Source organism: Liolophura sinensis, chromosome 1, assembly GCF_032854445.1.
Source record: "Liolophura sinensis isolate JHLJ2023 chromosome 1, CUHK_Ljap_v2, whole genome shotgun sequence".
Taxonomy (NCBI): Eukaryota; Metazoa; Mollusca; class Polyplacophora; order Chitonida; family Chitonidae; genus Liolophura; species Liolophura sinensis.
In genome coordinates this window covers 86,400,999-86,462,373 of record NC_088295.1, presented here as the reverse complement: position 1 = coordinate 86,462,373, position 61,375 = coordinate 86,400,999, and the positions used below count along the sequence as shown (strand labels likewise).

The window sequence follows — 61,375 nt, the reverse complement described above, 5'->3', positions numbered from 1 at the left end:
ATCATAATCCAGTACAGGTATGGTAATCCAGTACAGGTATTTGTACAGGTGTGGTAATTAAGTACATGTACAGTATATGTGTACAGTTATGGTAATCAAGCACAGGTATGATAATCCAGTACAGTGTATGTGTACAGGTGTGGTTATCAAGTACAGTTATGTGCAGAGCTAAGGTAATACAGTGCAGATATGTGTACAGGTACAGTTATCAAGTATGGTTATTGTACTGGTATCGTTATCAAGTATAGGTATTTGTACAGATATGGTAATTAAGTACAGGTACAATTCTAAGCTAACATTTATATTTATTACATGTGGTTGTCTGTTGATTATAGCCATAGGAATTTACCGATTGCTTTATCCTGAACCATGTGAAGCCCTGTCATAACAAACTTTAATTTGTAAATAAAACATAGTTTGAGGTGAATTATTCCATGTAAACCAAAAGGGCCTAGAACAGGAGTATGTGTCACAGCACAGTAGTCTGCAGCTAATGATCTCATTCGTGTATAGCTGTTTACCTGTCTAGGGCAATGCACCTGATAGGTGAGGCAATCATTGGATAATCATGTAACAGTATACACACCAACTAGAGATGTGTATAAGCTTACATTTAGACGTAGTAGGAGTTTTTGCTGACATTTGACATCAGTTAAATGTGTTCATCAAACTTCAGCATCATAAAGAATAATGACCGCATATTATCATGTTCTAAGTCATCTATATCTTTTGCTTTTTATTCTCTCAAGTTTTATGTAAATGCTGTCATGATTGCTACCAGTAGTTTATTCTTAATTAGTTCTCCAGTTTTACTATACAATAACAGACAGTAGTGTAGTGTAAGCAAAGTACTGACGTGTACATTGCCAGAAGGTGTGTAATTATGTAAATATGTACCATGTAAATACAAACATACACATATACATATATACATAGGTATAAAGATTATATATACATGTACGTAGATAGATGTGCGAGTACATATGTAAATATGTAAACTGTGAGATATAATAGATAGGGAAAATGGCCTTGCAAGTCTTAGAGGGATAAATACATACTTTAAATGTTTTTATGGTTCCATATGTCATTGTAGCTTAAAGGTTGTTGTAAAGATGATTTGGAGTAAAACCTTTGTATCAGTCTGATTATTCAATGGAGGTGTAAATTTGTTCACCATTTATCTACAAGTTCATCAGAGAAACTCTCAATTGCAAATCTGGCCTAATGTCTAACCTGAACAGAAACACAGTCAAGAAGGATTTTCTTCTTGCCGTTTTTTAAAATTCTATCTGGAGGCGACATAGGTTTTAATCCGGGGAGGTGGTGCTAGCATCCAGAGTCATTGTTTCGTCAAAAAGTGATTGTAGTGTACAATGTTTGATTGCACCAGTTTCCACTGTAATGCTATGCTATCTTCAATGTAGCATCATGGTGAGCTGGGAAAGGAACAGTTGACATCAGTAAAATGGGTTCCTAGTTTGATGTATTTGTAAGGTCCCAGTTAATGTCTCCAACATTAAAAGGATAAATGGATGGCATCTGTCTTTAGTTTTACATAATGTTGTAAAACATGATGGCCTTGGGATGATAGACCTGCATTTCTGTCTCTACTTAAAATCACATGGTGCCCTTTTAGCTGGTAAATGTGAACCAGCTCGGTAAAGTTGGTCTAGTATTCCAAAGCCTGTAGCCTCTAACCCTGATATTGGTCTCCCATAAATGAGAAGGTGTATGGAATCGACGGAGAAAGGGCAGGTCCCTTCAATGAGACGAAACACCAACCAGATTTTATTTTACTATGCTTTTGTTTGTGCATTTGTATATGTGTTTTTAGCAATTTTTGGGTGTTTATGCTAAAGCACAGTGTTTCTGCCCTAGTTTGTCCATGCTGTACTATTTTTAGTTAGGGTTTTTATTGTTGCTGGATGATGAAAGAAAATCAAAAAGAGAATGCAGGGCTTAGAGAAGCCCTTGTTGATCCTCTTATTGCCTCATTTTTGAACAACCTTTTGTGTATGATATATAGTGATATGTAGGATAAATATGTCTGTATTCATCTGAACTGTTTATAGCATTATTTCACTGTCATAGTTTTGTCGTTCCAGCTGCCTACATTTTGGTTGGGCATGTGATGACAGAGACAATGATGCTAATTTTGGCTTAGCACAGATTTAGACCCGATTGCTGTGTTAAGTTTGTGACTAACCATTGGAATTAATGGAGTGAAATGTAAAGAGTTAAAAAATTAAAAACTATCATGACAAAGATGAAAATTGTGGCTTATAGTCAAACCAGAGAGCTGGATTGAGATTGAGTTTGTGCTAAGCTGAGCCATTGTTATTTTGGGGCCTAGTGCTTCCACTTCTGACTTGAGACAAAATGGAAAATGTTGTCACAATGCTTAGTTTTTGATTTTAGAAGTTTTTCACACATTCGTCTTAAGTTAACGTTGATGAGGTGGTCAAAATTTTACTTTGCAGATCTTGAAAATAAGCTCAAAAAGCCAAAACTGGCTTTGTAGAATCAGCCACTGGTGCTTTGCCTAATTCATTTCTAGGAAGAAATTAATACAAGCAAAAGTATTTTTAATCATGGGTTAAGAAGAAATTGTTAATAGATCATGTATATGTACAAATTGTCTTTGTTTTTTAGAGCTTCATGAATGTAGACGTCAGGGTGACACAGGGTTATGGATTTGATGAGCTGCTATTTGTTAAAGAGTCGAACGTGTTTCACTCACAAACCGTCTTAGGGGGTTGATGTTAAGTTTAAAAGAAAAAAAAATTAAATCCAGTTTGTTTCTACAGTTTATTTCAGATTTTATGATTATATGTACTAGCATTTGAGATATATGAACTGGGGTCAGTTGATGGAAGCTCGTGTAAGGGTCTGAACATGTGCTCTCCAGGTGGATTGCGCTGGACAGATCTGATTTCTTCAGACTTATCAAATTTGCATGAACATGTATATAAACAAAGTACACACAGTTTATGCTCCACTTTTATCACTGTTTTCCCTTTTATTTAAAATCTGATTGCAATTTTGGATAGATCATATATTGTTTGTTTTGCATAATTGTCATATTTGTTTTAATTGTATTATACAGTTATCTTGTAAAGAGGGTGTGTTTTTGTACATGATATGGATGTACCAGACAAAGTTAACTGCTGTGTTACTGTGCTGTGTGATACAGTGTACTGATTTGACTAAGTGATACTGTGTTGTGTATGCACAACTGTGTGATACACTGTCAGCAGTATGATACAGTATTGTCTACACTAACAAAAACAGTTGTGTTTGTTGTGTGGTTTGTCGTAGTTATTCTTTTCTGTGATGGTTATGTAATTGTCATTGCAGGAAAAACCATTTGTTAGGAGAGAGAATAACCATTTCATGTTTGCTATGAATATGGAATATGAAGATAAATATATCATTCATAGAAAGAAGCCATATTATTAAATATATACATAACTATATATATGGACATGTTTAAGAAGATCATTGTAAAGTTGAATTTTAATGGTTTGTTCTTTGAAATCCACACCTTTAGCACTTGTAAATATACTCCAGTATCATATTTTAGGTATCGGTAGTTGTATTCAGCGTATCCGTTCAGCTGTAGAATCATTTTCTCAGGGTTATGCACAGTCTGTGTAAATACCGTACATCTAGTGCCGCACTGCTAACTTACACATGCTGTTATCTGCACACTTATATAACACAAATTGTTCAGTTTTGCCTCAACCCAGCTGCAGGCCTTAAGTGTTCCTTGCTCTTCTTGCTATCAACCAGGAGCTCTAACGAAGTATTGATCAAAAGACAGGAAACTCAGACATGAGAAACATGAGATTCCTCTTTTTTTTCTACAGTTTTTTTTAGAATAAAAGGTCTGGATTTGGCTTACAAGTGCTAAAATTGACGAAATTGTCATGTGTGAGATAGATATTTCTTTCTCATCATTGTGACTTTCTTATTGCTACAGTGAACTGTAAGTGTAGATCTTAGTGGTACTTAGTGATTTCTTTAAACAGACAGACTTTGTGGATTTTCTTCTCCATAGTATTAGCTAAATAAAACAAATTATGTCTTACAGTGAAACGATGTATAATTGTCTGGACTTAAGATACGAGAAAGTTATGGAAAGAAAAAATTCCGAAGCAGATAGTCTTAATGCAACATACTTTTGCTATTTTAACTTGCTTGTGTTATCCATACTAAACAGACAGGTAGATTGAATGCTGTTAACACTCACAGAACTGATGGAGAGCATAAACATTGTGTTGTATATACAGTACAACGCACATTTATCCGCTTCATCAATGTCAAATGTGAAAAAAAGGGACATTAAGTTTTTTTCCGTGTAATACATGTATTGTAGAACTTCAGCAGGTGAGGTTAGTCTTACCTCTAGTATAATCTTAGTTTACCTTATATGCTACTTTCCACAAGTGTGTTTTCTGCTGGTCAGTAAGGCTCATTTTTGTGTTATTTTTTATCTGTCTTTCTTGTGGGTTTATTTGATGAGTGAGTACATGGTGAGATTTCTATATGGAGCTTTCTTCAATATTACCACATCTTGGTACTGTCTATCACAGCCATTAGAAAACATCACGCACTCATAACAGCCACAAAGAAATAAAAGAATTTAACAACTGCCATTTTTATTTGCATGTATTTACTTCAAACCCCTGACCATTAGCAACTTCCTGATGAACTTTCCCGTGTATGATGTACATACATGTAAACCATATTGATGGAAGACGAGTGGTCTTCAGCGAAAGTTAGATTGCACTAGTGACGTGTCTCGTGGGTCACATACTGTCACAAGGCCTCATGAAGAGTGAGGGAGTGGGTGGAGGGTGGGGGTGGGAATCCACAAACTTTCAAGAATTGATCACACACCTTGTGAGCCCCAGCAGTAGGGAAGTTTTGAGTTGGAAGTCTTTTATGGCTAAAGGTAAAAAAAAGTCATACTGTTTCAGTTGTAATGAGCCTCTCACCAGTGCAGTTGCTGTGAGTTCAAGTCCAGCTCATGCTGGCTTCCTCTCCGGCCGTAAGTGGGAAGGTCTGCCAGCAACCTGCGGATGGTCGTGGGTTTTCCCCGGGCTCTGCTCGGTTTCCTCCCACCATAATGCTGGCCGCCGTCGTACAAGTGAAATATTCTTGAGTACGGCGTAGCACACCAATCAAATAAATAAATAAATAAATTTAAAGTATGACCTAACCAGGGTTTGATTCCAGGGCTTCTGACTTCATAGTGTTGCCATGCCTATACATACATGTACTAACAGAGTTACACGTTTAAAGATACCAAGAACATCAGCCAACTCCTTTGTGATGAGCGCTCATTTAGGAAGTATGATAATCAATTTTACACGTCTTAGACCTGATTATTCTACAGTACCTTAAAAGACTCCTGCTGTATATCAGTAGTGTGTTTTTACAGGCCAAACTTTAGGTGAAATAGCATACCAGTCATTAAAATTTTTCTATTTAGGGGCCGGTTTCATGAAGCTTGCTTAGTGTTAAGTTGCCCTTAGCCAAGTGCATTTTATATCTCTATAACCTACGTTGTCATGGTAGGTAGTTAAGGGCTTACTTAGCTAAGTGAGCTTCATGAAACCGGTCCCAGGATGGATCTTAAGTTCCCAGATCACCTGTATCAACAGAAATCAGGCAGAGTTGATCAGACAAACAGATTTAAGTTTAGAAATTGTTTTTATTATAGTTCTTCACAGCGTCAAAGATTACAGCAGCCATATTACAGGCAATAGAAAACAATAGATTTCTTGTCCTTTCTACTTACAGTAATACACCACTTTTAACAATCATATTCACATGTATTAAATAATGATAAAAATGGGATGATTTGTACAATGTATCTATAGAGTATAACAACTGTGAAACAGAATGACAACAATTTTACTGCAAGTTGACAACATTTCTGGGATCAAAACAATATGAATCTTGACAACCTAGTACTAAATGATCTGTGAACCTTTAGGCCGAGCCATGCTCCAGCGTTTTCATACATCCATTCTTCAGGGCCAAAAATTCTGGCCTTTGGTCCCGTTTCAGTTCAGCAGGGATTCTTGCCATAAAAACATGTCTGCTGTGATTTGGAGCAAAAAACAGTCAGGCGATCATACTACTTGATAAAATTCTATGATATGCTTATGGTCTTATGAGAATGACGATGGAAGGTACCACACCACATGCTAGATACTGAAAGTGAAACAGATTTAAGGAGTGTTTGCCTCCAGAGTATCACTTGTGTCCGTTCAGTTGGAGGAGATTTAAACACGTGATAGTGTTAATGTGCTCCCCCCTCTGTAATATGATGTGGACTTGCCTGGGAGTTAATTACACCATGAGAAATCAGCCAGTCAAACAGTTGTAAGTTCCCTGAGCTTCTGTCCTGTAGGATTCTGACAATAGCTGATGTGAGAGATACACACTTGACAGGAGTAACTGGAAATGATCAAAGACCTCAGACATTACCATTATTGAGAAATCAATTTCCGGAATTGATTTCTGTCCCAGTTGAATACGTTTATTCAACACTTACATGTAACTACTGTCAAAGATTCCTGGAATAAACTGTTTCACAAAGACCTTCCACAGAATGAAACACTAAAGATACATTTTCCTTCTAATCACTGATTCACACAAGGCCTGAATTTCTTTAGCTGGGAAAGGCTATACATATAAAACTAGATTAGACAAGTGCTGGAATACTTGATCCCTCAACTCTCCCCACTCCTCAAAAAAAAAAAATTATGTGAAGCATGATTTAAATAAACCTGGAACCTGGAACTACCCTGTTATCATAATTACCCGAGAAAAGTTACCCATCTGCACTCAACACAGATCACAGAGCCACTTTTACAAAATTTGGAAAATCTACTTTTTTCATGTTTTTTCAGGAGGTAATTATCTGGCTTCATAATGTCACAAGGGTGACTGGACTTACAAAAAAAAAAAAAAAAAAAAAAAAAGCATACAGAAACTTGACTTTAAATTAAGGTTTGGTAAAGCAGTCCTGCAGATCGACAATATCTCATACACACGCTCGCTCTTGTGGATATCTACATGTACTTGCTTGTCAAGCCCTCACGTTCAACACACAAGCAAAAGAAGGCTTGGTTGTACATCAACTTCTTGTATTGGTCCTATTTCAGAATCAGATAATGTGGCCAGGCATAACAGGTTCTTTACATGACACGCCTACTGTAAATTCATCCTTAATAGTCAAGTTGCCAGCATGATAAACTCACCACAGAATATTTCAATCATTTAGTCATGTGCTAAGCTACTTTAAAATTCATGATCTCTTTAACATATCACAGATCTACTGAACCATTTCTACAATACATGTATTTGAAAAATAACTCTTACAGAGCAGCCTAGTCAGTATTATGCCAAGAGAAAAAAAAAAAAAACACATAAAAGTTGAATTTAAAATTTGGCCAACTGAGGAATCTGATGCAATGACAACTCTTGTCTATAAAAACTTGTCATACTACATCCAGTTATGTGCAGTATACTATACCTTACTGAAGCTCTCAGCTGGAGTCATTCTTTTCAGTGAAACATACTACACCTAGAACCTATCACAAGGCAAATTTCTACAATACTAACAATAACATAGACTGATCTAAAACATTGATTACTTATGTTCACGAATGCTCCCCAAAAACAGAGCCCAGTCAGACAGACTTGCAGTATATTATACCATCAGATACGCTGTTTGTACACACTCAGAAAACCAATATGCTTCAAAAATGTTTATGACTTTCACAAAGTAAACTGTGGAGAGTACTGACCACAGCTACACTTCAGTAACCTTCTGACGGACATTACAGCTGATCACATACACCATCTAACAGTTTTATAGTATACCAATACCAGAAAACAATCTGCACATCTGAACAATAATTTAACAATGTACACAAGGGTAGAAAACAATAACTTAACCTCAATCACTGATAACAGTCAAGTTTACCATACAATCAGCACTGAAAGGGATGATGACAGGGAATCCACTCCTCACATCCCACATAAATTAGCAAGGACAAAGTATATAAATATTTATTAATCGTGGCAAAAAAATATCAGACACATTTATAAACTTCAGCAATATCGAAGATGAGTCCAACGACACGTGTAAAGTTCCACACGGAATATGAGTGTAAAGTTCCACATGGAATATGAGTGTAAAATGTGACTTCTACCTAACATTGCACATTTGTTGACATCAAGTACAGGAGATAGTAGTTTCCCCTGAGCACACTTGACATCTTGCCTCTGACATCACCTGAGCACACATCACTACAGGGATAGAGGACCAGGCTGAACAACAAGATGCCAGGGTCAGGGTGCATGGAGGACTCCAGGCACAGGAAAACAGACGCATTAAGCATGCAGCTTGATCAGTCTAAACCATCCTCTGCTATCATGGTATAGCCAATAGCCCATGCAGATCCAATAGAAAAGTAAGTCGTTTCAGGATTCACCTCCAGTAATGGTAAGATGGATGATGACTGGCAACAAGTCCATGTGATGATGACGATGATGACAATGAGAGGGGTGAGTCAGTACAGCACAGGTGGTATATATGAGCTGAGACGCTATCACAGATGTAGGCTAGCTGTTCTGTGAACACAGTTCTTTCCACCGTTGCTCAAACAGTTTCCTCATGTTGTGACCAGCTTTCCCCACTTCTGAGTCATCCTCGTTGAAGGTTTCACAATTGTTGAAGACCAGGCGGGCATCAGCAGCAAACTCTCCGCGGGACTTGTACCTACAACACACCAGAGGTACAAAAACCCATTTATTACATCTATGTTATTCCGCAAGTTTCATGTGACTACACTGGTAAAATAGACCAGTTCAATGACAAAACATGCATCACCCACAAGTCAACGCTTCCTGCTATGTGTAGACGTGAACAAATCAATGATTGACAATTATTATAAACCGATGTGTAATTTCGACATTCAAGCCAAACAATATGGCTTAATGGTAAATATGGAGCAACACACTTTTGCTTGAGAAAAGACAAAAAGTATCATCTGTCTTCCAGTACTCAAGGCATGGCATGTAAGCCTTGCAAAGAATCTTTTACATTTAAACACCAATTAGCAGGAAATGCTCTTGGGTATAAAGTAAGGTTTCAACTGCGATTGACTTAACCTAGCAGACATCAACAAAAAAAAAATCAGTTGAACTTTCTTACACATTCTCCTTGAGCTTAGTCCTCATTGTACTGAAGTCCATTGGATGTTTGATGTACTTCTTGTACTGAGGGAACTGTTTAGTGTTGACCGGCTGTAGGAATGGCCAGCTGTCTTCATGCTTCTCCATCTCTGGTAACAACACTCTGAAACACACACATTACAGACAATGGACATTACCGTACTTGTTATAATCCAGAAAGGCCAGTAATTGTTACATCTATATGTTCAGAAATTATTACACCTTGTTACTCAGTAAAGCCTGTAATCCTCACACAAGTTAAGAATATTTCAACAGGTTGATAACAAAAATACCAACAAATACCACATTATATAGAAAGAAATGTCCAGACTGAGTTCTTTCTTCACATGTGTAGGAAATATGTTAAGCACTATAAAACCATGTGCACCACAGGAATGAATGAATAATGGTTTAACACCAATTCGGCAGAATTGCATCCATAATATGGCAAGCAATAGACAAACATAACAGGATTCATGTGATCCTTGTCTAAGTCTGTCTCCATCCTGCCCACCTGCATGGCTCTAGGTCCTCTGAGTCTTTGGTGCTGTCAACAACAGGTGTGGTTTTCCCCTTCTTTGTCTTGGGCTCTGGTGTTGAAGTCTCCGTAACACTTTCAGGGTCTCTTCTATCTTTCTTCGTTTCTTTAGCAGCCTTTTCATCTTTCTTGGCCTTTTTCTTGCTTTTCTTGTTTTTGGACTGAAAAAAAAGGCCTATGATTAGAGAGCAATCACAATCTTAAGAAATTTCTTACACGTAAATATTTTCACGTCCAAAAAATATCTTGAAATCAATTTCAAGATTTCCAATATTACTATGGTGGTTTTGTTTTTCTGTCTGGTTAACTCTCATACACCCTGTGAAGAACAGAAATGACTTACCTTCTCTGCCACACAGGAGGGACAAAACCACTTCTTCGGTGCTCTGTGAACCAAAATAGATATAAATGTTGAATCTGTTGCACACATCAGTATATACAGAAAATGGATTTAGAAAAAGAAATACATATATATAAATTTAAGCCTTTACATGTAGTACATGTACATGAAAAGTAATTGCTGTAGTTGATGAAAAAATTTCCTCTATGAGCAAGTTACCTGATTTTTAGAGCTTCTAATCTTCAAAAGGATGTTTTCAGGTTTGCTTGGAAGGTAGGACAGTTTCCGCAAAAAAGCAATATTTTACGACATATTATTTGCAATTAAAATGCTCATTGGGTTATTTTTAGAGGTGAGTAATCTTACTTGGCTGGTGGAGATTCCATACAGTCCATGTGTAAGGCACGGGGACATGTGCCACACTCCAGCAGTTTTCCTGTCTTCTTTCCACACACAGCGCAGTGAGGAAGACCAGTGGCCTGAGGGAGGAAAACATTAGCACTTTAAATATAAATGTTGCGACAGAGGAAGGTAAAAGAATTCATTCTACATTAGTTATGCAACATCAACTAATAGTAGCAAAATGCTCTCCAAATTAAAGTACATGTATAGCTGAAATATGGAGATCTAAATGGAGTCAATATGGAGGTAAAATATGGAGGTACACATATGTGCATATCAATCAAAATTTCTGAGAAAAAGTAAAACTATTTTGTAAACATAACACACTCACCTTTGAGATACATTCATAGCAGTACCAGTCCCCATCTGGAATTGATACCATCTTTGGCTGTTTGGAGAAGAAAAAAAGGAAGATAAATAGACATAAATACATTTATAACATACGGTACAAAATGAAAGCTCGAAACAACAACAGAATTAAATGTTTCCTCTTCACACTGACTGGTGGTTACTAGTTAAGGCTTATATTTTCAAAACAGAACTTCTCATAACTGCAGAATATTTATCCCATCTTCCATTAAAATAATTCTCTATTCTGTTTAAACAAGTGTACTAAATTTGTCTGATTAGTGACAGCCCAATGTTTTATCTGCACAAGTACTCCATGATATCCCTCCTAGTGCAAGCAGAAGACATTGTCTGGTGACAGAGGGGATAGACACTCTGATACAGGTCCCATGAGATTAAACCTTATCTGCACAAGCCCTCCTTTATATCCCTCTATGTACGAGCGAAGGACATTGTATGACGACAAAGAGAATAGACACTCTGCTATGGGTCCCATGAGATTAAACTTTATCTGCACAAGCACTCCATGATATCCCTCCTAGTGCAAGCGGAGGACACTGTCTGATGACAGAGGGGATAGACACTCTGCTACAGGTCCCTGAGATTAAACTTTATCTGCACAAGCACTCCATGATATCTCTCCTGGTGCAAGCATAGGACATTGTATGACGACAGAGGGGATAGACAAGCACTCCATGATATCCCTCCTAGTGCAAGCAGAGGACATTGTATGACGACAGAGGGGATAGGCACTCTGATACAGGTCCCATGAGATTAAACCTTATCTGCACAAGCACTCCACAATATCCCTCCTAGTGCAAGCAGAGGACATTGTATGACCACAGAGGGGATAGACACTCTGCTACACTTCCCGTGAGATTAAACTTTATCTGCACAAGTACTCCATGATATCCCTCCTAGTGCAAGCGGAGGACAATGTCTGATGACAGAGGGGTTAGACATACTGCTACAGGTCCCATGAGATTAAAGTTTATCTGCACAAGGACTCCATGGTATCCCTCCTAGTGCAATCAGAGGACACTGTCTGACAACAGAGGGAATAGACACTCTGCTACTGGTCCCATGAGATTAAACCTTACTTGCACAAAAATTCCTCCATATCCCTCCCAGTGCAATCAGAGGGCAGTGTCTGATGACAGAGGGGATAGACAGTCTGCTACAGGTTCCAGGAGATTGAACTTTACATGTATCTGCACTCCCACTACAAGCAGAGGACTTTGGTTACAGAGGGATACACACTGTGTTACAGTATAAGGTACATGTAATGACTAAGCTAAGAAGACATCTTACTTTGAAGCAGTAGGTATGGTAGCCCTTGTCACAACTATCACACAGAAGCAGTTCCGCCTCATTGTCATCCTTACGACACAGCTGGCACAACTGAAATGACAGTAAACACAGCTGAAATCAAGTCACAGCATTGTTTATCAACCAGGTTGTTTCAAAACAATCCAACTAAAACAGGAGATGAACATCATCAGATGAGGCATTTGATGAGACTCTAAATCTTATTAAATCACACTGATTAACATGTAATGTACAGATAAACATGTGTCCCACACAGGTAATTTCCTCAGCGCATTCACAAGTCTCGTTCTTGGACCAGGTGAGTTTTCCCTTGCCCGATGTTTTTCTGTATCAAATTTTCTTCATAGGCTCCTTTTTTGCAATCTACATATTTTGAGGATGTAAATTAATATGCAGTCTACAAATACATGTCCATGTAAGTCAGCAAAGGAAATTAAAAGCGTACCACTTTCATGATGGATTTCTCCCAAGCGATGGATCTGTTGAGCTGGTAGAGACAGAGTGCCAGTTGTGCCGGGGAGGTAGCGGTGGAGACCGCTGACCTCCAGGATACCAGTCCCGCTGGCAGCTTCTCCTTACTCACATCCTTCTGTTCTTCCTTTTCCTCCTCAGACTCCTCTTGATCCTCCTTCTGATCCTCCTCCATCCTTCGACGCTCAGCACTATTTGCCTCGGCCAACTTGGTAGTTATGTTCTCCAGCTTAATCTGTACACTATGTGTGCAAGTGAAGGAAAATTATCAACAATGTACCAGTCCGCTCTTGATAAACAATGAAAATTCAGACGACAACTCCAGACGTATATTACACAACAAATAACAGATAAGGGTGATATAATTCGCATCAGAATACAAAGAAAAACAGAAAAATTGCTCTCATATTACAGTACAAACACACAGTTTATGGTCACAAGTTCATTTTCTGTTAAACATGGTAAATTTCAAAACACAACAAACCTTTTTGAGAACGGTGGTTTGAGGTATCTTCGTTCTATGTTCTTTTCTAGTTTGAGAAGTTTGTCCTTGGCGACCTCAAGAGGATAAACCTGCGTCTCCTTAAGAACTGTGTTCGCACGGCTGACAGTTTCCACTTCAGTCATCTCAGCTATTTTTTCTGGCAGTTTCCAGCCCTTTTAATTCAGATCACCAGGAAAATTTGTTTATTTATTAGCCAATATCAAAAGATTTGTGGAATTTTTAATTATGACAAAAAACCTTTCATTAACTCTTTTACGATAGGTAATGTGTGCACCAGAATCAAGCCATCAATGAGGAAAATTGCCTGTCAAAAACAAGATGGTCCAAGCAGTGTACTGTTTCGTTCACTGTTTCTGAAATTGAATAGTGAGGTAATCACCTTACTATTGCAATGTAAAGTAATCACAGGCAGTGCAGCATAACAGCTAAGCATGATGTGTTTTTTACACAGTACAGAATCGGCTTGTTTAGGCCTTGTCTTGTGATCACGCGCATCATTACCAGTATATCTCAAGCAACCATGACAAAGCCAGACCTGAGGATCTTCCTATCCACACAGCAAGTATCACTCTTACCTTGACTTGCAAGCTAGCTGTAAAGATTCGATCCTCCATGGCTTCCACCTCCTCCAGCACTGACGACTCAATCTCAAACGCCACAGTGGCGTCCCAGACGTCTGGGTCATCTGGGTCTGGGGCGGTGAGAGGTGGTGGGGCAGAGGAATCAGGTGGACTCACTGCGGACTTATCCTCCTCCACCTTCTCGTCTGTTGATTCCTCTTTGTCATTGATCTTTTCCTCCCCTTCCTCTTTGGTCTCTGTGGCCTCCTCTTCCTGCACCGCCTCCTCCTCCTCCTCCTCTTCATCTTCATCCTCATCTTTGGTGTCATCATCTTCTTCTTTGGTTTCCTCAATCACCAGTGCTACAATAGAAAGAGTAGGACATAAAACTTTAGGTTTGTTAAAACTGTGAAAAACTTTTAACAGTCATTGAGAAAACACACAGACAGACTGTGAACAAAGTAAATATTTCTGGGGCATGTACAGCATTAGTAATACAAAAAAAAAGTCCTAAACAATGATTCCAGCACAACTAAGTATACCACTGCAATCTGCAAGCTTTAGCTCCACTGAAGACTACAACCATGTTCATTGTCTTCACGTCAAGTGCAATTCTGATGTGTTGCATAGTTTCACAATGGAGCAGCCAGACATTACAAGTGCGTGGTATTGTCTTACAGAAATATATATGAAATACATGAGAGACGAAGTTGACATATGAGTTACAAATATCAAACACATTTGAAATTACACATTGCATTCACCTTCTTTGTCTCCTTTCGTACAGGACTGGCACACGAAGTCAAAACTCTTCTGGAAAGCTTTCTGGAGGTCTCTCTCTCTAATGCCTCTAGGATGTAAGGATCGGACAAGACTTTTGAAGTGATCTGGATTTGTGATACGCCACCAACCTCGCTGAGAGTCTGTGAAACAGGATTAGAATGATATTTACATGCTGTCAGAAAGGTAATATCTAGAAAATGTCACACCAAGAACATGATATGCTAACAATGTGACTGCCCTTTTTCCAGGTATTATACACACAGCTCATGTTTCAAAGCAGATCCATGATAATAAGGAAATCAGAACGGCATTTTCAGAATTTTCCAAGTAATTAAAGGCGGGAACACCTTCAGCACATTTCTTCAGACACATGTTACTGAATTGATTGGCGTTTTGCGCCATGCTCAAGAATATCGGACAGAGGAATCTTGCACATGTACTTTTTTTGCCATAACAGTGTCCAGGGTATGGCCCCATAAGGTGTATTATTTAGAAGGAAAGGTATGAAGTATGAGTAATGAAATGTTGTGAAAGTGGGCCCAGGGTTTCAAAACATGATCACCCCATATAACAAAGCCATATCATGTGCAAAATATCATACATATACGTGTACACTACGTAATGTTCTATCTGCATGTATGAGGAAGTATAGGGAGAAGAGAAATACAATGTCAAGTCTAGGTGTGTGAAAATTATTTCAATGCTACTCACAAAATTAACTCCACAACAAAAGCACACATGAAAATTAGTTACACTGATCATGTATTACTTTAAAACTAATCAATGAAACAAAACTTCTTGAAAGAGCTATATGTACACGTGTATGACACATTAGTGAAAGGCAGAGATCTCAACTGAGATCAAGTATCTCTTAACAGACCAGCAAGCTCTGTACACTGCTTATTGCCTTGAATGGTTCAAGAAGAGTAAAGGTGGAGAATCTCAGTAATGTAAATCAATAATATACCTGTTCACTTTGCATTCAAGCCATGCATACCTGTAGATACCTGCCTACGGAAAGGATTCAGCTTAACATAGCTCCTTGTTACATGGTATGAAATAGCTGTTAAACACACGGTTCAGTATACATGAACCTTACCTTCAGGTATGGGAATGGGCTCTGCGGGTTCATACTTGAGCAGGTCTGATGGAGCGGGAGAGTTGGATGTGGTGGGGCACTCTCCTGGGGTGTTGGGCACTTTAAAGGAATCTCCTCCTGGGGTGGAACTCTTTGGGGTTAGAGGTAATAAATTATAATCAGACTGAGAAACTCCAATCTGACCCATTTGGAATGAGCTGAATGTTGGGCTGTGCATTTGAAATGCTCGGAATGGCACAGGAGATAGAAATGACATGGATGAATTGAGCTGTGCTCTGGGTAAATCTGATGAATGGTCACCCGCCGAGCCGTCACAAGCCAGACGGGGTAAAATACTGAACCAAGGCTTGTGGTTCTGTCGGTCAGACAAGTTCTTGAGCATTTGCTCAGCAGAGAAAGGTCCATCAGGCAGAAGACCTGGTGGGAGGAAATGGTTGTTATGAAGTGTTGGCCCAGTGTCTTCCTTCTTCAACATTGAGTCTATACTGAGAAAGCTAGGCTTGGATTCTGTTACACTAGACTCTGAGCTTGCGGTCCCGTTTGTGAGAGGCATGGATGTTATAACAGGACTGCTGGTTTTAACACAAGTCTCGTCTGATGACACTTCTGGTTTGGAGTTCAACAAATCTGATAAATTATTTGAAGCTGCCTTTTCTTGGGATAAATGAGAACTTGATTCTGTGTCTTTTTCGCACACAACACCCTCCTGCTTACACACAGGTACGTGATTTGAGCCAGCGTCCACATCGCCATTGCACAATGATTTGTCGTTAGGCTGGTTCTGACTTTCTGAGGTAGAATTAGAAGTAGTGTGCTCAAGGCCGTTAACTTCAGCTTTAGGAGTCAGTTTCTCACTGTCAGCCTCGAGCTTGGGACAGGGTTTGACATTTTCCTCACTGACATCCATGGGCTCTGTTTTCACCAGCCGCTGCTCCTCTTCCAGCTCCCCATTCTCCAGCTTCTGGATTTCCAGCTTACACTTCTCCAGCCTCTGTTTCATCTCATCTGTCCTCTGGTCTATCATACACAGCTTACTGGTTGACGTGAAGTCAAACCGACCACCCAGTTCCCCAGACTCTAGACCCTCCACAAACACACCCCCTAGATAGGGTAACACCCAGTACCACCTCTTGTAACGATCCTGCCCAAAACACGTCCCCCTCAATTTGTGAGACGCACTGAACACTTTGTTACGGTACTGACTGTGTTGCTGTTAAAAACAAAACACAACAGGTGTTAACCAGGCATCTATTAGGTGTCGTAAAATAGCAGGGTATTTTTTTTTTATTTTTTCTTTTATAAATATGATATACATTTATGTACTCTAACACTCTTTAAGATTTAGGCATTGACACCAGCCAAGTTGCCAAAATAGTATATAGTAAGACATGAGCATATGAGGAGTGAAAAAACATATGCTACATTGTAACTCACTTTTGTAAGCTTCTCAATCTTTTTCTCACATTCCTCTGCCGTGATAGGGTCCTCCTCCTAAATAAAGCAGAAGTGTATTCATTTAATAATTTGTGAGTCTCTCCAGGAATACAGTCATTGCATGTGTTACATATGGGAGCTCGTAAAACTCCTTCCCCTCTGTACCAAGACAGTCCAAAGCTGTGAACTCATTTGTTCTTTCCTTTATTGCGCCATAATTATCGGTGTATGTGTGCTGATAAAACATACATGAAGTACACACGCACTGCAACATAACAGAATAAAACGATGTGGTCTACTGTCATTTGGACCGTCTGTGTAGCTCATCCTTGAGTCTTGCATACATCCAAAGCTAATTTGGATGTATAACTGATGATTTGTATAAATGCTGTATCACATGTATTGTTTTATTGGGGTTTAATCAAATGGTAACACAGGAATGAAATGATGCAGTGTACGTAGTCAAGACACACACAGGATCAAAACCTCCTTTGTTAGTACACCTGACAAATAGTAAAATAGGACTGAAAGAGCATGCTACAAATACACCGACTAATTCTGTTACAAAACACAAATGCTAACACAAGCATATTCCCTACAATGATGTAGGACACTTGCAAACCACAAAGCTGCCCTGTCTGGGACTGACCTCAGAGTTATTGCCAGTCACATTGGTGGCATCACTCTCATTACCACTCTCATCATCCTCTTCATCACTGCCCTGCTTACTGCTCTGCGTCTCCATCATAGGCTGTGACATGTTAGTCTCTGTGTCAGTTTCTCCACCAATACTGCTGTTTGATATCGTTGAATTATCCAGCTGAGCAGCTGCCTTCTGCTCCGGACGGTTGAATTTTTTAGCATGGACCACTCGCAACCTGCAGGGATACATTTATACATATATGTACAATTCATGGCTCACTGGCAAGTGTACATACACCCATGTAAAACATACAAAAAATACATCTGTAGTACAATGACATTACCGAAAATATTACTTTACCACTTTAAGAAGTATTATTCATAAAGGTCATGTGGGATCAAAATATTGGTTATTCTGAGAGAACTGTACTCACTTTCTTAACTTTCCCTCCACTACCCACTTGTCCCTGCGAAGGTTAGACATGGTTTCAATGTTGTTGTCGATTTCACTGAAAAGGACAAAAGAAACACCGAGTATTTAGTAAATGTGAATGAGCAACTAAAAATATTACTCTAGCAAGCACATGCCTGCCTACAGTTACAGTATTTTCATCAACCTTGCCGAGAGTAAATATATAAATACATTTTTTTATGTTTTTTGTGTTTTATTGTTATCAGGCTGATAGTGGAAAAATATTTCAACATTCAAATACTTCACAAAAATTCACGCCAGGGAGACAAAGCCATAACACAATTATTAACCGTTCAGTGTGTCGTTCTACATACCTGGTGATGAGTCTGCTACAGAGGATTTCATTGCATAGGAAGGCAAGGATAGCTGCCTTCTGGGTGGAGTTTAAGGCCTCAATAGGTTTGTCCTCAAGCAACTTGCACAGCTGGATGAGAATAGAAAAGTAACACTTAAACCACCAGAAATACTTTAACACTAACCTATACATTAGATTCCTAAAATTCTATCTCAGAACAAGTCGAAATTTGATACTGTATACTTGGCCTCCTGTCACAGAATAATTAAAAATCAATGAGGCTCTAAATGATATTAAATATTTTATGGAGAAAACATGTTCAATAATAACCTGGCAGAACTTCCTTAGTCATATTTCTTGGCACTTTTTTCACAAAAGATGTTGTCTAGTTTGTAGTGCCATAAGGTGAATAAGAGAAAAATTACGAAAAACAAATATACAGTTTTGTGAAAAAGATCCACACCGACAATACATGCAGGCAGCACTTTGAAAAGTGAAAAATGATCCTTATTATGTTGCTGACAGTGTTTACCTCATGCTGCTTGCCTGCCCTGGCTTTGACGAACACACGTAACACCTCAGACACTACAGTGTCTGTCACCTCCAGGTCCGTGATCTTCTGACCCATCTTCGTTAATGCCTGAGTCACAAAAAACAAGCCTTCACCAACAACTCTTCTTTCTCTCCAAGCTTTACACATGTACTTTAAGATGGCATACCAATGAGCTTACCATTTACATCACCATAAATAAAGACTGAAGCACATGCAAGATGAAAAGCTATCTTTAAACAAAAAATATAAAAAAAAACAAAAAAAAAACACACCATTAAATTCATTATCTTAATGTTATCTTAATGACATTTCACAGAATGGCTTCTCCAATTACTTACAGATTAATTAACCATTCAGGCTATTCTAACTCAGCTATAATGTCTTTAAAAGTCAACCATAACACAATACCGCTACTTCAACACTCTGTCGCTTCAAATGGATCAGAAACTGACACTCCTGCATGATAATAGTTACATACAATTTGTTGACAGAAAACAAAGAGTGATGACTATCATAAATGACAGAGCACACAGTTAAGGCGTTCTAAAAAGACAGCGGCAATCCGCTTACCTCTTTGGGATTAGGAACACCTGGGTCATCTATAGCAAACTGTACCAGGTGGGTGATAATGGACATAAGTTCCTCTACGTCATCCTCATTGTCATTCATCAGTCCCTTCTGCAAGGTGTCTAGATTTGGCATGGACGTACTATCTGCTCACAAACAAAAGACATTGTCACTTACATTTCAATCTTAAGTCTTGAAGTGACATGGTTATAGTTGATATAGAAACACTCTCAAACTATGCAACATCATATAAGAAGGTACAAATATGTGCCAGCGTATTAATATTACAGAAACAAGGGAAATGGAAACAGAAAAGTATGCAGCTGTTACACATAGTAAAAATGACACTAATATCACTCTGTAGTGTTACACATAGTAAAAGTGACACTAATATCACTCCATAGTGTTACACATAGTAAAAGTGACACTAATATCACTCAGTAGTGTTACGGCAATTTGTCTACATTTTATCAGCCTGCAGCAAACTATATCCTCTTGCTGTATACATGTATCACAGGCAATACTGTGAAGTAGAAACATTCTTTAGTAACAGAAAAAAAAAGATGTTGTCCAACTGACCGAATCCAAGAGCCTCCCCAAAGTTGTTCAGGAACTCCAGGACCATAATACAATCTGCCAGAGCCTGGCCAGGCAGTTTAACTCCTGGCAACCGGTTCAAGTCAGGCAATTGCTACAATAAACACATCTTACATTAGTTGGGCAGCGCCACAAATTAGGTGTACTGAGAGTCATGCATGTTAATCAAATCTTTATGGCTGTGTTATCATACATCACAAAATCATGCTTGCACAAGTCCTACAAGAAAACCTTGAATACAGAAACTGGGATGTCAACAAACAAAATGGTGTAGTTTGCTCAAGCTGTAGAGAATGTAAATTGACTTACCTTGAGGTCTCTTAGCTCCAAATCCTCTCTTGGTTGTTTCAACTCCTGAGCAAGCTGCATTTCTAGGCGTTTCTGTTCCTAGGAAGAATGACACCGCAGAAGTCTTTTAACTAAACATTCACATGTAACCAAGGCAAGATGTTCTATGCATATTGAACATATTTAACTATTTATTTAATTGGTCCTTACAGGGGAATAGCTATGCTTTAAATCTGAGCAAAAATTAATGTCAACTGGTTTCCTGTATAGGATTGTGGAAATAATTCATTATCTGTAACATAATTGTTTACAACTATGCAATGTAGCATATGTTACACAAAATACTTACCACTTTCTTTTCTCTGATAAAGATCTTTTCTGCCTTCTTTTCTTCTTTGGCTTTTTCTCTTTCCTATAATATCATTTTGAACAGAACACTGATAATAATAACCAACTGAAATCAACGACTAAATAGAGTTACACTTCTTTGTTCGTTTGCCTATTTTGATCTGTCAATTTAAATTAAAAATCAAATTTAATCCATTGCAATGAGACCATCCACTAATTATCCATCCACTAAACTACTAATGAATTTTACCTCTTGCTTTCTCCTGGCTTCTAAGGCCTTCACTAACAGCATGTGTTGACGTCTCCTTTCCCTTTCCTACAAAGCAGTAAAAGAAGACACAGTAAAATTCTGCACTACCTGAGGCATCACTTAATTGACAGAAAAGCCAAATGAAGTGTATCATTTCAACAAACCAAGATGAATGTGACAACATATCACAACGAATTCTTTGTCCCAAAATCTTCAGGATCATAACATTTGCCTGACTTCCAACATTTGTGAATGAAGTGAATAAAAAAAGAACAAGTGTCACGCTGATATAAATGTCCTATTAAAAACACAAGTAAGTAACCTACAGGTGTATGTACAGATCAAGGGTCAGAGGGGCCATTTTACGAAGCAGTCGTAACTTGTGCCTGACATAACATCAATGACAACCTATTGTCACTTGATGCGCTTGATGTACGGTAATGTTGTGCAACCCAAAAAAACGAGCCATAGAAGTCAAACTGAATGTTAAATAAAACTGATTTAATGTTGTGTCAGCTGCAGACCTGAATAAAACTTCAATCAGATGCTCTGAATAAAATGTAAAACGAAGAACTACACACATACATGTGACATTCAAACAAAGATCACAACACACATGTATCAAGGAGATGGAGTGCATTAAACAAACCCATATCAAAACCCCTAGACTACTGATGAACAACTAGCAAACAGAGTTCTTCCCCTTATCTAAAACAAATAGCAAACAGAGTTCTTCCCTTTATCTAAAAATCTTGTCCTGCTCGTTCGGTCTAATATATGGAAGAAAAAGTGTTTGTTCATGTTTGTCACTAATCTGACTGGACAAATGAAACTGAGATCATATCATACCATGTTAGCGATTAGCATCATCTGTTTCTGCCATTCTCTTTCCTGGGCAGCAATGTAATAAAAAGGAGGTGCCAAATGCGTCAATCAAAATCAAAATAATCATTCAACAATAAAAGGGCCATTGACAGAGTGGGGGAAAATTAAAAGTTGTATTTCCGGATATAGTGAACATACATAAATAGAAAAGGCCCAGTTGTGACAAAGTTTGTACAACGAACACATTACAACATTTAAACTTTGACAACATAGCATTAAAATAAAATTAAAATGAAAAGAACGGATTTTATATTTCAATGTAAACTATTCAATCAGAACAGAAAACACTTACATTATAACATTTAGAATATTAACAAACTCAGTTTATCTTGACATTCAACTAAAAAGCTACACAGGACATGCCAAGAGGTTGGGGACAACGAGTCACAGCTACAGCTCCGTTAGGATGTCAAGGATGTCAAGCAACTAAATACATACATGTACAGAGCCACAGAAAGCAGAGAAAATAATGACAGAGGTGAGAAAGCATTGAGCGACTTATGCAGCACTTTTGGCAAATAAAATACTTGTGCATAAAAAATAGCATTAATACAAATAGAAATTAAGATGGCAACAGTTAAATAGACATAGATCTGATGTATGAATGTTGTGACTGTTACACCTGCAGAGATAGGATATGGTCATTGAGATACACTTTTCCCATTCAGGACAAGGCTGTAGATGTACATGGTCTATGGGTATTACCCCATGAATCCAGGTGCTGAGAAATAAGTGGACGGGTGGGTGGATAAGCCATATACTAGAGAGGTTCAGGCTCAGGGATGTATAAAATGTTATATTTTATACAACAGATTCTGGTCTGCAGCTTGTTGCTTTTCCTCCTCTTCAAACAGAGACAAAATAATAGATATTCTATTTTGAACAGCTGAATGTAGAAGAAGACCATAGCCACATATAACAGTACAAGAAAAAAGGCCTAATGCCATAGTCACACCACCCAGTCTGGGTACCATTACATGTGCTCTTCCCACAAAAAATTAAGCATATAAATAGCAAAGTACAATTCGTGAAAACTAGATTTATTTACAGAAGCTATACCAGATATTTTTGGCAAAAAAAAAATCCATATTCACTCATCAATTTCTCTAAAAGTATTGATTTTCAGAAAGTATCTGTATCAGAAAGACTTGTACTTGCAGTATTCATAGCATTAAAATGATTCTAATGTTTTAAAAAGTTATAAAGCAAGTCACATTATAAATTTTACAAAATTTATCACGATTTAAAATGGTAACACATGTACAGATGAGACTCACATTTTGTAAAAGGTAAATATTTGGGCTATTCGACATTAATAGATAAAACAGACTTGATTTGGGCAGATCCATTTTTCACCCAAAATCTGTTATAGCATCTTTAAAATATTTCCTACATCATGTACTAGTACTTGTAAAACATACGTGCAAATAAATGCAATTTCAAACAAAGCATTATTTAGTATCATATCAGACACATAAAGTCAAGGACTGCTTTAATGCTGATGTACATATCATAAGTTCATGATTGCTTTTTAATAGTTCAGATAGACTACACTGCTTTTCTATAGAATAAAAAGCCAGAGTGGTATAAAAAAAACAAAAAAAAAAACGCACAATAAAGTAAAACTAAATGTAATTCTAACATACATATAAATGTAGGATCTACAAGCACAGATGCCGAAATGCAACAAAAACTTGGTTCCAATGACAAAAGCCAGTATATAAACAGGAGAAATAGACCTGCTTCTAACCATGTTAACTAAGCCCTGATGCCGTCATCATCTTGGCTTGTCTGTTGGTTTCTACGAAGTCCATCATCACCTTATCTACTGTCTGCAAGTTTCTATAAAGTCTGTTCTGCCAGGTCTACTGTTGGTTTCTAACAAACCTCCTTGTTCAGCAGAGGTCTGTGGCTTGGCTCAGCCTCATGTTTTTAAGCTCTAAGCTATGACACAATGTCTATAATGTGAAATGGTAGACACTGATCCATTCCAGGTCTATTAATCCCTTATGTAGCAGAAGAATGTATTTGTTGAGAAGGTTATATGAGTACTCAAGCTTTTACAATAATTAGTGACAACACAAGGAGCCATGTTAATTTCAGGAGGCCATAGAGACAGGTAAAAGAGACAGGTAAAACAGCCAGCACAATCCACTCCACTGACCACCACAGGTTGCTCCACTTGAGTTACTCACCTGTTCCTTCATTAACACGGCTTGTTGTCTCTTCATTTCACGATCCTGAAAACAGCCAATGGAAACAGTCAGATGGTGGAGTGTGTATTCTAGAGCACCTATCAATGAAATTCTCAAACAGACGTGGTTAGGTTGATAGCTGCTTTTGCTGAATAATTTGACTTTGCACTACATTTATAAGTTATGGTAAACAAAACTGATTCGCATATCAACTTGATGGCACAAGAGCCAATTATAAAACAAAGACAGTCATACATCAGATACACTTTTTTTTACAAATGCCCCCACTGGCGAAAATGCACAGATCAGTAGATCAGAATGTGGGGTGGGGGTAAAAGCCGGGGAATACGTCTCCAAGTCAATGGTTTACATGTAGTTAAAGCAGACCTGTGCTTAACTATACCTATATACATGTATCAGCACTACTGAACACACAGACAGCAACACAAGCATAAGTAAATGTCTGTGTATATCTAGTACATCTGTGGGAGTGTTCTAGATGTTCATTAATTTTGGGCATCTAGTGTAAAAATTTAAACACCACATCTACTGAGATTTGCCCCGTGATTAAAAATCTAATCATTATATATATCATTATGAACTATGTGTAGCAATATCTCAAGTCCCAAAATTAATAAAAGGTGAATACACTGAACAGCAAGGCAGCAGATAATACAATGGTTAGCAACTATGAAATATGCTTGTTTTTTCATTCAACTCAGAAATAAGGAAATCTATTTCCCTTATTATGGTGCTCACTAAAATGGTGCAAGTGTAAAAAAAAAAAAATTTTTTTTTATTATTCACAAAGAAACTTCGAAACTGGTAAGATCAAAAATCTGAAACACTTGTACTATACTTCTATTATTTTAAATAAGATTTTCAAGCTGATGAGACAGTTACTAAAAACTTTTCAATTTTCAAAAATATTTTAAACTTGACGAAAGTTCAAAAACGAAGACTTACTTATAAGACTATTAATGAGTGCAGATGCTAGAATTCACTACAGAAAAGACAGGCTTCACCATGACTCATTCTTTCATGTTAACTTTGAAGCCAATTGTTTGATTAATCCACTAATACAATGGGAACAGACAGTGAGTATGATATCTCCATGTTGTATGTTACTACATGCGCAGTTGGACATCTACCAGCAGACTCTACACTCTTAAGGCAAACTAAAGATAGCTTGGCAACTGCAATGTAGTCTGGATGTAAGAGAACTGTAGGCCAAAAGACAAGTGGAAGCCAGACCATGCGAGCAGACACTGAGACTTACTCTTTCCAGCTGGTACCACAACATGTTTGACTGGAAGGTACAGAATTTCATATAGTCAGATTATACAGCATAACAAGGACAGTGTTCTAATATAAGTGCTTTCACTTCAACAAAGGTAATGTAATTCAGCCTGATTATTGTTCAATTTGACAGACTACATACTGAAGTTGAATGTCCACATCTATAATTTGCCTTGGAGTACAAGGAAATGAAGATTATTAATGAACACACCTGAAAACATTTAATACAAGGTCAAAAGAAACCTTGGAAAAGATATGTATGAAAGTAAGAGTTAAACAATCAGAATGACAGAATACACAAGAAATGTTGACAATGAGATATATTGTACAGGACCATATCAACTTGAAGGGGAAAGGGGGCAAGGGGAAAGGGTGAGGGTGCAGATATCCAGATAAAGGTTTCTCACTTAGCTACATTATGTGCGTTTGCAAACAAAGTGCAAGATTCAGTGATGCAATAAGACACCAAAACCATTTAGAGTGTTAAAAATAGCATACTACATTTTGACTTTTGTTACAATCATTCAGGCTCCATATGCTAGGAACTTGGGATTCAGCCATTCTTCAGGTTTAAATATAAAGCATTCTGGTAACTATGAGAATAAACGTTGGGAAAAAGACAGTGCCAAATGACACATTGGGACATGGGAAGCTACTGACATTTACCAGTTAAGACAGAATCACAAGACATGCATTTGCCTCTCCATTGTAGTCCGATTGTTGTGATAACTGACGATGTATAGCTTCTGTTAAAACAGACCATTTGCTGGTCTACTTAATCCCCATGTTCCCAGTAAAGCTGATATACGAAACACAACCAGCACATGCACAGCTTTATAGTACAGAATACTTCTAGCTCTATATCAGGTGCGAAGGAAAACACAATACACAAGGGAGGTAACAAAGGCAGTCTGAACCAGAGAAAAACTCTTGTCCACCAACCTGCGCTTTACGCAAAGCCTCTTCGTAGCGTAACTTTTCAATATCTTCTTTGCGACGTCGGCGAGCCTAGTCATGCACATCAACACATCATCAAAACAGCAAACCAAGTCTCAAGCATGCAACATGCAAATTCGCTTAGCAGTTACAGTGTCTACAGTAAACCTGCATTAATATGTACACTCAAATATGACATTCATACGGCGTAAGCAACGAACACTGCCACAGCAACTTACTCAAGTAAGCATAAATAGCTGCAGAGACTGATCACCGTTATCATACATGTAGCTACAAATCACAAGGAATCAGCAGTAGCAACTGAGTTCACCACAAAATAGTTTGCTGTTTAGTTCTAAAGTTACACACACGTCGGATGAAGAGCACACCAAGAAACTCCAGTTGATTACAAGAATACAGTTAGTAGAGCAAGACAGTATGGAGTGAGTGAATGGAGGTAGAGCTTACCTCTAAAATCTGTTGAGCCCGCATCTCACGCTCCATCCTCATCTGTTCCTGCCTCTGAAGCTTCTCATGTTGTTTCATCATTTTTATCTGGTTCTTCTGTTTTTTCCTTTCCATGACTGCATAAAAATGGAAGAAATATTAATGCACTGCAGGCACACATGACAAACTAAAAAAACAAAAATACATATTAAGTTTTCGAAAACAATTAATAAGGAAGCCAGAAATTCAACACAATGTTCAGATGACTATCTATTTCCGTCTCAGTTTACACCCTTAAACAAAACAGTTTTAATATTTCTTAAAGCATGAGTATTAAACATAATGAGAATCTTGTAATTTGGAACACAAACATTCACAGATTTCAGTTTTCTAGGAGTAGCACAGTGACACTACAAGTAACACTCACCTTTGAGCTGCTTGTTTCGCCTTTCCTCTTCCTTCTGACGCTGCTTTTCCAATTTCCTCAACAATTTCATCTCGGCACTTCTTCTGGCCATATCTGAGAAACAATTCATACAGATAAAATGATATAATAGACCAGCTCTCAACACATTATAGACCAATTCACACAAATGGCAACACAAGGAGACAAGTGATTTTGCTTTAACATCTGCAGAATGTTTTGTGAAAATTTTAATACTCAGCAAAGTTCCAGGTTAGATGTTAACTGTTTACAAGTACTAATATACGCAAACTCAGTACTGCCTGAACGCTGTAATGAGTACTGCCTGAACGCTGTAATGAGTACTGGCTGAACGCTGTAATGAGTACTGCCTGAATGCTGTAATGTGTACTGCCTGAACACTCTAATGTGTACTACCTGAACACTCTAATGTGTACTGCTTGAAGGCTGTAACGACATACCTTGCTGTTCTAACTTCTTCCTCAGTTTGACCTCCACAGCCTGACGAGCCACATCGTGAGCCAGCCGTCTTCTGTCGTTTCGTTGTGAGGATCGTCCAGATTGATTCCGTCTTTTCTCTGCCCACATTAGTCGCCCCATCACTTCCTCCTCTGACAGCACAGTGAAGCCCTACACAAAACATACACACTCACTGGTAACAAATGTAAGCCCTGCAGCTCTTATCAGACTACATGTAAGCTGTATGGGTTTTTCTTTCAGTGTGATCCATAATTCAGGTAGCAGGCCTATAAACACCCCTGAAAGATTTTCTAAAGGTAACCTGTTTCACCCGGGAACACACATGATCTCACAGGGGCATACCCCAAGTGAAACATGTCCCACTAAGTACGATTCCATAGACTATTTCCTCAAGAACAAATTCTGCAGGAGAAAAATATGTACGTTTGCAATAGGCTCCTTAAAATTCATATTCATTAACTTTAACATGTTGAGTTTGAAGGACAGTACATATACCAGTAGCTGTCATATCCATGATGGGCTAATAAGGACATTAAATTCTGCAGCTGAAGATACTTCACCACACAACATGTTACACTTACATTTTCACCATGTCTGGCCTCCATAAAATCACCGATGTTGTATTTGGAACTGAATGTAAAGTTTTCTCGAGTCAAATCAGTTATGCCATTTTTTTCAAGATACTGTAAACAGAGAAGAGTAAACATAATCATAACCACTGTGAGAAAGATGCAACTACATTAATACATCACATGGTCACAAAAACACTACATAATACTGCATTACTTACACCAACATGCTGCTTCACTTATACACTATGAAATTCAAGGAGGATATTAAATTAAGGTAACACAGGTAACTGAATTTAATCAATTAAAGTCATCAATATTTAAAAAAAAAAGAGATACATATAATGAGAGTTGAATGAATAGCGTAAGGGAGCTTCTTTTAGTAACGGCCAAATATGTGCATACCCGTGTTACATCAGGATAGGTCTTCAGTTTCTTTCCACACGGGGCATAGTAGAGGACTTCGCCTGCGATTCCCCTTGAGCCAACAGTACGGATTCGCGTCTCCCTCCTCCATCCGTGCTCCAGCGGTATTCTAAGCTCTTTCTCATCCATTACCCGCCGGCGCTTGTGTGGTGCATTACCTGGTGAAATAGCACACTAATTAGTACATTTCCCTCCCAATCAATTTTTAATGAATTATTCTGGATGCATAGCATAAGTTTTTGACTGAAGATCTTCACTTACATGTCCCTAATCATAAATAATTGTAATTCTGGTACTGAAGAATTCTTGAAGGAGGTTCATATATTTCGATTTGTTTTTACCCTTTATTTCATTTACAACTTTCAATAATGGAATGTAAACGTATCACGTTGTTTTGTGACAACCATAATGCTGCCTTAGAGCACTAACTACTTTAGTAAACTTTACTCCCTATGTCCTTTCTGCATTGAAAGGCATAAGAGACTTACTATCAGAGGATGTATCTGCTCCCCGCTTGGAAGGGGAAGCACTGCCCTCACTGACGGTGGACTTGCCTGGATCGGAGTTATCACTATCCCCACTGGACCCCAGACCACTGTTCATATCATCATTATCTACGGGCAAAACGGAAATTTAACCAGAAGGTAATAACAATCACGAACTAAACAGAAACACTCACAAAGCACATTGATCTATAATCTTCAAATTACCTCCCCTTGTCGCTAGTTAACAGCGTTAAAAAAAGCCTTGCACGACTTCACTGTCAAAGATAAATTAACAGACCATCATTTGCTTAGCTTTCGTCCTTGAAATGTTGATATATTTTTAGTCTGAAAATATCTTCCCTAAAAACGAAGTGAACTTCAGTTCTCTGGTAAATGGCATGAAGAAATTTACTATGCTGAAGATCTTGTCACTTTTCTTTATTCACACAGAAACCCCTTCCATTTCAATCATAAAAAAAGGCAGACCATCCATAAAACATGCGTACATCATCAAAACCTGATGTAGCCATTTATTTGACTGTTGTTCAACACCTTACTCCAGACTGTTTCACTTGTAACATGGCAGTCAGATTCATAAGTGGAGGAAACACAAGTGCCTAGGGTAAACCAACAACGCTTGACAAACATACTTGCAAACTTCCCAAGTTGACACAAGCATCAACAGAAAAAAAAAAACATCCATCAGCAACCATGCATGCAAATATGGGTATAGTATTTACAGCTCTGTGTGCATAACAACACTTAGAATGGTGCACATGTTTGGTCAACTCACCCATGTCACTGTCTGAGCTGACATCAGAGTGATTACTCTCCGATCCTCCCTCGCTGACGCTTCGTATCTTGGCCAAATGTCTCTCCATGTCACTCCCCTTCTCCACATCATTACCATATGGGAGCACCTGCAGTGACAGCAATGACTCAGTTATGAAACAATTTGCATACAGCAGCCAACACAATGGACCAAACTTGAGGAAATATGTTCACAAATGTTTCACGTGGTCTAACAGAGACTAAATCATTTTCATCAGTAACTTTCTGTACAGCTACAAACAAATTTGCATATATACAAGCAACAGACTTAACTGTGAGAAAGCTGTAAGGCAGCTAGCTCATGTAAAACTAAAAGTGAATATTCTCAAACTGTTATGTGGAATGTAAGTAAAATAACCATCTTGTAAATGGAGTGAGCAATATCTAAAAATAATATTAAGAATCAGGTAGTTTTTAGTATTGTATTATCAACTATTTATTTACCTGTGACGTTTTCTCAACACTGCCCTTTCCCTTCCCAGCATTCTTCTGTAAGTTGAGAGGCCTGCTAAGGTCTTCTCTGGCAGCTGCCTCTTTGTCTTTCTGGGTTTGCGCATGTTTCAGAAGTTTCAGTTTTAGTTGTTGTTGTTTCAGCTCTGCTTCAAGCTGCTTCTTCAGATCTTGTCTCATTTTCTGATCCTAATCCACATGAAAAACGTAACCATTTGTAACCAGCCTTAGTCTACCCTAAGTCACAATTAAAATGTTTCATTTAAGACTTGTGTCCACGAGTATTTTCACACACATAAGCATGGAGTAAGAACACCATGTGAACAAATATTTGTCAATCATCATTTTTTTTTTTAAAATAGTATAAGAATACTGTGTGCCTTACCTCATTGCTGTGGTCCATGTTGGAGACAACAGAGTTACGAGGAGGTCGTCCTCTACCTCGATGCCTTTCTAACCGTCCCATGATTGAGGGTGGGGGCATGGTTAACTTGCCCTGCATTTTTTGCCGTATCTGATCAGCCATAAGCTGCTTCTTTGCTCCATCAATCTGGATTACAGCGCTGCCTTGAGAATTTCTATCTGAAGACTTCCGAGAGCGTCCTTTCTTCTTTAAGGAAAGCAGGGAAAACACAACATTTAGGGAAAAATAAAAATTCTTTTGCTGATGGGCACTATCTTAACTAAGTTCAATCAATTACATATTATATTCTTCCATTTACCCTCACAGAGTTTGTTTGTTTGATCCACAAAAAACAACTGCAACTTTCTAGGTACATGACATAACTCGTCCCATGAAGCAAAGCAAGAAGCTAGATTCATAAACACCATCTCATATCAAGAGCTAGCAGTAATTTGGGCATTAGACCAGAATATCATTATATCCCATTGATTTTTTTTTTTTTTTTTTTTTTTTGATTGGTGTTTTACGCCGTACTCAAGAATATTTCACTTATATGACGGCGGCCAGCATTATGGTGGGTGGAAACCGGGCACAGCCCGGGGGAAACCCACGACCATCCGCAGGTTGCTGGCAGACCTTCCCACTTACAGCCGGAGATATACCCCATTGAAACCCTGATGCTGTTATACACATGTGCATGTAGAGAGGACAGTATATTAGTTTTTTTAATACCACAATCAACCGTTACAGCACTAAAAATCTACAGTCAAACCTTTCGGAACTACTTTCTTTGAGTCAAGTTTTAAAACTGTTTTTTTTAAGCCTTTATAACTTGGCAGATAAAAAACAACTACTTTTCATGTATTAATGTTGAGCAAAAACTCTGTCTCTCACTCAACATACCTCACTGAATATTTGTCCTTATTGAGATAATACTGAACACAAACTATGCATTCAGAAGAGTGTGTTACATGAATGAAAACCCATCAGAGCCAACAAACAACGACTAAAACTAACACGTTGCATATACATCTAAGACATGCAATATATTCAGTGTTCGTGTCTGTGACTATAGAAAAACAATGAGCCAGATTTCTACCTTCCTGTTAAAACTGTCTTCCTTCTCATCTCCACTACTTCCCGAGCTATCATCACTGCTCAAACTGCTGGGAGAACTGGCATCAGATAAACTGTCACTCTCACTTCTTTTCTCTCCCAAGCTCTATAAAAAAACAAAGGTTTTAAGTATAATTTCACTACACTTGCTAAGCATAAAAACACTGAAAATGTTTCTGATGAAGTACTGACAAAACCATATCAAACATATTAACCTAGCTAACATAGTGATACTTGCATTTGTCTTCACACGCTACAGGTAAAAATGACGTGTATAGGTGAGTTTTCAAAAAAAATCATATTTTGCATTTATATGTAGTTATAATAATGCAAAAATTTTAAGTATTATTTTATACAAAGCTATCATTACAATATATTTCTTGAGTGATATGCTAAAGATGTATATGTCAATGACAAGACAGCTATTTTGATTTACAGCCACTGATCTACCTGTGAATGGTCATTCTTAAAGAGAAGAGATGATATGGAGAGGGGAGACGCAGAGTTTGACTTCTTCCCAGCAGAGAGCAGGAAACTGTCAGACTTGGGAGAAGAGGCCGATGTAGATGTGGCCAGGGAGTTGGAGGATTTGTGACGACCACGAGATCGTCCCGACGACTCCTTCATGGGAGAACTCCTGCTGTGTCCATGGGAGCAATGGTGACCACTGCCACGGCTGCTGCTACTCGTGACTGCTGAGGAATTGCTGGTCTTGGAAGATGTGGCTTTGGACGAAGAGGGGGATGTGAGTGATGAGGATGTCAATTTCAGAGGTGATACCATCGATAATGGAGATGTAGAGGTGAACGCGTTGTGTAGGAAGGAGCCTGTAATCAGTCAGACAGCAAACATGAACAAATCAAAATATGACCCAACGCCAAACTGCTACATATGGGGGAGAAAAGCCGCATATGCATGCATGTAGCAAACTTGTAACTGTTTCATCAGTTCTCACAAATTCAACAAGACCATTTTGACCAGTACATGTATGGAATAGTAAACCATCTGGAGTTGCTTATTCATAAGTCATGTAATCAAACTTAAGTTAATCAAACTTTGGGGGGGTTTATGTGGTGTTCATTTAGTTCATTACAAGGGCTTTACAGTAATACATTACATACTGGTAGAATAAGTGGACTTGGTCAAATAAAAAACTGTAGTATCATTCTCAGAATCAAATCCTTGCTTCAAAAGTCACCAAGTTAGGCTGATGCATTAACTAGTATTAGACTACAGCATCAGAGTTGTCAATTCAAACAGCAGAACTGACAAAACATTCTGCAAATCTTTACATACTCCAAGAACCTGTAATAACACAAACACTAAATAAAAAATACAAAATTTTATTTCCACAAAACAGTGCCAGTGACTTAACATAAACACATATGTCTAAAACTAAAATCAGATGCACAGATTCCAAATGCTTTCAACGTAATCAGATAATATTTAATAAAGCAAAGCAGCCAACAGAGAATTGAGGTGTATCAAAAAGTCTTGAGACAAAACACGGGTTGTGTCTTCGTCACTACTGTATTCTCTCACAAACAGCCTGTTGATCTATCTCAAATATGCACAGGCGATTTCAACATTACAAACATATTGTTATTTAACTTAGGTTGAAGTACAGGTACAAGAGTTATCCAATTTCACTGTTAAACTGGTGGGATTGCCTGTCTTTAATTTCACAATGCTTTTATATGAACTAGACATTTCAAAATCAATAATCCACCAGAACATACAAAGTGACACTGCATATACATGACTGTTTGTTAAACAGACTGACTTCACACATTATGACATTATTATGTTTTCCCATGACATGAGAGGATCAAAGCTGAGTATTCACCTTTTCAACAAAAGCCTACTAACTATTTTCAGCTATGCAACAAGTGCATGTACATTTACATGTGCCATACCAGAAAAACAGTTTAACACTATTTTGTAAAATAGCCACTGTATAAAAATGAATTAATGAAAAATCAATCATGATGGCCAATTTAGAGTGATTACCTTCATAAAACCCAGTCCAAACAGGCAAGTGTAGTTAACATGTGTTGGAGATTATCAGACAAATGCACAAATGATCATCCTTCAGCCATAGAAAAAGTAAGCTCAAGCAATAATCACGCAGAAATAAAGAAGGTATCCATGCTATGTCAGCAATCTGCTGGTGCCATCAGCACTCACTGAACAAAAACATGTGCTGGGAAGCAATGACAGCCCTACAACAAACGCCGTGAATGCACCAACAAAACTTACATGTCTAGACTAAAAGAGGAATTCATTCAACTGAAGACAAAAATCATCAACATGAGTATAGGTAAAGTATAAAACACCGACAGAGATCAAAGGTTACAAATACTGGTACAAAAAAGGAATGACAGGAGAGGGCCAAATAAAAACCACCACTTAATACAGAAAATGTACCACACAGTTATGAGCAAAGAAGACTCAACATCCGGTCCACACAGCTTACTTTTGTCTGTAAGGGCAGGTTGAAGAAACATGTCAAAGCCAGGGGGAGGCAACTCTCCATGCCCCTGTGCCAACGTGCTGAACAATGGAGAATAGCTGCCACCCAGACTGCCAGCAAAGTAGTCTATACCAGGCGGGGTACACGTTGTGGTTGTGTTCCCCGCGACTCTGCGAGCGTGTTCTGATGCAGCACGCCACCACTCAGCTCCACCTAGTGGCCAAGTTTGTAATCAGACAGGATGTGAAATTAACCTTGCCGTATGTATAATCTATCACAACCACAGGTAATTTGACCATAAATCAAAAAAATTCTAAATTTGATCATCATACATTAGAGCCTTAAACTATATCTTTCCAATCTGGCAGATTCAGCAGACTGGACGGATTCTTTACAAACATGGGTTATGAAACAGATTGCAACGCACATGAATATCCACAGGTATGTACCTGTAATTTTAAAGATCTTAATTAATTAAATTGTGTGACATAAACATCCACAAAATACAATAATCTGTCTCCAAAGTGGTATATCCTTAGTTGGATAAGCCCAGCACAAGCAAGCAGAAGCCCCAAAACACATGTTTCTGGTGGTTGTCAGCTTGAGGCAGAGAACTTAAATAAATACATGTATATACACTATGCACAATCAAATAGCTGAGAATCACATATATTTCTGTGGTCATAGCTATCCAACTGGGTCTGGTTGTCCAAAAGTGTATTAGCTCTTGCATCCAGTGTTTATTGGTAGATGTACAGGACACAATGCTACTCAAGAACCTGAAATTAGCCTACATTACATCCATGGCTTCACATGGACAGTTGTCTGCCCATAAGAATTTCCAACAATGAGTGACAGTTTTGTATTGTATGTAAGTGGTACACATACAGATTGGAGTTAGTAAATGTGATTACCTGTGGATGAACATGAGCTGTGTGCAAGAGCGCTGGATGCCCTCAAAGGGTCAGTGAGTGCACCTAGGCCTCCGAATGGAGGGGGAGCTGGGAATGGTGGAATCCTCCCCAACATGGAAAAAGCGCTGGGGATATGAGCCAGGTGAGCAAACGGTGGGGCCAGAGCGGCAGACGAGCTGAACGGAGAGGGGCCTGGCCAAATAACAAACCAGTTTAACATGAAGTAAATATAAATCATGACATACAGTTGTACATGTGTAAATGTTAGCCCCCTCCCCCAATAATACAAGCACACACATATCACTCTTTCAAATTCCAACAATGGTGAAAAAAATGCACTTTAATGATGTTAGCCTTAGATAAATAAAAACTCCAAGCAGATTACATGTATGTCATTTAGCCTATAACTGTTTATCATGTAATCATGAAAATATTAGAAATAATGTATGATTCTATGAACATGCGTGTATGGCATGTTCTCATGACACAATGTGATGTACATACACATATCAATAACCATATACATCATCAATAACAAGGTATGTAAAAGTGTATATAGTTGTTTGTATGATAACAGAATTAAAACAAAATCAATATAATAGTCAGTTATGGTCAACCTCTTGATGATCTTGATGATCACCAGTTAAACCCATATGTTTTACTATCTGTATCTCTTTACTTGATTATTACTTATCATATATTTATGTATATTTATGTATGGGTACATACATCTAAAAGTGTGATGTATAAAGTGGTCTGGCACTCACCCAGAAGATTGGCTGTGTCAAAGTAGTTGAGCCCCCTGCTGGGACTGGGTGAAGATTTCTCTCCCTTCTCCATAGCAGTATAGAGCTGGGTGTATCTGAAACAAACAACACATGGTTTATAATTTATTATAATTCACAGAGGATATCTCTTTCTGTTCAAGCAGGCTAAACCATGTTAACAGGCAAGACTTGGGGGCCAATATATGTTACATACACAGACCCAGAATATACGGGTTTAAGACAATCAGTAACTTACATAAATTGTTACCACCTCGATGGACAAAATTTAACTATAAACTGCACGTTTTTTTCAATAAAAAATATATCTGCTGACGCCCTTGTACTGCAGGAACCTGATGATAGGGCAAAGTGAACTATTGCCAAGCATCACGCAGGTATCACAAATGAAACAGTGAGAGCTGCATATGAACATGTAACCTCACTGGGCAAGGGCCTGAGAGCCACAGCGAGCCAATGCTTTCGGCATCTGAAGCTCCACTTAACTAATAAAATTTACATAGATCTACATTTCTTTACCAACAATATTGTACAAGTATGTTTACTTTGGTAAACTGTCTGAATTGTTTGAGTGAATCTACTACCCAAGAAACATAAGCAATGCATATAGCACAACAGTGGCATGAATAATATTCAACAAGATCAAAGAGGCACTCTCTGCCTGGTTTGTTTTGAATTTAACCAGGCATACCATCTAGTTAAGCTTCTGCTGTGTGTTCTGCAAAAACTGACTCAATATGAAATCTTTTAATTGATCGTTTTTAAATATATTGAATAAATTCAGTATGATTCATATAACACATATGGGTTCACAACCCATTTTAAAGTGCCATTCCTGGAACAGTGATGCGGCCAATTTTGACAAATTTTATATAACCCATACTACCTGTACATGTACACTGATATCAGTTGTAATGTCTTAATGGGTAAGCAATACGTCACACATTCACTTTTAACAAATCTGACATTTGTTGTCTTTAATTAACATTAAAGGCTGAGAGTAACACAAAAATATAAACTGACAAAGGACTTATCCATTATAAAATGGACTTGTGTGTATAATGGACTAGCTAACATGAAACTTTGCTGCATGCAGTATTTGGGCAGATCACTTAATTGAAAAAAGCTGCAATTTCCTTACTGTTCTGCTCGCTGAGAAGGATTCGGAATCCCAACATCCGAGTTCACTACATGAATGCATCAGGCAGTAAAAAGTGTGTCATGATAAACAAGTAATTTAGGCAGTTTTAACAAGATGTCCGATTTCACCCAGTTAACAGTAGTATGGTAGTAATCCATAATACTCCCAGCTGCTCCAGGCTAAATAGGCAATGACTACAGAAGGTGAGGTCCTCACAGCCTACACACTCACTGACACAGATCAGCTTTCACAAAGACCCTCAGCTCAATAAAACACCTGCCAAACACTGAGCTGACCAGTTGACCGGTACAGGGACACTCTGTACCTCAACTAATTCAACACACAAACACATGTACATGAACATGTAAAGCTCTGAGAGGGAGACTCTAGCTCCCCTGACCACTAGTATTACACAGAGGCTTGGGGGTGGGGGGTGGTGGTAAGGCAAATGTTACAAGACCACTGAAGTCACTCACGCACATATATACATATGTGCACTTATTCTGTGCTTTATTATTCCATGGAATTTGTGCCATTATAAAAGAATATGACAGAAATGATGCAGAAATACATATACATGTATGTAGCCATAACATACAGCTATATCATGTAACAACTGTATCTAAATGCAATTCAGTATAAAAGAAAGCATTACTTACCATTTCTTAATGTACAGATATAGGCAACCTTTAATGCACATACATATGTATCTAATGTGTACTGACATAAGTCTGTGCTACAGGTACAGCCTGTACATGTGCCATCAAGAATTGCCAAAGAAATTTTCTACGAATTGAGCTGCATGTATTCAAACAACTCAATATGCCCACTTAGGCCAAAGCACATCAATGGACTAAGAGAAAGTCATTGTTACAATTTATATCTAAATGCTGATGACTGAAGCATTTACAGTGTTCTCATATACATTCACAAGTACCTCACAATGTTCAAGTATTACTTAGTTTGTACATGTGTAGTTGTATGCAGTACATTGTGCATATAGTTATTAGTATAAGATTATATTACAAATTTTCTTTACGTGGGGCAAACGTCAGAAAACACTAATTTCCATATAACTGCCCCATCACATCACAGCTGCAAATGAATGATTGTACTAACTCTACAGTATATATACCCTAGACTATTATAACACTTCTGCATTTAGGAGGAATAAACAAACACCATGAAGAGAAAGAGAGGCCCCTATAACGTAACAGCCCTGTAAATGATTAACATTATGTGTAACAGTTTTTGTTGTGAACAGTGAGCAGTGCTCGCGCAGTAGATAGATGTGAGGTACGCGCATACACATATAGAGCACAACATGTGACTAAGATACATGTATTGAGGTCACACACTGAAACAAAAGGAAGCAGTTCGGGAAATCAATTGTTTAAATTAAGAGCATGTCGAATGGCCTCGATTAGCACAGTAAACCCTAACCTGCTGGACAAAGATGAGACAATCAGTAATTTGACAACATGCCATGAGAACATTTAACACTACTGAATATGTACAAGTAAGTTGTAACATGTTTAAAAATTATCATCTTATGTAGTTGGACCCTTCAACTAAACACGTGAAAGATGTTGTTTAAGACGTATTTGTTGGCATATTATAGTATTGCTATCTTACAGGAACATACATGTAAACGATGAAATAATTACACGTGTGTTGTACATGTATATTACTAAATAGTATACAGCAGTTTACATTTGTACATAATGTCAGCTAGACTATATTTATACAAACACATTCACGTAATTACATGTAGGTAGTTTTTATAGAGCCAATTAGAGGTGAAACTGTGACAGAGGGACACTGTATACATGTTGTATAAAAACATGATCTGTCTGCATCCCAGCAACCATTATATATTCATACTAATTATGATTCAGTTCCTGGTAATGTACGATCAACAAACACAACATGTTGAGCAAGTTTAAGAAATAACTTCATTTACGGTCAGTTAATAACTGTTAATAAACCTTACAATCCTTACTCTTTGACTTTTACCTTTAGATCTTTCCATTGCCTTCATATTCTCTTATTATATTTCAGCATGCTGCAAAACTGCACGATGTGGCTCAAAGCTACAGGTAAAACTGATACAATAAAAGAAGGTGCACCCTAGTTAACTATGAACAGTCTGCACCTCATGGTGGATTACCTGCACATGGGACTAGGGTACAACCACACATGTTCTAATGAAGGCATATAACATGTATAACATCTACATGTAGGCTTTGTACTAAGTGACTTCCACAGTCCTTCACACACATGTTTATATAGTTACATGTACACTGATATCCTGCCAACAGCATGTTGCTTGACAAAAGTTTGTGGTTTGGTATCTATCCACAGCTGAATGTGTCTAGGCGGTGCATGTATACTGAAACTTATGTAAGTACATACTGTATCTGGCAAAATAGCAAAGTGGACAAAGATTAAAAAACAAGCCCACAATTTTTCACAAAGCAATGGGGCCATTATTGTCAAGCAGTGCCATAGTTGGTCCTCGATTCGGGGAAACATTTCTTTCTAGATCCATAAATCATGCATGAATCAGCCCACTGGATTAAATTCCTTCTATAGGCCAAAGATCCCCATTTCCCCTCAGAGCCAAGTCTTCTCCTGTACACAGCCTACAGTGTGCAAAATGTTAGATGTTTGAGGCTGAACTTGCTTTTAATGCACAGACTGAAAAACGACTGAGAAGCATCTGAGGTAAAAGATAGTGGCTGACTGGGGTAATTGATGCCAGGCCGGCTCTTTCCAATACAAGGAAGCCATGTTTGTTCACCAGTGTAACACTGGTATTTTATATTGACCTGAACATCACCCTAACTCAGCCAACAGCCAGACACTGACACACTCAAGTTTTATGCTGGTTGATCTAAATAGATGGTTATACTCCAGCCACTGGTCTGTATTAATAAGGACACAGTGCATGCCTGTCACATACAAGCTCTGTCTAATATCAGCTATATAACAATCTCCCTGCATTTGCCAACCATCCCTAAAGCTATAACGAGCACCACAAATAACCACAAAGTGCCCACCATTCCAAGGAATGGTAAAAAAAGTTTGCTCTTTGCAAAAGAGTTTTAATATGTGATGTTAGACTAAAATATTCTGTTTCTATTTCTGTAAATGCACAATATGAAAATGTCAACGCAAATTCAATCGATGACTGTCTCCGATGAAAGACCATTTTAAAATTTAAATCATGATGTTAAATAATCAGAACACCACCAAACCAGGAGTGCTATAATTCTTTTGTTTCATTTATATCATCATTTAATTTAGTCATATCATGATGGTGTCTCCATTTAGCAGGAATATTTACATGCGTACAGTGTTGCCTCACTGGAGTGAATGGGTGAGTGCTTAGGGCTTGACGTCATACTTAACAATTTCTCAGTCATATGGCGATGAATGAGACATGTGTAACATGCCTCCTTGTTCCAGGATGGATTTCCATCGCTCTTTTATCTAGTGCTGCTTCACTGAGATGACTTAGTGAAGGCAAGTAAGCCACCCCACCCAAGCCATTATAATAATATGGGTCAACCAGTTGTTGCATTATCCCCTTAATGCTGAACGCTAAACGAGAAAGCTACAACTTCCTCTTTGGAACATCATGTGGCAAATGCATGTACGCCAAAGACACAACACATGATGCCCCACCTAGTCACCTTACATGGACACTGGTCCTCTCCGACCGTAAGTGGGAAGGTCTGTCAGCAACCTGCGGATGGTCGTGGGTTTCCCCCGGGCACTGCCCGGTTTCCTCCCACCATAATGCTGGCCGTCGTCGTATAGGTGAAATATTCTTGAGTACGGCGTAAAACACCAATCAAATAAATAAATAAATAAACATGGACACTGGTCCGACCCCTACTTAATGGAGGTAATGGCATGTTTTCCCCTCACAACAGGTGGAGCAAAAGTGAATAAGGACTTGCACAACACTAGCCTTTTCTTGCTTGATGCAAAACATGTTATGTTCTGTGGTTTCATTGGTGATGTATTTGGTCTTCCCACTGTGACATCGTGCTGCTGACACTGCACTGAAATATCCTACATCACTGAAATGATGAACTACATTCCACTTCAGACTTCTGATGGTATCCCATTGGCATATTTGTCCTACAATCATCGCCAAGTAAGTCACTACCAAGGCTATCCATATTAAAGTTTTTAAAATTTCATAAACAAGTTTTCATATACATAGTTTGAACTGTGCTGTGCACATTGAAGGAAGGTATTAAATACTTACATATTCTAATGTCAATGGTCAGTTCAAACATCATAATTTAAACTACTGTTTCAGCCCAGTAATTCTAGAGAGATTCCAAAATAATAAGGTGTGCATGAACAAGCTGACGGACATAGTCCAAAAGATGATCACAGGCCACTTTCATAAAACTTCGTAAATCAATTTTTCATAACTTTTCTTGTAAATGACATTGCCTTATCGCACTATAACTCAGACAATGTATGTTATGAAACCAATTACGACAAATATACATGTAGCTTACGAAATTTCGTGAAAGTGGCCCCTGTTCCTAGCCTAGCACTTTTGTAGATATTTCCCAGTAGTTTTGGCAATATTGCACAAGCAGACAAGGTTATTGCCTCCTATAATGTCAAAATATTGACAAGTGGATGGACATACATCAAAAGTTCATTAGTTCTTCAGGCCCTTGTCTTAAAGCCTAAACCAGATTTGATTAAATTAAACACAGATGTATTTAGGGACAGATATACATGTAATACGACAAACAGGGAAAAAATTAGATTAAAAAAGTTCATCATGAGCCAAAAAACAGTAACATTTCAGAAAGGAATATATAAAACAACTGTCTCACAAACACGTAAAGCTTCCTGTGCTTGTTATTATTTGTTGGCTTCATTTGACTGAAGTTTTATGCATGCTAAAAATATCCAATTTACACGACAGGAGTTAGGCTCAGGAGGGGAGCAACAGGCAGCTCCAGCTTGCTACATGTACCTGACAAACTCCTAATAGTATGTATGTACTTTGTAAGACATGGTCAACAAGCCAGAGCAACTCTATTGGTCAAAGGCTTGTGGTGTTCAGTGATAAAAGCATTAAACCAGAGAGAGCTGACCACAGGTTTAGCCAGCTGGGTGTCTCAGTGTCTTTGAGACGCCCTGTTCTGATAAAATTAACATGGGAGAGATCGGGAAAATTGGAGCAAATTGGAAATGAGATGGCCTGATTTCAAATTCTGGCTAAATCTATGAGATGACCCATTAAAGAGTACTGGTATATAAATCCATATAACCTATGTTATTCTGTGCAATTTGTACCTGTCATTTTACCCCTCAGTGTTTGTCTATATGTATCATAATCAATAGTAATGTCCATTACCCATTATGTTTGTGTACACTGCACATGTAAATACATGTACATGTATACTATTAGATGTGTGTACATGCAGGTAATCCTATGTTACACACACAGCTCGATCTGTAACACTAAAATAGTCTTTGTTGGAGAAAATGTGCACATTTTCAACTAATTCACTTAATGAATTTTCCTCTGACAAACATCAAATATTTATGCCATTAATATATATAAGTACATGTACAAGAATGTATATGGTACATCCTATGCAATGTACACTCTACAGGAGAATGATTACAGATAAGATCTCACCAGACACAATGAAAATGGTTTTGGAATCAACAAAATAACCCAGGTATTATGTTGATGGGAAATTGTGTCTACATCACTTCACAATCACTGTTCATTATAATTGCCTCATTATGACAGATATTACTTCAACTTTTTAACTTTTCAACTTATTAATTGTAAACTTATTAATAAAGATTTCAAAATCTTTAACATTATGACAATTAAGCGCAGAATTTTCTACAGATTAGCAGGAGGTTTATTCAGTAGATCACATTCGGCTGACAACCTAATTTCTCACTTCACAGGCTACTCCAATTCTTTGCACCATGTGTACACAGGTATGCCTTTAATTGTACTGTCTCTATAGCCTTACATCACGATGTCACTATCTGAGATCTCCACCTACTGGATAATGCCCTATGCTGCCGCAACCAAAGTATCCAATGAACATGCCGGCCATCAACCATCATAATCTGCTAGCCACACATCAACTTACTTGTGAACCAGAGTATGTAATTGTACCAAAAACATGGGACAGAATTCCACCTGTATAAAGAGTTAACATTTTGTTCATTTTCACATTTAATAGCATAAAAACAACTTTCTCATAAACACCACTGGTATTTTAATGGGTGCCCTTCAAGTCTGCTAGCTTGTGGCCAGTTCCCCTGACTATTGGCTTTTGACAAAGATTTACAAATACCCCATCCAACCTTTGTGTGTTGATTCCAATAGATTATCCTGAACCACACGCAGAATGTCCTGTACTTAAGTTCTGCTTTTTTCTTTTTACAGCAGGATATAAACTGGACAAAAGAATTGAGTCAGTCGGTCTCCATGGTGACCAGTTGGTGCTTTCTGATTTCTGTGATTACAGGCTTGATTTATAGGACAGCCTCATTACTAATGGACTGAAGTAGTATAACTGTAAGAGAGAATGGGAAAGCACCCTTGGAAGTTGTGTCCCTCAGTAAGCAAACCTCATTACACATGCACTGACCAGATACAACCAGCTAGGACTTCGATGTGTGTAATATTTATATAACAAGTCACATGGCAGGCTGAAGCGGATGCAGTTCTACCATACGCTCACTTGTACAAATGTACCTGGGTCTCAATTACACAATAACAAATCCTATAGCCACACGGACCAATCACATGTACATATATATGCATGTGTACATGCATATCACAATTATACAGAAACAAACTACTAAACCATACGGCTATTGGTTTGAAGACAAAATACATGAACATATTCTCAATGCAATCACGCTATGGATTGAAACAATCTCGTAGCACATCTTTTAGGATCATATGTTTCTTCTTCACCTGTGACTACAATCGTACAGCACATCTTGTATGATCATGTCTTTCCTCTTCACTAGTGACACATGAGACCATCAATGGTCGTACACAATGGGTTCAGAGCAATGTGTTGTACTGCACATTATACAGGTTCGCCTACAGATGAGCCCAGTGTAAGATGGTACACAACAAAATGTGCTATTACCATGTATCCCCCTACAAGAGCCTCAGGCATTAACAACTGCATATGCATACATCTACAATATACACAACATTATACAGAAGAGGTCATGTGATTATAATCCTGGCTTTTCTAATATTATACACATGTGTGTCCATCCATACGCTATAATTATCTACATACACTGGCTTGTTCTGGCTAAATAGCCTCAGCAACTGTCACCTAGAAAAATCAATAGATCTGGACTCTGAGCAGGTGAGGAAAATACAGGTAATGGAAGACAGAGAACAGCAGTTCACTTAATCAGGGCAACTAATGCCTTAGCCACTCGAGTAATAGCCGACATTGCCTCCCACAGGTAAACCACTACAGCAATCAGGAGGTGTCATATTCCTGTACTGTCAAAAGTCTTTTCCACTTTCCCTAATATTTTTTTCATAGCCTGTAAGACCTAACCTTGCGGAACTGTTCACCAGTGCCGTGTCTCTAAACCATGATCTTTTACCTTGTGGCTTATTTGTGTGTCAGATGTAGCTGAGCCTCCATGTAAATGTCACTGTATACATGAACATCCTTTGCACAGACAATTGATTTTTCCTCGCCTGGGTTTGTCAGCTACAATGTACACAATAAAGACTCCCTATGGCTTTTGTCGTCTTTAATTGGATTGTAGCCATGATGTTAAATGTGGACGTGAAAATGAATATAATAACTGAATAGTCTTGGGCATAAGTAAACAGTTAGCACAATCTTCATGCATACTTTACTTCAAATATTACTCAGATGAAATAAAACATTTCTGTGGTAAGTTCACAAAAAAAAAATTGGCATTAAAATAGGAGCTGTATTCACAGGTAAATGTATACTTGAACATAAATTTAGGCCTTTAATGGATGTTTAAAACATATTAACACATCCACATTCAGAAGATGCATATTTAGCAATGCACATCTGGCAAAGGGAGCTTAAAATGTTGACCGGACTTCCTGTTCTGGTGTTCCCAGACACAGAATGTGCCAGTCTTACTGTATGAGAAGCCTGCAGAATTATGCCACAACACCATACTTATAATACATGTATGTATATACTGTTAGCACATGCAGACTGTTAACATCACAGTTTTCTCCAACCCAAAACTGATGGCCCAAACCCTCAAACCCTGGCTGTATGCAAAACAAATGTTATCGCTGTTCTCTGTATGCACAGAGATGTTTGACTTGGAGAAAAAAAACACATGAATGACTTGAAACAAAAGCTTATCTTATATCAATATGAGCACTTCATACACAGTAGACCCTGAAAGTTACTGACAAAATGTGTCACAATACAAATAATACATAGACTGTATACTTTTTATCAGCAACTTAACTATACAGCCACTGAGCAACACTGTAAGAATAATATAAAAATGGCTATATATATTGACAGTGTAAGACTACAGGCTTACTCTTGAGGCTCTTGCCTCTCCAGGTAGAAGGAAAAGTGGTAATCCATTGTAATATCACCCGTGAAGCCCCTGGGTGTGATGGCCTAAACACAGGTGTAAGGTCATCCCGAGTAAACCAGAAAAAGAAAGACAGCTGTATGTTGATACATAACATGTATGTTTGGGACAGTGTGTACGACAGGAGAAATCAACACCTGTAAAAATTGGCTTCAGGTCCAGCATTATCTGTGAGATAGTCGCACGATACAAGCCCTGGCAACAACTAAAGCTGGGAGCAAAGCAAATACTGACATGGCAAGAGGAAACATCAATATAATGACATGGATTCATAGCACCTTTTAATACAGCCAGCAGTGTATTAGTGGGTGTGTAGATGATTGCCACTCTAGGCATGTGTAAATGTAACTGTCTCTCCCGGCAAAGATGAGGTTGCCATATGAAGTACACAAACAACATCCATATGTACATGTAGTCATACATGTGTACGACCGGCGTGCCTGGAGACAATATCATTGCAACCAAAACATTATTCCAGAAGACCAAGATTATAACAAGGACAAAATAAGCTGATTGTTTAAAATTTTTTAAAATACCTGTGGTGTCCACTTCATTTATTTTCACAATGTCAAAGAAGCTGTTCACAACAAGGACTAATACAATGCAGCAGGGCATCTGAGATCAGGGGTCACAGGATGAATCTGGATGTAATATCTGTTTTTAGTTACTCAAACACATACACTAGCACAAACACTTCATGCACTGTACATGTATAAATAAACTACCAGTACTATGGTTCAAAAGCAAACTAGATGATATATGCCTCAGTAACAGATTGCCATTAATTTACATGTACAGTTCACCCTTATCAGCCTTACGCAGAGACAATATGTATCTGATCGACATTAATAATAACTCCAGGACAAGACCTGGGATATTTACGTCTTAACACCCTAACTGATGCAGATGGCCTGTACCCAGGCTCATCCAAACTTTATAACACATATCCTACATGTTACCTAATCTATAAACTTCTCCAAAATGAAAAAAAAAAACAATTCCACATAAAATACAAAGGTGAAAAACAAAAACATGCGTCTTATTTTATGATATACTGAAGTTGTTCTCCTAAAGATACTGTATATCAGTCTGTCACTTCTATGGCACATGATTACACTCATGCTCCTACGCGCACGCAAACGTCTCCAGAGATGTCCCATGCGTATTTCCCAGAAATTCTAGATTACAGGGTCATTAGAATCCTGTTTTTCTAAGGGGGGGGGGGGGGGGGTTATCACCATTTAGTTCAGCTTACGAGAACCCAAATCCTGCAGAAAGTAACCATCTGAAAATTGAAGACCAGGTCGCTAATGCAATGTGAAATTGACATATATACGTTCACATTACTGTGTTAAGGCAGTGGGCTCTGAGAATTTCTTAAAAAGTCTTTTCTTCCTTTCACAATTATCAGGTTTGGTAATATTTCCTGAAGTGGAGGTACAGTGAATTGTTATATTAATGTAATGTTTTTAACGAAAAACAAATCTACTGATTTTCACAGGGAAATGTTTTTTAATTAAAAATTAATTAATTTGATGACGTGAAATGAGGTGTGTTTTACGTCTCTGACATAGCGAGATTTACCTCCCTTTCCAGTCTCAACACAACCGAGCAATTTGCACAAAAATGTTACCGAACTGATGTAAGTCAGCATGTCTGTTCAGATTGCTACCTTTAGGAGATGGAACTTTGGCAATTGGTTATTGGTTCTTGAAAAAGACATTAGCGCAAGGGAGTTACAAAAGTATACTGTAAAATATGTGCTAGACACGCACATCATATTATTACTTTCAAAAAAATTAGCAATTAATCTTTGTTTTAAAAGTATTCAGTTGGTGTATGTCACCTGACTAGCATAAACTGAAAAAAGGCAGTATGTTGATGTTATTCATGGTAAGAACATTCTGCGGGTGTAAATTGCACATTTCAGCAAATTTAGGGGTTCGTTTTAGTGCACCCTTCAATTATCAAAAATGAGACTGGTATATATACATGTATTATTCTCTTGCCTTTCTGTGCATATTTCATCAAAATCCTGTTTTTTTTTTCATTCTATCTGAGTATGCCGGGAGAAAAAACTGGTATTGCCAGATAATAGTAGAAATGTGAAGAAAGGTCAGCTGTTTTCTCTGCGCCTGGTTTTATTCCGGTTCCCTGAGGGGTTTTGCCAGTATGAGGCTGGATTAATATCTCATGTCAGAGATGGGATGTGTATGACAATAGAGACTGGCTGCCATAAGTGGACAACATCTTCCTTCTCAGACTCAACTGCAATTAACTCCATTCTAAGATATGCCCATCACTTGTGGCTTAATTTCATATTGGTATGGGTCTGGGTACTTCACAGCTTCATCTAGGAGATGGCATGGGCACCATTACTCACACACAGACCAGTTAGCTGTGGTCTTCACTAGCATATTCCCTATCTTCCTCAAGCACACATTTAAATAAATAATAAGTTATGTATAAATCAAGGATAAATACAACAATGTGCACTTGCTCTTCCCTTTTTACAAAGTAATCTACAGATAACCATTACATCTGTCCACTATTTCATACGCAAGAGCCAGAGGAGAGTGATGCAGGGTATAAAGACTGATGATTATGACTCACTGATAAAATGTTACACATACATGTACAGTAAGATATTTAGAATTAACATAAAGACAGCCTGTAAACATGTTTAGACACACCATTACTACACTTGCAAGGCCCGATAGAAGTACAAATGTATGTTAAAATCCGAATGTATGTGAACATGTCTAAGGTATAGAAGCATTTACTAAATAATATTTATACACACTTGAATGATAATAATACATGCATGTCAGAGTGGACTCACAGTACATAATACATGTATATATATATGTCCGATATAAAGGTGAATTCATATGTGGTATGAAATAACACTGTTGACCAGTAAACCCCATGTCCATATCATAATGATTTACCTTAAAACAACTGGTTACATTGCACCTGGACAACAGACCTAATGTGAGCTAACTCTCCAATTCTGGTAAATGCATAGTGCAAACGAGCTAGAATTTTCTGGTTATAAAGAACACAACTCATCTTTAATGATAACAAAATAATTAGTCTTTTCAGTTCTCCACGGTGTGGCTCCTTCAGCTTCCTTTTTTCTCTGTCTATAGGCGTGAATGATAATTTTTTGAGGGTTTTACATGCAGGCTGTGGCCAGGCAGCGCTCACTCACTGCCTTTGACAGTTGTAATTCTCTCTGCTGTCACTTAGCAACTAGTGCAGGAAGACAGGTCCAGCCTAATACATGATTTTAACTATCTTCACCGATCCGGCCTTTTATTCAACTGTGTCTCAGCAGTGGAGAGAGAGAGCGAGTCAGTATTGTATCCAGAGAGGTCAGAAGTGCTATCAAACACAGGCCAGCACATACAGCTTTACAGGCTGCTTCTCTGGTGTTCAGAAGTGTTATGCCAATGTGATACATGTATGATCTCACAGCGGGGCAAAAATATCAGGAAATTTTAAACCAAACCCATGACAAACAGAACATTACTTCATGCTGATGAAGAAAAACAGGTGATTCACAAATTTACATGTGCCAGCCCACTGCCAATACATCAATCAACTACAATGTACATCTACAAGCAGTAAATACATCAAAATACATGCATATCCAAGAAAGAAATACTTTTGTTCCAGAGACCGCATAAGGCTCTAAAGAAATTTGCAGCAGATCAAGGACTGAATGATTTATTTCCTTTTGGTGACTGGATGAATGAATTTGCATTTTCAGATAAATCATTACAAATGCAAACAAAACTAAGATTTTATTATGACAATACATTTCGTAGAAGTACACATATTATAGTACATAAATTATAAATTAACTATATTAGAATATATTTATTCTACTGAAAACCTGTGCATTATTATTTCAGACAGGACTGTATATGTATAGTATGTCAACAGGAGGAGCATCAGTAATGCTTGCTTGTATAGATATATATACATTTACATGATCCTACACTTTACAACTACATGTAAGTATACATGTATCTATGAATAATACTCAAAGCACTCACTGGATATAAATACACAATATACATATAGCTTCCAACAATATCTTCATCATATATTCTAAATCTGCCTGGATGAGTGAGCTCATATGAAACCTGTGTGTTACGTGAACACAGAACCTGGAAGTTTACCAATTAGAAAGGATAAGTATACATGAGTAAGTCCTGCAGAACTGGATGCCAGTCCATAACTACTTCTATAGCTCAGCTACTTCAAACTTGTTGGGAAGAAAACATCTGTGAAGCAGGCCTCCTATATATGTGTACCAAAATGTGTTCTTAAAACCAGTTTCATGAGGGCTTCCTTGTTCAACCCAGTAATTTAACACTATCAGACAGTGTGGGAGAGACAAGTATGTACAGACTGACATCTAACAGGGAGTCAGCCGAAGCCAGAAGCTCATATGCTAGCTAGAGTACATGAAGAGGCCAAAACTTCATACCAAGGGTACGATGCTCCACACTATTACAGAGAATTTTAAATCATAATGTACAATTATTCACATATAGTGAACAGAAGTCTATAATTACAGGGTGTCATTAACATCCCCATAATACAACAAAGTGATGTGACTAGAATTCTCACTATTACGTGGTCAAACTAGTGCAACGTTGAGACAACATTACTATGCTCTCATGGGTAATAACATAACCACACTCTTCTTGCGCCAAATACATGTACTTCAGTCTTCAAGGCACCACAGATTATACTACTGCACTAAATTGCTAAACTTTTAAGATATCAACCTTTGCAAACCAAAGAAAATCATAAATCATCATGCTACCATTCTATTTATCTCCATACTGCGTCTACCTGCATAAAATGTTTTCTTTACTTACATGTATTAAACTGCAGAACCTTTTCCTGGACAGCATGTTACAGTGGATAAATTAATAACATTACAAGCTAACCTGATGATAGTGACAGTACTCCAGGACAATCTTAATGGCTGCTATCAAGAATAAGCCTGGTAGAGCAGTCAATGCCTGGTTAGCTGGCATGTCTGGCCCTGCTAAAGCTACATGTAACTAGAATCAATTCTCTAGGTGAGGATTCTTCTACCAAACCTGTGAAATCAAATCCATCTGAAGCATGGTACACAGCCATAACTGGCCCTTCCTTCTGGGAAAGCTCATCAATTGAATTTGTTGTGCTGAATCCATGCTCTTACTGCATACACAGTCAACCCGCTCAAATAGAATCAATATCCCAAGTTATCTGCCATCATTATCAAGGGGAGTAATTCCTGGTCTCAACTAAATTATGAAAATATTATTCCTTATCAAAATCCAGATCATAGTTAAAGTAGATTATGTCAGACATACATCCAGTTTGTGTAAAATATGTTCCACACTCAATGCATGAGGATTACTTTTAGCAATATTAGTTATTACATGTACATCCGTAAAATTTAAACCAACATGTACATAATAAGAGAATGTAAACTACCAGATTTTCGATACACCTTTTTATTGCAATCTTGCATAATAAAATTTGAAAATCAAATATCAAAGCATTCTGATGTATTGATATTAGAGACAGTTTCTACAGCAGTTTATTTGTACATTGCTCAATGCAATGCAAGGTAACGTTCATAAACATTTTCACAATAAAATAAATCTCATAAATGTCCAATTCAGAACGCATCGCACTGAATTCTTGATAGTATATATCTTAATTGCCAAAAAGTAGCATATCGTTATAACACACAAATTATAACTTGTGTTTAAATACATGCATGTACAAATAGCTTCAGAATTTATTACCTTTTTAGGAAATGGCTGTTGTAACTTTCAAACTTTGGTGAACTGAACAAGCAGAGATCTGCTGATTTATTATTAGAAAGGCATACACAGTCAGAAGTATATGTAGTACATGTACCCGCTGATCTTCACAGCCACAATGTCACACACCTGATGAGCTCATCACCTACTGCAGGTGAGACAAAGCAAAATGCTCTGTACAAACTACACCTACATTAAACCAGACCACCATAAAACCTATCTAGGTCAAATAAGTTGACAAATAAGAGTGTCACCTCAACCTATGTGCATTTCTATATGTACATGTAGGTGTGCCTTAAGACCCACAGTTCTGAATACCTGAACACACTCCAAGTCATATACTGACAAATATAGCACAACATCTGCTCAGAAGTCACTCAAGTTCAGCAGTACTGTGGTCTCTTATTCGAGATCTCTGTACGCTGTTTTGTTACACAGAGCTTGTTAACTGTAGCCAGCCTATAGAAAACACAGGTTACAAGATTTACTGTAAATCTAACACACCCTGCCTCCTGAAGATGGTTAAGGAGAGGAAAACCAGCAACCTGTAATGCAGCTCCGAGCATGTAGCTGTCACAGGTGAAGATATTCAGCAGATGTGTGAATTGTATTTTACACCCAATCACTGCAATACGCTTTGTCACAGCAACCGAAGCCTCTAATGAGCCGCAATATCCAAGCACAGTTCTCATTAAACAAGTAAAAAAAAATTTATCTGTCACATCAGAAGCCATATTTCTTTGTTTACCAGACACCTTGTACAGCTGTTCTAACACACACTTACAGTGCCAAGCATAATGTTCTCAAAATGGGAGTGCTTCATTTCTAAAGGCCATTTATTCAGAGACAATTCATCGTGCATTAAATTACTTGAAAGTTTAATTTAAAAGTAAATCCAGTATGTTTAACTGGGCAAATTAGTGAACAAATCAGTACCATTATGTCAAAAGAGCAATAAGAGGGTATTTCATGTAATAGCATTTCTTGTCATACATTTAAGAAATCATGTCTCCGTATACAATACGCACAGTCACATATATACCTGTACATGTAAGAGCAAACAAGGGAACACATCCTTGGGATATGTAATTGAATACTATACCACTATCTTGGTACATGAAGTTACCTGGACAGCAAGCCTTACAAAATGAATCCATCTCAGACAGAACCATTTATAGCTGATCCATGCTGACTGAGGCTTAGTCTTTTGAGGGACTATGGAAACATATCCATAACGCATCTCTGGGTTACAGCATTACCCTGTGACTCAATCACTGCCCCAATCAAGATACATCTGTAGACAGTTACAGTCCAGGGGCTCTAATTCCAGAAAAGCAGTACACTTATTTTTCCTCATTTTTGGCCGACAACATGAGAGATTACATCCTTTCTCCAGTTTAGAAATACAGATATTGATTACAGAAATCTCAAGAGGATGGCCTGATCCTGTCTTGGCCCAGTTCTCAAAGAAATCACACAGCTTCTATTAACTCCAGTAAAACCCTGCCACTGGACCAGCTTCCTCTGCTCTCAGATTTATACGGAGTAGAAAATTAATGGTTTACTAACATTGGCCAGACACATCTTCTGGAGGGCTTGGCAACAGACAGATCCATAAATGGCTCTCCACAAATGCTGCATTGTTTTAGGCTGCTTAATTTCGCCTCTAACATAAATGCAACCCCACACATGTCATACAGACTAGGGACACAAGACATGAACCAGAGAGACATGGAGTGCTCTAATATTTTTCTATCCCCCGTATACATTTTACATCTCCTGCTGCAGTCATACACCGAGAACGTAGCTGAACATTACAATGGACGCGTATTTCAACAAATCTGCACCACTAACATTGAAATCATTCCAGTTTAATGATTATGTTCACTTCATTTCAAAGAAGCACATATGTATGGTGTTTATTTGATATTAAAAGGGTTGCTAAAGATATTTCAAAACAAAAATCGATCATTTCTTCATGACATTCCATGACCAAATCAGCCCGAAATTCATGACTTAATTGCACAAAATGCCAAACCTGAAAACTAGTGAAAGCCATTATTTTTAGTGCACATAAACATGGCCTCCACATCTTCCCTTTTAGCAGCACAATCCACAAATTGCCATACATTGTGCACTTATTTTCCTCTTACATAAGGTACAGTAATTTTTTTACAAGTAGAATAAATAGTGGTAAGGTAAAAAAATAAGGACAGTAATACATTTAGAAATAGATGCACTTACATGTATATATTTGGCAATCCTGAAGACATTTAATTAACTAAAATGTGATACTGAAAACAAAAGCGATGCAGGGGCAGATATTTCTTCACTACTACAACGGCTGCCAACATTATGGTGGTAGGAAACCCATGACCATCTGCTGGTTGCTGACAGACATTCCCAAATATAAAGAGATAAAGCTGGCATCAGTTCCACTTGAACTCACAGCTACCGCATTGGTGAGAGACTCCTGGGCCATTGTATTGCGCTGGAACGCTAGCCACCTCGGCTGGGAGGCACCCAACAACCTTTTATTAAGCTAAACCCTGTACATTTTAGTACATACATATATATATATATATATATATATATATATATATATATAACAGCTACAATGTAATAAAGTGCCCTCAGCTGGATCACATATAGCACCACTTATGGAAGTATCAAAGAAACTTTTCTGTTTAAATAAGGAAATTCCAGTTTTTGGTTAAAAATATTTGATAGGTCAACAAATGCACATTTTATAGCACTCATGAATCTAAATTATGAAAACAATATTAGTCATTTTAGAGATATATTAACAGACAAGATAAAGTACAAGGCTAAACGAACCAGAAATAAAATAATGCATAGAAGGTTGATGTGAAACAATGCTGATTTAGTTCCTTATTAAAATTGTAATGACCTAACTGTTCAAAAGATAAACACATGAGCAATGCTTTATGGATTTCTGATGAAATGATACACAGCAAAGAAAGTGTTACAATACCAGAGTTTTAAAATTCAACGTTACAATGTCATCACGGTGACTCTCTCTTATCATCACTTTACAGCACATGAGGGCTATAATCATTGTGCACATTTTAACACACAGAAGTACATACAGTAATTAATACAGGGGTTTTTATTAGAAAGCAGTTAGCAGCTACCTGCAACCCGTTACATTTCTGCCAAAAAAAAAAAAAGTTGAGAAAGTTGCTGCCTACTTTTGCCTATAAACCCATTTTAAATTTTATTTATTTACCAGGTAAAATTCATATTTCAAGTAGCTGGCTACTTTTTTTTTAGGGTAACCTTAAGCTCCAAAACATAATGAAAACCCTGTAATATCTTCCATATTTAAAGACTTAACTCCTGAAATATTTAGTTTAGAGGATTAAATGATGCTGATCTTGCCCTTAGTTGCCATAAGGCAATAAGGTCAAGGTACAATGGGATGTCACAATATTATAACCTTGATTTTCAAAAATTTCATGTACATTTAATACCGACTTCATACTTTCTCTATGCTATTACAGTAAGAGGCTTAAAGGAGAAGAAACCATAAAAATGCCGAAATCAGATGAAAGAGCGTCAAATCTTATTTGCAAATATGATTTTTAATATTTTTGGGGATTTTTTTTTCAAGAGAAAAGGGTATTTGAAAATATTTTTGTATGGTGGGTATTTCGGACCAACTTTTGGTATTTATCTTTGCTGCATAATAAGGTTCTAAATAAAGATGTGATAATTTTATTTGAATTGTAAATTTGTTGTTTATATGGAAACACATGCATTTAACCTAAATTATGATAATTTTTATGAACATTTAAAAGTATAAATATGATCCAAATTGATGTGTAATACATTTGTTAGCTAAAAAGAAACAAATTCCCAGTGCAAAAATATTTATTAAACCTGTGTTACATTCTTATTTATGACATTATAAAAGGTGGTCCCAAATACCCACCATACAAAATAATTTTCAAGTGTCCTTTCTCTCCTTAAGATAAAAAATCGGAAAAAATATTGAAGACCACATTAGGAATAACTTTTCACATTCTTTCATCTGAACTTTGTCATTTTTATGTTTTCTCCACCTTTAAACAGGTACACACAGTTATGCTAAGAATCATGTCTATAACTGTAACATTATGACAGATCTCCTATGATTTCCTGAAAAAGACTATGATTTTCCTCAAAAAAAAAGAAAAGACTACACATTTGTATATGTTTTCATACTAAGAAAAAAACTGAAATAGAAGAAATTGTACAGGTTTCAAACTTTAGAAGTAAAATGATATTCCTGGAAGACAAACATTTTCACAAACATATTTTACTGGTTTCAAGAACTCACGTTTTCACATGTATGAAAGCAAATTTGTTTATGAGTATGAGTGGAGCATATTGGAGTACCGTGTAGAAACGACTCAACAACTGAATGGCATGCTGAAGTGCCTGTACATGCCAAAATTTGGTTACATTATAAAAAAAACCTGTAATGGTATGGAAACAAGGAGTGGAACATACATTCTAAATAAAATAAGATTTCATTACCAATTTACTTTGCTATGTGCCTCTAGAGCTACCTGTCATAGCAACAGATAAGGGCACAAGGAGTGGAATTTTGACATCATTTATTGCTTATTATTTGACTGAAAAAGCCCTTGGTGTGAGAAACAAAATCACTGCTGAGTATAACAGCATTTAAACTCAAATTATAATCAAACAAAACAGATACATAAAATAAGATACAAGAGATTTATAGCATTTGCAATTTAAACAGAATTCTAATATGTACCTCAAGTTGATAAATTATAAATAAAGTCAGCGGCAAAATCCACTGTGGGTCTTCTGAAGTCTTCTGTGTTAGGAGGAGAATTGCCGTCGGAAACCGCCGAAGTGCAGTTCGTACATTTCTGGTAGAACTATTTAGCCTAGAAAGTAGTGAACAGTACAGTTCGTTTTCCGCTCGACGATCGGGAATCCGAAATGTTGGACTTAGGTTCCGAGTTTACACGAACAAGCCGACAGTTTTAAAGACTCCCACTGGCTGAGAGGCAACACACCCCCAGCATAAATTACAGGGTGTTGAAGATGGAGGATGCAATGGACTGGGCGATTTATGCCAGATTTGCCATTTTCAGACTTTACATGTATGGTGAGGAAAAATTGCCAAATTATGCAGCAGGCACCACCAGATAGAAAAAAATGTGCTCTTCTCCTTTAAAATCAGTATCTTTTTTCATTAGAATAAAAAAAAAAAACTCAACACCGACTGTCCCTATTTCTTCTGACATCGTCAGAATTTTTTAGGCATGGCCTGAATGATTATGGATTCCCACCATCTCTGTGTTGTTTCATAATTATTGAGGATTCAATGTTACACGCCCTAAACAATTACATCTAAGTAAAGTGCCAATTTTCACTCACTGCCAGTCAAATGTGTAACTAATCTATTTACAAATTATTGAATACCGATTAATGAGCAAGTCTCAGAGACCACAAATATATAGATGCTACACTAGTAAAAAATTCAGTATCCCCAATTCATTCAAAATTTTTGATTTTATCCTAATTATTTCTGGTACGTTTGCCTGCAAAGTAATTGATAGCAATAAAAGAACTCTACCATATATTTAGCGACGCTTTGAATCAGAGTGTCCTAACCCACAAAGACTTTACCTAAGTGGACAGTCTTTCCAAAGACAGAGTCACCCCTTCCCCTACCACACTGACAAAAACAGATAATCAGAACTGAAATGATACGAAAAAAATACTTGTGATGCCAAATGTTTTTATATACAGACCAATGTGGATATAACATGAACTTACCTGTCACACACCTGTTCGATGTTTAGCTATGCTTCTTCTTACGCATCAACATCGGAAATGAGTATCTTTTCAATCTTCATCTCTCTGACCTGTAATCAATCATTATCGAGTTATCAATTCGAACATACAAGAAAAAATATAAATATACACTTACATGAACTACATATAAACAAAAATTATTTTTATGATGCAGAGGAAAGGCTAACTATCACCCGAGACATAAAGCTGATCCCTACTAAATCCTGCAACAACAACCACAGGATTTTCAGTCACATCAGGTACACACAGTACTATGTACACACATACAATGAAAAACATATGTTTCATCTAGTAGTCTTCAATTGTGACTGCTGCATGTAGTACAAATCTGCATGTTCGTCGACAAGCTTGATCTATACTAGATGTACATTAATGCTTTATTATGAAATACTATTTTATACAAATACAGGTAGGCCTACATGTACCATTTGTAATCATTTCTCCTCTTAAAAGAAATCCAAGAAAATAAATTCTAACTGAATTTCAGAAATACAAATTTGGTTAACCTGAAGCAAATCTATACCACTAGACTGATATTTTAAAATGTATGTTAGTTTAAAGACTACAAAGTGAAGGCTGACTCTGACAACGAAATACACAAGGCGAGTCTTAAAAAAAAAGCCCTCCGCCTCAAGTGAGGCATTTTAAAAATCAGAAATGAACACAGTGGCATAAACGACTGGTTTAGACTCGACACACAACTTATCCTGGGCCGAGCAGAAAATATGGCCGATCAATGCTAGATTTCCAGGATAATGGCTACAGGCAGAAATAAAAGAAAGAATCAAGAGATACTAAAACATTCGAGCAATTTGGACAAATTTCGCGCGTGTAATATCACCTTTGACACGAAATGCCTACGATCAGCTGTTGTCGTTTCCTCTGACCACCGACATCAGTTCAAAATACAGTGAAATGCCAACGCAACTGAGAAAAACCGACTCAAGCAGCGGGTCATAGTTGGCCACCATAATTGTTAGTGTTAGCTGAGGCTATCATATAAAAAGGAATCCGTGACTTAGCGAGTCGGAAAGCGGGAGTTTATGCATAAACGACATCTCACCAACATCCAGCCTTTACTCACCTGTGTCCGACCAAAACAAACCACAAACTCTGCCTTCTTAGCCCTTAATTCACCCCTCTAGATTAGGCCAGTTCACGGAAATAAAACGTCTTGTAACAAAATATGAGCAAGGTACGAATAAATATGTCGGGAGATAAATGGCTGTTGAGCGAAGAGGAATAATGGTCAATAATATTAGAACACGGAGAGCGCAGCGTCAGAACGCAGACGACACAATTTTTACTTACGATTTGACGCGCTGAATTCCATCACTACACCGGCACATATCAACAATAAACCACACGATCAGCAAGCTTGGTGTCTTATCTCATCATAACTAACACTGTTTTGGCATTTGTAACCAGTTTTAGGCCGTAATTTGTGACAAAGAAGAGGGGTGAAAAGGGCGAGTAACTACAAGATTTCGAACAAAGTAAACCTCTGTATAGATTTCATGACCACAACAAACCGGGTTTTCATGAATGAAATACTCTTGAAACCATCACTGAAACACTGTCAGCTTGGTGTTCCTCGGTACTTACCATCTCCCTCCGAACATCCCTCAGAAAATTTGTTAAAAATTATCTTACAGTGATCATGAAATTGTAGATATTAGAAAGGCATCGCTCTTTGCTAGGAAAATGGAGTTGATTGAGACAGGTTTTAAGGTTGAGCGCATGTGGCTGCAAACGCGTGACGTCACGAGTCCGAGAGCAAACAATACAAGACGACTGCTGAGCTTTACTACACACTGTCGCAGAGACGTAAATTGTAAGATTTCTTCAGTTTTGCATCGTTTTGGGCTGGTCAGTAGTTGTACACGCTGTTTTGGAATAGTAGTATGTACAACCAAGCACCGTTAACTTTTAAGACACGTATCGGACATGGTTAAATAAATCGTTGTCCTGTGGTCCGATGAACTTGCGAGTAAGATAGCTCCTCCTACCTTTATGCTTAAACTATCAATCATTTCCGATTTAAATATGACCTTAAGAAATGTGCTCTTTGTGTTAGCAAAAGTAGGCGCGTGCACCTTTTAATTTGAATTCAATTGGACTTCACTTTTTGTGTAGCCTTTTTGCCGTTGCTGGTTGTTGGAAATTGGAAGCTTCGTGCCTGATGCAGGGGAAAAAAATGGAACTGACAGGTGTTAATAGCCATGATGAAGGTGGGGGTCTTAAGTTAGTCATATTGAACTAAAATATTGTTTTTAAGACTTTCTTTTGAAGATGAGATTACAGCTATTTGCCCATTAACATAGTAAAATTTGTGAGCAGTGTACGTATATGTAGTTAATATTTATTTATATGAGTGCTGTTTAACACCTTGATAAAGAACTTTCCATTACTTTTTTCATTACATTTATGGATGAAGGAAACTAGGTGTATTTAGTATCAAATAAATATATTACATTGTACAGCACATTATAAATACATAGTAGGCGTACAACCTAAGAGAGGTTCTCGCTGGCCATGCAGTTAATGTGTTCTTGTTTCTCACAACTATAGCCCAAGACGAACTAGAGCCTGTGTGCACACTTTCAAAGCCCAGCAGCTCCCACTGCTGGTGTTGCAACTTCAAGTTTATCAGGAGATTCATCCAGGAAATTAGCAGGCAATTATATTGTTTGGGTTCCTCTTCTAGTATATCGGCATATGTCTAACATATTCATAATGAATGTTAGAAAGGTAAATGGTCAACATCAATAAAAAAAACAGTATGGTATGTGTTGAAATCCAACTCTTCCTGCTTTTGGTAACAACAAATCAGTGTAAATCCAGTGGAATATCTGCTGCTATTTTAGAATAGTCCATAGTCTTTCACAAATAGCAGCCTCATTAAATTAATAATAAAATTCTTGAAATTTTTAAATTATTTTGCATTTATAACTTTAAAAAATTTAGAACCATTTTAACACTATAAATAGTATGGAGGACTCTGTCACCTTGTGGTTAACATGCTAGCTTAGCCCAATGACCTAGGAGCTTCTCACCAATCAGTGGCTATGAGTTCAAGTCCAGCTCATGCTGGCTTCCTCTCCAGTTATAAGTGGGAAGATCTGCCACCTCTGCTCCATTTCCTCCCACTGTAATGCTGGCCGCTGTCGTATACATGAAATATTCTTGAACATGGCGTAAAACACCCAACAAATAAATAATTACAAATAGTACAGGTACCAGTCTGATATTTACTGAAAGACAATAATTGGAGTAAATGCAGAAAATTTTAATTTGTTGGCGAATGTGGATTTTTGCCAAATATCTGTGGTATAGCCTCTTTATCAAGTTTTGTCAGGTAACTGTCAAAGGCCATGGTTTACTATAGGCCCACTAGTTCACTCCACTCTTACTTGGTGACTTGATGGTAAGAAACGTATGATAGCACCTTGTGTTGTCTTACATGACTTTCACTGGATCTCTCGCCTTCTACCAGTATACTGGAAGTCACAAATGGGGAGTTTGTTCATAATGTGCCAAAGGTTTGTGAAAGTAAAAAGTTTGGCGATGAAGGCCCCCACACGAATAAACAAACACTGGTATGTGAAAATGTATTAATGTCGAAAAAAGACAGAAAGGTTTTCATAAATATAATTTTATTTCATTTGCCAAAA

The 61,375-nt window shown here is 37.7% G+C and overlaps 1 protein-coding gene across 10 annotated transcripts; it reads right to left on the bottom strand.

Annotated features, from left to right (window-relative positions):
- Positions 1 to 7,020: 7,020 nt before the first annotated feature.
- Positions 7,021 to 59,426, bottom strand: LOC135461951 (bromodomain adjacent to zinc finger domain protein 2B-like). 10 transcript variants are annotated; one of them, XM_064739246.1, is made up of 41 exons: positions 59,307 to 59,426; positions 57,663 to 57,751; positions 36,180 to 36,274; positions 35,413 to 35,604; positions 32,476 to 32,852; positions 32,009 to 32,131; positions 30,892 to 31,116; positions 30,501 to 30,695; positions 30,019 to 30,145; positions 29,229 to 29,354; positions 28,720 to 28,898; positions 28,327 to 28,428; positions 27,727 to 27,895; positions 27,269 to 27,361; positions 26,863 to 26,978; positions 26,401 to 26,466; positions 25,439 to 25,468; positions 24,160 to 24,204; positions 21,929 to 21,970; positions 21,080 to 21,145; positions 20,831 to 20,893; positions 20,503 to 20,580; positions 20,176 to 20,287; positions 19,600 to 19,742; positions 19,009 to 19,116; positions 18,496 to 18,605; positions 18,144 to 18,218; positions 17,717 to 17,945; positions 17,068 to 17,124; positions 15,634 to 16,843; positions 14,516 to 14,674; positions 13,767 to 14,113; positions 13,171 to 13,343; positions 12,661 to 12,928; positions 12,198 to 12,287; positions 10,870 to 10,926; positions 10,503 to 10,615; positions 10,140 to 10,182; positions 9,773 to 9,957; positions 9,239 to 9,382; positions 7,021 to 8,803 (listed from the first exon to the last, which is right to left on the bottom strand). In XM_064739246.1, the coding sequence occupies exons 3-41, from the start codon at positions 36,250 to 36,252 to the stop codon at positions 8,647 to 8,649; spliced, it is 6,267 nt and encodes a 2,088-aa protein (XP_064595316.1). In that variant the 5' UTR covers positions 36,253 to 36,274; positions 57,663 to 57,751; positions 59,307 to 59,426; the 3' UTR covers positions 7,021 to 8,646. The 10 variants fall into 10 exon arrangements, with proteins under 10 accessions (XP_064595316.1, XP_064595318.1, XP_064595317.1 ...); XM_064739248.1 differs by having other exon boundaries at positions 30,892 to 31,113; XM_064739247.1 differs by lacking the exon at positions 59,307 to 59,426 and adding an exon at positions 59,013 to 59,275.
- Between the last annotated feature and the right edge of the window lie 1,949 nt (positions 59,427 to 61,375).

Bases quoted from the DNA above. Each gene is read 5' to 3' on its own strand.
- LOC135461951 (XM_064739246.1), bottom strand. From the start codon at position 36,252: ATGGAGAAGGGAGAGAAATCTTCACCCAGTCCCAGCAGGGGGCTCAAC. The intron at 30,696-30,891 runs GTAAGGCACACA...CATGTGGATTAG, and splicing joins ACATGGACCACAGCAATGAG to GATCAGAAAATGAGACAAGA. The intron at 12,929-13,170 runs GTTTGTTGTGTT...TTGCACACATAG, and splicing joins AAACCACCGTTCTCAAAAAG to TGTACAGATTAAGCTGGAGA.